Genomic DNA, 67378 nt, shown 5'->3' on the forward strand with positions numbered 1-67378 from the left:
ACAATAATAATAATAAAATTAGAAATTAAAAAAACACAAACAAACAAAAAAAAACACAGAGCTCAGAACAAGTATCCTTTATTAATTAAGCTGGTCAGTAGTTGAAAGTGTTAATGAGCAAGGGTGTCATCATAAAGACTAAACTATACCTAATCTAAGTTACAATAATTTCAACTACCCCATAAAGACTAAATTGACAATAATGTCTCTAGTGACACGGCCTCTTCTAAATACGGTTTGTATTTCTGATAGTATTTCTTTTTCGGTGTACTATTCTTGTCATTTTGGGGTAATTTTCAGCAGGTTTTTGCTTGCATGTGATATCAGTGATGTGTTTCGATAATTTCCATACTCTGTTGGGTCATCATTTTTAGAATAGAAATAAATATGGATCTCTTCCAGTTAGTGGACCAGGTACCTGCCCTCCAGATTTCTTGACACAACCTGGTGAGCATGTCTAAATCAGTATCTGTTTGTTAAACATGTCAACTGATATGCCATTAATTCCTGGGGCTTTGATTTTTGCCAATTCCCTCAGAGCAGCTTGAACTTCTTCTTTCATTACTGTTGTTTCTTGATCATATGTTGTTCCATGAAATTCTTCTGTGTCAGCCTTTTTTTTTTAAAGTGACTTTATATACTCCTTACATCTTCTTTTAATGCTTCTTGGATCATTCAATATTCTGCCCACAAATCCGTAAGTATTGCAATTTGAGACTTGACTTTGTTCTTCAGTTCCTGCAGCTTAAAAGATGCCAAGTGAGCTTGGTTCTTATGATTTTCTGACTCCATCTCTTTGAACATTTCATTATATTATTTTGCTTTATCTTCTCAAGCTGCCCTTTGAAATCTTTTGTTCGGCTCCTGCTTTCTTCCCTTAGCTTTGGCTTCTCAGCATTTCAGTACAATATTCAAAGTCTCTTCTGGCATTTATCTTTTTTTTCTTCCTCCTCTGTCTTTATAATGGCCTTTTGCATTCTCCATAATGATATTTGTTATATCCTCCAACAGCTCATCTGATCTTCGTTTATTCGTTTTCAAGGCCCATTTCTTAGATGGTTTTTAAATTCGGGCAGGATAGACTCAAGCTCAAATTTTTATTTCTGTGGATTGGATTTAACTTTCATTAGCTTTAGTTTGAACTTTCATAAAAGTAGTTGATGGTAGGGAGTTGTGGTGGCCTAGTGCCAAGAAGCTGTACTGCAATCCCAGAGGTATGTGGTTCTAATCTACCAGATGCTTTGCTGGAGAAGGAGGGGCAATCTCCTCCTGTACCCGAATTGATTTGATGGTACACACATAAAAATAATAAATTTTTAAAAAACTAGTTGATGTTCTGTTTCCCAATCAGTACCTGGTCTAGTTTTCACAGCTGAAATAAAAAAGTACCAGAGGAATATCTATCTGTGTTTCATTGACTATTCAAAGGTATTTTATTGTATGAATCACAACAAATCGTGGCCAACATTGAGAGGAATGGATACCCCAGAACACTTGATTGTGCTCATGTGAAACCTATACTTAGACAAGGAAACAGTCCTCAGAACAGAGCAAAGAAATACTGCATGGTTCAAAATCCATAAAAGAGTACATCAGGGGTGCATCCTATCTCCATACCTTTTCAATCTGTATGCAGAACAGAGGTTCTTATGAAGAGGGTCTGGCATCAGGATTAGAGGAAGACTCATCAACAACTCATATAATGCAGATGACACCACCTTGCTTGCCAAAACTGAGGAAGACCTGAAGTATTAACTGCAGAGGATCAAGAACTGTAGTCTTCAATATGGATTGAAGCTCAACATCAATAAGACAAAGTGACTTACAGTTAGGCCAACTGGCAGCACCATGATAGGATGGAGAAAAGATTGAGGTTGGTAGCAATTTTACCTTGCTCAGCTCCACAATCAACACTCTTGGCACAAACAGGCAGGAAATAAAAATATTAATTGCATTGGGGAAGTTTGCTGTAAGAGATATCTCCAAAGTGCTAAAGAGTAATGATGCCAGTCTAAGGACTAAAGTGCACCTTGACCCAGGACACAGTCTTCACAATTACTTGTTATCAGAGAGCTGGACAATGAGTAAGGATGACAGAAGAACTGATGCCTTTGAATTGTGGTGCTGGAGAAGAGTATTGAACATACCATGGATTGCCATGAGAAGAAACAAGTCTGTATTGGAGAGGGTGAATCCAGATTTCTCCTTGGAGGGAAGTATTCTGAAGCTCATACACTTGAGGCCAAAAAGGACTAGTCTTTGGTGAAGGACATCATACTTGAAAAGGTGGAGGGACAGTGCCATACTTGGAAAGGTAGAGGGACAGTGCAGGAGAAGATCCTGGATGACATGGATTTACACAGTAACAGGGCTAAATGGGGTAGTTGTGTTGGAATCCGTGAGACTGGCTCAGGATAGGAAAGGGTTAATATCTTTGTACCTAACATCATTATGAATTGCAGGTGACTCAATGGCACATAACAACAACAAGTAAAACTCATCAACAAACTGCATTATGCAAATGACACAACCCCCCCATCTATCATGATATTTCCTATAAAAAAAACCCAAAAATCCTCACAATTAGACTAACAGGAAATATCATGATAGATGGGGGGGGGGGTGCAGGTGGGAAGGAACTTTTCAACCATTTTACTTGGATTCACAGTCAACACCCATGGTAACAGCTGTCAAGAAATAAAAGATGTGTTGCATTAGGCAAAATTGCTGTCTCAAGGATCTCTTGAAAGTGTTCAAGACAAGGATATAAGTTTAAAGATTAAGATGTGCCCCTCCTAAGCCATGGTATTTGCGATTGTTTTATATGCATGTGAAAACTGGGCAATGAATTAGGAAGACGGAAGAACTAATGCACTTGAATTGTAGTGTGGTCAAAAATTATTTAATATACATAGTACTGAAGAGCAATGGTGTCTCTCTGGAGACTAAGGTGCATCTGATACAGGCCATGGTCTTCGCAATCACTTGTTATGCATCAGAGAGTTGGACAATGACCAAGGAGGATAGAAGGAGAATTGATGCCTTTGAGCTGTGGTGCTGGAGAAGAGTATTGAGAATACCATGGACTGCTAGGAAAACAAACAGATTTATCCCGAAAAGGGTTAAACTGGGTGGCTCCTTGGAGGCAAGGATTCTGAGGCTCCATCTAACATACTTTGGACATGTTGTGAGGAGAGACCGGTCCTTAGAGAGGGACATCATGCTTGGGAGGGTGGAGGGACAGTGCAGGAGAGGAAGGCCCTTTATGAGGTGGATTGATTCAGTGACTGGGATAATTGGGATGGGAGTGTCAGAGACAGTGCGATTGGCACAGGACAGAGTGGAGTTTAGGCTTGTCGTACATAGGGTCGCTATGAATCACAAGCGACTCTACGGCACGTAACAACAACAACAACATGCTATTGATTATGAAAAGAATGAACAAATCTGTCTTGGAGAAAGTACGTCAGTGTGCTCCTTAGAAAGAATGTGACATTTCATCTCACATATTTTGGGCGTATTGTCAGGTGGTGTTAATCCGTGGAAAAAGATATCATGCTTGAAGAAGTAATGGGTCCATGAAAGTGACCAAGACCATTTGACAAGATGAGTTGACAACAGGACTTGCAATGATAGTTTGTCCATGGTAGAGGTCATGAACATGGCACAGTCTGGTTCTGTTGTTTACAGGGTTGCTATGAGCAGTAGTCAACTAGATGGCACCTGATAACGATATCATATATACATAAAACCTAGCCAATGAATAAGGAAGATCAAAGGAGAATTGATGTCTTTGAATTGTGCTGTTAACAAAGAAATTTTAATATGGCAAAAAAACAAATCTACCTTGGATAAAGGTGCAGCCAGAATGCTCCTTATGAGTAATGATAGTGAAATTTTCTCTCACATTCTTTGATCATGTCATCTTGTAAAATTGAGAGTCAGAAAAGAAGAGGAAGAATCTAACAAGATGGGTTGACATAGTGGCTGCACAGAAGAGTGTGAAGATGATGTGGGGTCTGGCCAGGTTTGCTCTCCAAAATAAAAATGTTGTTATCAGTCGGAGCTGACTAGCTAACAACAGCAGTGTGGTTGAAGAAATCTTGGGGAACTATGGTGTTCTTTTTTTTTTTTTTTTACTATAGTTGTCTTAATGTATAGAAAGTTGCCCTGTCAGTTCAAATGCAGGTAATTCAAATTGCCATCTATTCCAAGAGAGAAAGATGGACAATCTCCTTCAATGCAATTCATAATGCTTGATAACCTGCTCAAGGGTCAGCTACAAATTGGTTCCAATTTTATGGTAACAAGTAAGCCTTTGATGATACATTGTTTAAAACACACAATTACTAACCATTAGGTCAGAGGTTGTATCCCACCAGCCTCTTTGCAGAGAAAAATGTGGCAGTCAGCTTCCATAAAGATTTCTATCCTTAGGCATTATACATAAGACAATGGTCTAGAGTAAGATGTATATTGCAAAGAGGACTAACTAGGGCAGGAGATGGGATGAAGGGAGGAAAATGTGCAAAACTGAATGAATATTCTAAAAAAAAGAAAGTGAACTGGGGAGGGGGAAGAGTGGGAGAGGGAGGAAAATGTGCAACAATGAATGAAAATACAACTTTTCTGTAAAATTTTGTTAAAATCACAATTAAAATTAAAATGAATTTTAAACATTTACATTCTTGATTTTCCCAACTCTCTGCTGAATGGACAGACAAAAGAATAACTTGAGTGCCCATCAACAAACACATGAATAGAGAAGCTGTGGTATATTCACACAATGGAATATTATGCAGCATTGAAAAACAAGGAACTCATAAAATATTATGCAAAATGGATGACCCTGGAGGACATTATGCTGAGTGAAATATCTCAGACACAAAAGGACAAATACTGCATAGTGCCACCGTTGTAAAACGAGACTGACATTGGGGTTAGGGTGAGACTGAGAAAAATGGGATAAATTATGTATATTACATTGAAACAAATGAGAGCGAGAACTGTTTAAAAGGGATTTATGATTAGGTATTATTGTCATGACAGGAGTCCAGAACGAAGGCTGCATAGTGGAATGGACTTAGGGGGTGGGATTGTATAACAAGGAAAGAATTTTTCTTTTACTTTTCAAAGAGCGAACTTGGGGGAAGAGGTGGGCAGGGAGAAAAGTGCAACAATGAAAGAATGGAGATTTAAAAAAAAAAAAAGGTTTTGAAAAGAGTGCGGCCAGAGTGCTCCTTGGAAGCAAGGATGACAAAGCTTCCTCTTTCGTACTTTGGACATCTAGCTTAGATGTTCCTTGGAAAAGAACATTATTCTTGGAATGATGGAGGGTCAGCGAAGGAAAGGAAAACCCCCAGTGAGATGTGTTAACACTGTGACGTCAGCAATGGTCTCTAGTGTCTCAGAGACGGGGAGGGTGAGGATGGCACAGGAGGGGTAAGTTTCAGGCTGGTTGTTGACAGGGTCGCTATGAATTGTCCTCAGCTCAACGTCACCGTCACCTAACAATAAATCCTATGGCGCTATTCTACTCTGTCCTATCATTCAGAATCGTCTTGATGACAGTGAGGTTTTCAGTTTTATAGTCTAGTAAAAAGGAGGTCGTAGGAAATATTTTGAAGGTTTAAAGATTATCTCCGCAATACTTTTGGGACAAAGTAGGGCATCTACTTTCCATGAGAATCTGAAATTCTCACAGGCTATTTTTAACATCTTCTCATTGATTATGTTTTTTTTCCAATTTTGTATACTGAAACTTTGTTTCTTTTGCGAACAGACAGGGAAGCCAAACCAGATACTACAATAATTTTTTTAAATATTCCCAGCACTAGAAAAGAGGAAGTGGCGTGAGCACATAATGACTCCACTGGAGCTGGAACTGGGAGGGGTGGGGCTGGGATGGGGCGGGGCTGGGCATGGGAGGTAGGTGGGCTGCATCGATCTCCTGGAAGGGGCAGCCTGCAGGAAAGGGGGCTCTCAGCACTCTTCCACTCCTGTCTGCTGAGACCATGAAACTTCCCCTGCTCTGTGTGCTGGTAATGGTGGCTGGTAAGTGGGGTATCAGGATCCATGGCTGGGAAAGGTAGGAGAAATGCCAGTAGACCCTACACACTGCCCTCCCCTCTTTCTAGACTGAGCAACTGCTGCTCTGATGGCCTAGGGCTGGACCGCCCGCCGAGTCCTCCAAACTTTCCACACCCTGCAAGGAGCCAAGGGTGCCTGTCTGTTCCTTAGAACGGTGCCTTGGGCCAAAGAAGTCTGGGCTACAAAGCTGCGCTGGCATGGCCCAAGACTGATGGTGCCAACAGGTGGGAAGTTCACAGTCTAGGAGCCTGCTAGTAGACACTCGTAAACACTGGAGCAGAGTCTTCTTTGAAGCTATGGAGACGGCTCTCCTGAGTACTGGTGGGGGTGAGGTGTTTTAATCCTCTCTTTAGCAGATTAAATGTAAAAATGTGGTTGCTAGCAAATTGACATTTTAGTTTCTTAATCCATCTCGAAAAGTTATTTTTAAAAGGATTTAGCATTTTTAATGATGGTTTTCTGGTATCTTAAGACTCCTAAATTTTTGAAAGGAGCACTTCTCCAGGGTTATAATGAAAGCATTTGGGAAATTTTTATCAGACGTCCAGAGGAGTGTAATGTAGAGATAAAATTCACAGAAGAATTTGGATTCTGACAACACTGGGCTCAACATCTCCTCTGGAAGTGTGACATTGGGTAAATCACCCAACTTCTCTACAGTCTCATCTGTAAAGTGGATATTATGACAGAATACACACTGAAGTGTTTAATAGTATGAAGTAATAGTAAGCAATAGGCTAATACATGGTTCGTGTTCAAAAGATGTTAGTAGGGCTGCCTCCTGCCCACCATGTCTTGAGGACTGGTGCTCACTCCCCTTAGAGGAAGCAAAGGCAAGCTGCTGCAGCCACGGATTGAGCTGTCTCACTTTGCTAAGCCTGTATTGTCTAACTGTTAAATACGAGAAATAAGAGCACTCAAAAGCATTCTATGAGCTGAGTTTATTACTTACCTGGCAAGAGAGTTTTATCATTCAGGTATGTTCTTGAGCCAAAATTGAAAGAGCCGGATATAGTGTCAAAAAGTAGGTGGATATACCAAGAAAGGCAAGATTCTAAATTAGGTCTCTGTTTGGCTTTGTAAATTGTTTGTATTGGGTTGCTTTTGAGTTTCACATCACTAAATCCAGCATGGGTTGTCAGCATGGCCCAAGATGTCTCATTAATAATCCCATACAGTAGGAATCACAATGTCAAACAGGAGTGGCAAAGGGGTCCCCAGGCACTTGGGCCAACAGTCTGAGATACAAGGTGGAAAGCACCAGCTGCCACCCAGTCACTTGTAACCCAAGGCTGCAAGGTGATTGTTCCCTTTGTCCTATGCATGGATCCTTCCCGATGCTCCTCATCTGGACCTCCCTCAGCATGAGATTATCAGAGTTGATATGGCTCAATGTGAGGACCTTTTCATCATACTATCCTTTATCTGAGTGCTAGGGAGGGTTCTACAATTACAGTCACTCGAAGTGGGGACACAGCACTCAGTAGCTATGGTTACTTTTTTTTTTTTTAATAGTAATGCCAGCCCAGTCTTCCTTACACCTGGCTCCATCTCAATGAACAGTCACTGTATGCTTGAATTATCTCTTGCAATGACGCAAATGCACATTTAAGTCTCCGTCTTGTCTGTTCCTTCCAACATTGCTCTTGAATTCATTGACTGAAAAGATATTTCTTCCAATGATACATAATACTACTCTCTCTTCCAGTTAAATAAACTCCTCTTATGATCAGTTTTAACTGGAGCCATTCCTAAATGGTGTATGCAGGAAATTTATAGATTATGTATCATGCTGCTTCCAAAGAGGCATACTTTTTAATATGTAGGTTTCTTTAGAGAGTAGGTTAGAATGAGGGGTGAGCAGAAATTCTTAATAATATTCAGAAAGGAAAGTCATTACCCAGAAACAGTGAATGAAATTGAAGTATCGGGTTTCAATCATGGTTCCTCCAATTATGAGGCACTTTGACCTTGAACTGGAGACTGTGTGGTTCAGTGCTGAAATGCTCGCCTTCCATGTAGGATACGCAAAGTCAGGATGTGCAGAACGGACCTCGTGCACAGCTACTAATTATCTGTCAGTGGATGCTTGTATTATAATCACTTCACACTAAAAGAGACTAGGGGAAAAGGCATGGAGAACTACTACCAAAAAACAGCTAGTGGAGCAATAAGAGAGTTGCAAATCAAAACTACAATGAGATACCATCTCACCCCAGTAGCAGTGGCAAAGTTTAACAAGACAACAAGCAATAAATGTTGGAGAGGATTTTGGAGAGGCTGGAACTCTCATACATTGTTGATAGGATTGTAAAATGGTGCAACAATTTCTGGAAGAAAAGTTAATGTTTCCTTGAAAAGCTGAACATAGAAACTCTGTCTGACCCAGCTATTCCACTACTAGAAATATACCCCAAGGAAATTAGAACTAACACACAAACAGAGATCTGTGTACCAATGTTCATTGCAATGTTATTTGCCATCTCAAGAACATGGAAAGAGCCCAGATGTCCAACCACAACTGAATGGATTGAGAAATTGTGGTATAGTCACACAGTGGAATACTATGCAGCATGTAGGAACAATGATTTTCTAAATCACTTCCTAACTTGGGAGGGACTGGAGAGTATTATGCTAGGTGAACTAACTCAGTCCCAAAGTGACATATACTGCATAAGACCATTAGTGTAGAATCAGATAACTAATAAAATGTGTATAAGGACCCGAGGAGGGATGGAAGCAGAGGGGAAGGGATCATGAGGTCATAGGTTTTGATGGATGGAGTGGGTGTGGGTTGGGGAGATGGGAGGGATGTCTATGAACTTTGTAGGTAAACCAATGTAAATTTTTTTTAAAAAAAGAAAATTAATTTTAAGAGGAGGAATAAAGAAGAAAGTGAATGGGAAGGGGCAAGGAAGGAGGAGAGAGGAAAATGTGCCATAGTGAATGAACGAAAATCAAGCTTTCCTGTAAACTTCCATTAAAATCACAATTAAAATTTAAAAAATTTAGAAAACATAAAAACAGCCAGTGGAAAGCATTTAGATGACAGGACCCAGTGTGCACCCAATTATGGAGATGGCACAGGATGCAGCAGTGTTTTGTTCTGTTGCATGTGGGGTTACCATAAGTCTGTGGCCAAGTCAACAGTGAGAAACAGCCACCTGCCCTTTGGCACATCATGGAGCCTCAGTTTGCTTATCTGTAAAATTACTCAAAAGCAGTATTACTTGCACCAATATTGACTTCTCAGTTTTGACCAATGAGGTGCAGACAACTCAATGCCACACAACAACAGCATCACAAATACATCAGATGATAGCACCAGAGGAAACGGCTGAGGGATATATGGGAACATTTTGTCCTATCCTGACAACATTTTCAAAATCTAGAGTTATTCCAAAGTAGAAAAACTTATGCTTTTTAATAATTTAGGGCGGTAAAGTCAATATCCAATAAGAGAGTGACTAGCTTAATATCATTAAAGAGAAAGAAAATGCAGAGAGATAGAGAAGGATTAATGGAACTCAGAATTGCAGGGAGAAAGTGCAAGTAATGTTGTAGATATTACAATTAATATCATTGAGCAAAATGTGTATGAAAATGCATAGAATGAAAAAACTGCTTAGTAAACTTTGATTCAGATCATCACAACAAATAAATTTATATTAATAAATTAATTTCTTTAATTAAAAATAATTTTTCTCTTCAAGAAATAGCATTTATTGATAGATACAATAAATTCATACATGAGAAACTAACATTTGCCTGGGACAGAGTTCAGACTCAGTGAATATTATCATCTTTTTAATAGCGATGCCAGTCCTGCCACCCACCTGAGATTTCATCTTTCCTCCTTGTTGCTGTGCTGTTTTGACAGGTGTGATTCCAACCCAGAGCGGAATTCTTAACCTGAACAAAATGATTCAACAAATGACCGGGAAGACACCTTTATTCTCCTATTGGTTCTATGGCTGTCACTGTGGACCCAAAGGCAGAGGCCAACCCAAAGATGCCACAGACTGGTAACCCTACCCAGGCTCAGCCTTTGGGCACCATTTCTATGCTGCCTTCCACCCTGGGGTCCTCTCCTTTCCATCCGTTTTTTAGTGAATATTTATTGACTCCCTACCGTATACTAGGATATTAGCAGACACCCAATTAGAGAGTCCCCAAGAGACCCAAAGGCTACTTTCAGCCTCTAATGTAATCATAATACAGTACCTGCCTTTGTCATTGTGTATTGTTATGGTCTGTCTGCTGTTGAATTGGAAGTAACTTATAACTGATCCTCCAGCTGGTTTTCAGTCACATAGAAGGAAGTTGACCATCTTTCTGTCGTGGAGCAGATGGTGGATTTGATCCATGTATCTTTTTTTAAAAAAATTTATTTTATTTCATTATTTTTTGTATGTACCGTCAAATCAGATCTGACCGGTACAGAAGGAGATTGTTCCTCCTTCTCCAGCAGAGCATCTGGTGGATTCAAACCGTACATCTCTGAGATTGCAGTTGCAGCTTCTTGCCACTAGGCCACCAGAGCTCGCCACTTGAACCATGTACCTTTGAGTTCACAGTATAACTCCCTACCCAGAGAAGCAGGCCAGCTGAGCTTCCATTGCAGAATAAGTTTTCTAAAAGCATACCTCTTTTGGCTATACAGTTTTTCACTATCTGAAAGAAGAGCATTTCTATGAGGCCTTTTATGAGCCAAAATGACCTAAAATAAAGAAACAATTACCATTAATTTATATAGGGAATATTTGTTTAAGTGTTTCCAGATCCCCAAAATAGCCTGCCAAATCATATCCAATAAAGCTTAAAACCCAGAGTAACACTGATGGAGAGTGTTCACAGAGAGTTCAAAGCTGTGGGCTTGATGCTGAAAGGCTGAGTGTCATTCAGGTCAAGTCCTCAGTGATGACTCCAGGGCTCAGGGAGCTCACTGCCTCTTAATGCCTCAGTGCAAAACAAACACTGAATACTTGTTTTGCTGTTCAGACCTTTCTGTCAAATAAAATTTTAAAAATCCTCTTCAGATTTTTTTGGTTACTGAAAACAGGTACTAATGGTGGTCTTTGGTTAAAGCAAAATGACATACAGCTAAAGTGAATTTGCAAAAACCAAGGGAGACCTGTATGCCATTGGCTGTTGGGAAGGGCAAGCCAGAGGAGGGCTGAGAGCCAGTTTAACCTTTCTAAGTCTCTGCCCATCTGTGAAAGAAGGATAATGATAGAACTGCTCACACAGAGAGATCATGAAGATAAAAAAAAATATGTATCTAAAGCACACAGGATTGATGGTTCAATGATAGAATTCTCCTCTTTCATGCAGGAGACCTGGGTTTGATTCCTGGCCTGTGTGACTCATGTGCAACCACCACCTATCTGTCTATGGAGGGTTAGGGGCTTTCCCAGAGCACCAAGACTAATGCAAATTAGGAAGATAGGAAGAAAGATCTGGTGATTCACTTGCACAAATCAGCCAATAAAAACTCTTCGGTTCCCGTGACCAATTCAAGACCAATCACAGGGCAGACATGATACAGGGCAGGAAAGTGGTTCATTCCACTGGGCACAAAGTTGCCATTAGTCAAAGGTCGACTTAATGACAGCTAAAAACAGAAGCTTGTTTTGCCCTAATTGCTCAGGAGCTGCTCTGCTAAGCCAAAGGTAGGTGGTTTGATTCCACCAGCTGCTCTAAGCAAGAAAGAGGGACAATCTCCTCTGTGCGATTTATAGCCTCTGAAAACCCACTAAAGAGGGTCAGCTATGCATTCTGACTTGTTGGGCGTGAGTTGAGTGAGTTAATAACATCTTAATGTAGGAAGCTAGTTTCATTCTTAAATACTTAGTTGTGGTTGTTGTCGTTGTGTGCCATTGAGTCAGAACAGACACATAGCTGACCCTCCTGTGGGATTCCAGAGGCAGTTACAGGAAGAGATAGCTTCTCTTTCTCCCATGGAGGAACTGGTGGATTCTAACCATGTGCCTTTGGGATTGCAGAGCAGTTTCTTACCACTAGACCACAAGAGCTCCTTAAAAACCTTGTAGTAGTTTGAAATTAACACCTTGTACTACCCATGCAAGAAGAACAGTTTAAAGTACATCGCAACTCTCTATAAACATTAGCTGTCATGATCATAAAAGAGATTAGAACCCTGAGGGCCTTGCCTTTCCCAAGGTGGAGACTAGGTTTTTCCGCTGGTTTAGAGGGCAGTCAGAGAACCAAGTTGGCCAACGACTGCACAAAAGTGCTCCCTACCTCCTTCTCCCTCTTATTGTTTCCTGCCAGGTGCTGTAAGACACATGACTGCTGTTACATGGCATTGAAGAGTAAAAACTGCCGTTACACTACAGACCACTACAAATACAACATGACCCACGATGATATCCACTGCTGTGAGTTTCGGGTAATTAGGTTGGATCTGGTGGCTGAGAAAGGGAATGCTTCCACATATGATGCCCCGACATGCTCATCTTTCTCATGTACCCAGTGGCAGCCACTGGGCTACAGGTGGGGAGGGCTATATGAAGATATCCCCCGGGGGCTTTCATGTCCATGAAACCCTGCCAATATCATCAGAGGCAATGTAGGTGTGAAACGGACCAAACTGGGTCCCAGTTCTGACACTGATTGGTTCTGTGACCTGAAGCATGTTGCTTGGCCTCTATGAACCTTGGCTTTCTCATATGTAAATGCAGGATAGTTAACATAATCTAGCAGCTTAATGGGTAAGGAGCTGTGCTGCTAACCTAAAGGCATGCAGTTCGAATCCATTAGCTAGCTGCTCCATGGGAGAAAAAGGAGCAGTCTCCATCTGTGTGACTTACAGCCTCGGAAAACCTGAAGTGTCAGCTATGAGTTGAAGGCACATAACATAAACAATACCTCCCCTTAAAGCTATTGCAGAACTAAAACAAGAACAGACAGAATGAACCACATAGGATGCTGCCATCTGAGTCTTGTTCAGTAGATTACCCTGGCTACCAGTATTCCTGTTTTCACTGCTGCCACTATTGATTCTCATAACAACGCAGTGAGGAGGCAAAATGAGAGTGGACAACTGCTTGATGCACATGACTCAGCTGGGGTGCAACCCAGATCCTTTGTTTCCCAAATCCCTGACAGTGTTCTTCATATGGGGAAAGATAATAGGAGCCAAACCGAGAAACGAAAAGCTCCTCCTAGAGTCACTGTTGATGCAGGGCTTTCATAATAATTGTCCCTGAGAGGTGCACATAGTTAATGTGCTAACTAAAAGCTCAGAAGTTTATGTCAACCAGAGGTGCCTCTGAGGAAAGTCCTAGTGTTGCATTTCTGAAAAATCAGCCATCAGACCCCCTATGAAGCACAAGTCTGTTAGGACATATATGGATTGTCATGAATTGGGATCAGTTCACTGGCAGTAGGTACTGCTAATTATAATAGTCCACTCAAACTCAACTCATTGCCACCAAGTCACAATCAACTCACAGCTGACCGGCCAGAGGGTTTTCGAGAGTTTATAAATCACATGGGAGGAGATTGCCCATCTTTCTCTCTAGGATCTGCTGGTGGATTCTAGCCAGACAAGCCCCATCTTTGATGTAACTGTGCAGCTCCTTACAGACTAGGCTCCATCATCATCATCATCATCATGATAATAATAGTCAGTGTTTACTTAATATTTTCTATATACCAGAGAGGATGTTATACATATTGTCTTATTAACCAAAAATCCACCCCAAACTCTATTGCCTTTGTGTTGATTTAAATTCAAAGCAACCCTATATGTCAGAGTAGCTCTGTCCCAACCTGGTTTCCAAGGCTTCCCTCTTTATGGAATCAGATTGTCGTGTCTTTCTGCAGAGGAACAACAAGGCTATCAATTAGCTGCCAAGTACTTAACTGCTGCAGCACCAGGGCTGCATTTTTTGCTTATTTTTATTTCATTCTCACCAAAGTCACCACCAAGGCTAATTTTATCATTATTGCCACTTTATAGATAGAGAAACCAATGAATAACATCATTACTTCCTTCTCTGAGTCTTTGCAAAACTGTTCCATCTTCTGGGAACACTCTTTTTCCTCCACCCAGAGCTTCCCTGGGGAAGCTGACCCCTCAGGCCTCATTGAAATGACTCGTGGGCACTGAGTCAATTCCTACTGGGTTACATATGGGAGCCCTGCATAGTATCTTCCTGCCATTTGGTGCACTTTGGGATACTCCTTTCTGTGGTCCTCTTAGAACCTCACTAGAGCAGGAGTCCACCCTTCTCCCTCTAGAGTCTACCACACAGCAGATGTTCAATAATTGCTTATGGGATGGGTAGAACAGTAAGTGAGGAAGCAGTGGCATGCAGGGAGGTCCTGGCTCATGTCCAAGGTCACAGAAGTAGGGTTAAGAAAGCAGGGACGGATGCCCACGCCCAAGGCTGCTGTATCCAGGGAAGGCTGCACTGCCTTCAGAAGTCCCTATATCTAGGAAGGGTCATGCTCTGAGCTTCCTCTCATCTTCCTTCCCACAGCACTCGATGGGACTTGGTGTGAGCGGCATTTGTGTGACTGTGACAAGAAGCTGGCTATGTGCCTGAAGCACAACTTGGACACCTACAATAAATACCTCCGTTTCTACTGGCGGCCCCGCTGCCAGGGCCCGACCTCAAAATGTTAGGAGAAGCGTCCCCTGTACTGCCCCATCTGCCTCCACCCCATTCCTCTACTATCTTGTAATCTAGAAACTTCACCGGCTCACTGGCACTCCCATTCAGGCCTGAACCCCCATGAACCAGCGAGGCTTCTTGATTAACCATAATTAACATGCTCCCGGGTTAATCACAATCAACATGCTCCCTGGTTAATCATCATTAATGCCGCTGAACTGCACATGGGAAGAATGCTGAAATGGCAAAGGCTTTGTCACCTGCAAACTTAGCACAAACACAGATATATCAGTCAGTCACACAATGTAAACCGTATTTGAAACTCAATTTGAACAAATTATAGATAAAATAAAAATATTTTTATGTTTGGCAAGGTGAAATGTGAACACTGATTAGACATATAAGAATATTAAAGAATAATTAACTTAGAAAATGTTCCCTAAGGGCATCCCAGGCTCCTACACCCACCGTGCCTCTTTGACCTTCTGAATGCTCCCAGTTATGTCAACAGCTGGCTCCCCAGGGGCTGGGCCAGGAGCTTAGAAAGGCAGGGGTTCAGGAGGAGGTCCCCGGGATAGAATGTGGAGCCTAGGGGTGCCAGGTTCTCTACAGCAGTGTAGTCCTGCTTCCTGCCACCCTCTGGCCCCAGGCCCGAGTCTCACCCCCTCAGTACCCTCACAGGCTGCGCTCTGGGTGCAGTCCTGAGAAGGCAATTTTGACCTTCTGTCTTTGTTACTTTTCCTCTCTAAAACTCCCTCTGTACCCAGGGGTGGGCTTCTCACAGGCTTTGAAATACTACTTGCTGGATCCGGATCCTATTGGCTTGGGGAGCCTCATGTTTGGTCCATGACTGCCCTGCATGCGTCTCATCCCTGGCACTCAGAGAGGGGCCCAGCACAGAGAGGATTCCATATATAGTACTCAGTGAAGACCTACCTGGCCATGTGGTCTGTTCTGCTGCTGGCATCCAGGTCATGCATGGCCTTGAGCTCTTTGTAAGTATTTGTTCATGTTGGGCCTCCTAGGAGGAGAGCTTACTCCAGCTGCTGACTGTCTCCACAAAGGCAAACCTCCCTTTCAATCCCCTTACCCGACCCCAGGTTATCAGGATCCAAAAGCAAAGTCTTCTCCAGCGGCTTCCTGGTCACATGGTCTCTTCCTCCTCTGAGCTCTCATAGCAACTCATTGAGCCTTTCCGACAATGGCCCAAGGTTCTCTCATCTCCCCTATTAGGCTAGGTCCTCCTTTCATCTTTCTCCTCTTCGTCTCTTCCTCCCTTCCCTACATAATAAGTACTGGTATTTAGGATGTTGGAAATCAACTCGGAACAAGAACCCATAGAACAAGTGTTTCACCATGTCTTGGGAACCTGTAAAGCAGTGGATAGGAAAAGGTCATAACGTGTATTACTGGAGTCCATCCAGTTCCCCTGCTGGGCCTATGTCTCACCCCCAACTAAGTGTGTACTGGAGTTTAGTGCTAATACCTGCCTTTGTTTCCTAAGGCTTGTCTTTGCCAGCTAGAGCTACCTTGCCTGACCCTTTACTACCAGAGGTTATTGGTAACCAATGATTGATTGACAAGGGTTTCTCTACCCCTGTGCATGCTGCTTAATGACATGTCGCATGTCCTTACAGTCCCTGTGGGGTTAGGTGGAGACTAGACTTTTCTTGGAACCAACTTGTTGATTAGCTTCATTCCCTCTCCTAGCTTCTCTTCCTCAGCCCTTGAAGGTTCCTCTCGAGAGCAATCCCTCAGCAAATCAGTTATACAGGAATCCTTATCCCATATTCCCTTCTAAGGGAAAAAACCAAGACAGAAAATGGATCTTTACCATATAATGGTGAAGAAACTGTCATATGTATTTACCTATATTTCCATCAATGGGATTAGGGTCCATGGAGCAATCTACACTCCAGTCTGTAACAGCTGTCAACTAGACAGCTGATCAGCTCCATTCTGTGTTAAACTCAGTGATTCATATGCAGCAACATAATAGTAATTAGGAATGAGGGGGCTCTGGGTTTAAATTCAAGTACTGTTGTTGTTGTTATGTGCCGTTGAGTGCGTGTGACTCATAGAGATCCTGTACAAGAGCCCTAAACGCTGTTCTATCCTCTGCCAACCTTGCCGTCTCAAACGCACTCATTCCCACCACTCCACTCACAGAATTGATCCATCGCATCGAAGGTCTTCCTCTCCTGCACCGTCCCTCTACTCTCCCAAACATGATGTCCCTCTCTAAGGACCAGTCCCTCCTTGCAACATGCCCAAAGTATGTCAGACGAAGCTTCAAAATCCTTGACTCCGAGGAGCATTCCGGCTTCACCTTCTGCAGGACAAATCTATTTCATCTCCTAGCAGTCCATGATATAGTCAACACTCTTCTCCAGCACCACAGCTCAAAGGCATCAATTCTCTTTCTATCATTCATATAAATCACATCACTCAATAAGAAAAATACCAGTTTCCTCTTATGCAAAGTTTTTGGGAATGTAAGGAATCAGTGTGTGAGATAAGATCCCTAGATGGCAAAAATAGTTTGGCAAAATGAGTGGCTCAAACCCACTCAAGATTGCTGTGGAAGAAAGCTCTAGTGATCTATTTCCGTTAAGATTATAGTCCAGGAAACTTGGCAGTGCATTTCTACTCTGCAAAATAACATTTCATGAGTTGGAATTGACCTTACAGTAATGAGTTTGGATTTTGTTTTGGAGTAGATTAAATAAAATCAATGTGTGTTAAACTTCTCATATCATGCCAATCATGGAGTCGGGGGGAGGAGAAAGAGAGAAAGAGAAAAACACTCAAAGAGTAAACTCTGATTCATAGTGGCCATTTGTTCAACAGAAAGAAATATTATGTGACCCACATTGCCCACACAATCATCAGCATGTTTAAGTTCACGGTGTAACTATTATACCAGTCCATCTTCCAATAGTCTCCCTTTCCCTCACTGACCCTCTGCTTTGCTAAACAAGATGTTGTCCTCTATCATGTCTTGATGACATGTCCAAAGGGAAGCAAATTGGACAATGTTCTGTTGAGATCTGTATAGTTTTCACAAATTTAGAAAGTAGATTGTTACTCTTTTTCCCTCATTCTCTTATTGTATTGTTTATTGTTAGGTGTCATTGAGTTGAGTATGACTCATAGGGACCCTATGAACAACAGATTTAAATCCTGTCCTATCATGTGCCAACCTCACTATCTCTGACACATTCGAGCCCATTGCTGCAATTACTGTGTCAATCCACCTGGTTGAGGATCTTCTCCTTCACCACCCCTTCACCTTTTCGTGCATAATCTCCTTCTCCGAGAAATAGCGTCTCCTAGCAACATGCCCAAAGTATGAGAGATGAAGCTTTGTCATTCTTGCCTCCAAGGAAATCTCTGACTGCACCTTCTCCAAGACATGTCTGTCTGTTCTTTTGGCAGTCCATGGGGTTTTCATTACTCTTCTCCAACACAATAGTTATTTGTCTTCTACCATCCTTATTCACTCTCTAGAACTCAGCAGTATGCAGTATAGCAAGTGATTAAAAAGACCATGATCTGAATCAGGCATACTATACTCCTCAAGCTAACATTGTTGCTCTTCAATAATGTAGAAAGGTCTCTGACTGCAGACTTTGCTAGTATGATACATCTCCTAATCTCCAGACTGCTGGTATAAAGTGTATTGATTGTGGATCCAAGTAAGATGAAGTAGTTGACAGTTTCAGTCTTTTCTCCATCTATCATGATGTAACCTGCACTTACAGGTGATGGTGGTTGTTGATTTCCTTCGAGTCGTTCATGACCCAAAGTGACCCTGTGAACAAAATTCCTGAAGCCCCTCTACAACTATTAATCAAAATTTATCAAAGTTCATGGAGTTTCCAGAAGCATGTGGTTTAGGAAGTGGGTATACTTATATCTCATGTGAAACATAGATCAAAAAGCTGTTGTGAGAACAGAGCAAAGGAGCATTAAAATTAAGAAAAATGTGCATCAGCGTTGTATCATTTTTCAATACCTGCTCAATCTGTATGCTAAGCAAATTATTATGTGAGAAGCTGGATTCTAGGAAGAAGAATGTGGCATCCGGACTAGAGAAAGACTCATCAATAACCTTCAGTATGCAGATTACATAACCTTGCTTGCTGAAAATGAGGAGAATTTAATACACTTGCTGTAGATTAAACACTGCAGCTTTCAATATGGATTGCATCTCAATGTCAAAACAAAAATTCTCACCACTGGACCAATAGGTGATATCATGATAGATGGAAAAAAGTTTGAAACTGTCAACAGTCTCTTATAGACTTGAAGGCATAACAAAACATTTCCACCTTCGTGACTTGCTGGCATTTGAAATGGCATTGGCCTATCTTCTAGAATCAAAGCAACACGCAACACGCATGACCAACTGAGAGAGAGTGGCACATAGTGAACCCTCTTTAAATGCTAACTCTGTTATTACTTTGTTGTTATGTCCTGACCAAATAGGAAGTCAACCCCAAGCATAATTGGAAGGAGGACATAGTTCATCCACGTTTCCTTCTCTCTCCCAGCTGTGCCAACTGTGTAGCTGTTAGGACCTGATAACCAAGGCCCATTTACTCAAGATCTGTCTTTGGCAACGATAGCTCCTACTTATCCATCAGGGTTACCATGTGCCAGGCACAATGACCTTGTGATAGTCTCTTTCCTAATACACTGTTGTGAAGTTGGTATGATTGTTCCCATTTAGTAATTGAGGAAACAGAGGCTCAGAGTGGGGAGAAGAACAGCCTGAGGCCCCATAACCAGGAAGACAAAAAGCTGTGATTCTGCCATCTATTCTTCTCACCCCCTCTCTGGTACACGTCCTGTTGGTATACGTCAGGAAGCCTCCAGCTGAAAACTGTGACTCAGTCCGCAGTGCTGGCATTTATGATCTCAGCTGATGAGACCAGAGGCTCTAAGTCTGGCTGTCTGTCAACTTGATGATGTTATCAGGGACTAGTTTCTTTCCTGCTTTCAACTCTGCCTCCATTAGGGTGTTGTCCTCTCCTCCAGATCTGGTTCTCTTCCAAGATGGCAGCCATGATTCCAGACCTCAATCAACACGTGGTAGCTTCCAGTGATGCTCTCTCTTACCCATTATTTCCTCAACTACTCAATCAACTTTACCCTTTGGACTGACTTAAATGATCATCATGATTGCTTTGTGTGGTTTAGACTCATTAGATTGACTCCTGAGAAAGGCTAGAAAGTCCTTAGATGAAGCAACAATTTGTGCTTTCCTAGACAAATTGTATTGGGAAAATCTACTGTCAGGGACCTCTCCAGAGTACTGAAGATAAACATTGTCAGTCTAGAGACTTAAGTGTGCTTGATCCAGGCCATGGTATCTGCAATCACTTGCTGTGCATCAGAAAGCTGAACAATGACTAGGGATGACAGGAGGAGAATAGATGTCTGTGAGTTGTGGTGCTGGAGAAGAGTATTGAATATAATATACCATAGACTGCTAGAAGAAGAAATAGGTTCGTACTGGAAAGGGTGAAACCAGGCTTCTCCTTGGAGGCAAGGATTCTGAAGCTTTGTCTGACGTACTTTGGGCATGTTGTAAGGAATGCCCAGTCCTTGGAGAGGGACGTCATGTTTGGGAGGGTGGAAGGACAGCACAAGAGAGGAAAACCCTGGATGAGATGGATTGACTCAGTGCCTGGAGTAATGGGGGTGAGTGATTCGGAGAAGATGAGATTGGCACAGGATAGAACAGGATTCAGAGCTGTTGTACATAGGGTCACTATGAGTCACAAGTGACTTTACAGCTCTTAAACAGCAGCAATAACTAATCTAATATGGAGCTCTGGTGGCATAGTGGTATGAAGCTATTCTACAATCCCAAAGGCGTATGGTTCAAATACACCAGCTGGCTGTATGGGAGAAGGATGGGTAGTCTCTCATGTAGTTTACTGTTTCTGAAAACTCACTGGAGATTAAGCTATGAGTCATTTCCAACTCAACACACACAATAACAATGACAAATCTAATGGTTGGATGCTTGAATCTACCCAGCAGCACAGCAGAAGAAAGGCTTGGCAATTTACTTCCATAAAATTACAGCCAAGAGAGAAGCCAAAATGGAATCCCTGGGGATGCACTCCAGCTCATATCTTTTCAACAGAGATCAGGCAAACCAAATGAAATGCCTACAGATTATAATCCTTGAGCTCTGAGCCCCAAAGAAGGAGTGACAGACTTGGAGCAAGCAGCACGTAGCAAGGGAGGTAGAACAAACACAGTGGCTGCGGAGAGAGATGGAGACCCATCCGATGCCTCACCATCCTGTGCAAGGAAGAAGGAACACAGGCAAGAAGACAGTCCCACAGAATCCCGAGACACAGACACAGTGAGGGTAGTTATCGAGGGAAATAAGACTAGCTAAATATAAGCAAAGTAGGCAAGAAGACTGGGAAGGTTGAGAGATTGTAGAAGAAGAAAGGCTAATGAGAAGGTCTAGTAGAATACGCTCACCATTAAGGCTGAAAGACCACACAGAGAAGACCTGTAGAATGGTGGGTGAATGTCCCCCCCACCCCACCCCCTTGGTTAAGTTTGAGCAAAAACTGGGAAATTGGTTGCATTAATGCACACTGGACCCAGAGTCATGATTTGTGAACTGAGGACTTTTTTAATTTTCCTACTGAACCCCTGCACATTCTGGGTCACCAGGGGTGAGCCCCGTTCCTACAGTCCCCATCAGCATAACAGTTAGGGGGTGACTGCTTTATCAACCAATCCACCCAGTTTTTTGGTTCTCCAAGCACCACCAATGTAACAAGTCCCTGCTCTGAGCTACAAGATGAAGAGGTGTAAAGCTGTGGTGTCCGTGTAATTGGCAGGAGGTTATCTAACAGACCTCAGATAGCGGCTTCTGCTGCCAGAGGAGCGTGTGCTCAGAGCTCACGCACACCAGGATCCTGTTCCATCTGTGCAGACTCACTCGTGGATTATGTAAAAGCCATAGAAGACACCGGGCCATGCTTGCTGCTCTGCTTCTGCTTATTTGTTTTTATTTCTGCTTTCTTCTTTGTTTTCTCTCTCTCTCTCTCATTTCTTTTTCTACTTTGTTTCTCTTTTAGATTTATTCCACTTCTCCTTCCTCTTCTTCATTGTTACTCATTTTGTTTCCAGCCTCCTTTCCCCTTCCTTTTCCTTCTTCTGTACTCTCCAACTGGAGGTGGTCAGGGTTCTTCCAACACCTGCCACCTACCACTCCACCCAACAGGTGGATCAATGACAGACCGTAGTTGGCACCTGCTCAGCCTGCCTACAGTCACTTTTCTCAATTAGGTAGAAAATTGTTTCCACACTCCCACCATTTGTTCTACCTACCTGGCGACAGGGAGTGTTCCAGTGCTACCCAATTAGCAACCCAAGAAGTGCATCCACCCTGTCTGCTCAGATATAACAAAACAAAGCAAAACTAAAAATTAAGGCAAAATAAACCAACACATGGTATTGTTGTAGGTGCTGTCAAGCCAACAATGACTCGTAGCCACCCCATACACGACAGAGTGAGGCTTCACCCTCTCTTGTGCCCTCTCCACGTTCTCTGCCATAGTCAAGGCCATCGTTGTAATCCGTTCTGGTGAGGGTCTTCCTCTTCGTCAATTGAAAGCAAATCTCAAAAATGCCCAAGACATAACAGAGAATTCAAACCAATAAACAGTAGAGAATAACCAACCTATAACCTAAATAAAGAGCCAGGAAATCTCCTCAAGGAAGAACCAGTAATATCACTACCTGATAAGGAGTCCAAAAGATATATACCAGACCTTCCAAAAGTTCAAGGAAGCCAAAAAATAAAGCCAAAGAAAAAGAAAATATACAATACCCTAGAAAAACTCAGAAAACCAGTACAAGAAAAGAAATGACCAAGTAAATAGGCAATTATATCAGAGCAGAAATTAGAAATTTAGAAGGTTAACACAAAAATGTCATAGATAGATAATACATTGGAAGGATAAAGGAGTTGTTGTGTATCATTGCATCAGAACCAACCCATAGCTGGCCCTCTGGTGGGTTTTTGTTAATCGCTTGAGATGAGATTGCCTATTCTCCTACAGAGCAGCTAGTGGGATTTGAACCACATGTCTTTAGGACTGCAGCACAGTTTCTTGCCTCTAGGTTGCCAGGACATTGGAGACATCACTGACAGCAGATTTTTTCCAATGAAATATGTCTTCTGATTTTTCTGACTGCCACCTGTGGAGGTGTTAATTTTGGATTCAGGTAAAATTAAATAATTGACAATTTCAATCTTTTCTCCATCTATCATGATGTTGCATCTTGATACTGTGAGGTTTATCCCATAGAAGGGAACATGGAAAAAGGATTCCTGTGCAAATGATTTGCTAAGGGATTGCTCTTGAGAGAAACCTTCAAGGGCTGAGGAAGAGAAGCTAGGAGAGTGGTGAAAGCTAATAAAAAAGTTGGTTCCAAGAAAAATCTAGTCTCCACCTAACACCAAAGGGACTGTAGGGATATGCAATATGTAATTTGGCAGCATGCACAGAGGTAGGGACACCCTCCTCAATCAGCCATTGGTTACAAATAACCTCTAGTAGGGAAGGGGCAGGCAAGGTAGCTCTAGGAGGCAAGGGCAAGCCTTAATCTCCAGGATGCACTTAGTTGAGGTTGGGGAATAGGCCCAGCCAGGGATCTAGATGGACCCCAGCACTACCTGATACAACCTTCTCCCATCCATTGTTTCAGAGGTTCCCAAGGCAAGGTGAAATCTGTGTTTTACTGACTATGCAAAAACATTGACTATGTGGATCGTAACAACATATAGCTAATATTGAGAAGAATGGGAATCCCAGAACGCTTAATTATGCTTCTATAAAAATGATACCTAGACAAAAAAACTGTTGTCTCAACAGGGCAAGGGAACACTGCATGGTTTAAAATCAGCAAAGGAGTGTATCTGGGTTTTATCCTTTCTCCACACCTATTCAATCCATATGCTGAGCAAATCATTCAAGAACTTGGATTCCATGAAAAAAATTGTGGCATCATGATTGGAAAAAGATTAATTAACAACTTGTCTTATGCAGATGGCACACCCTTGCTTGCTGAAAATGAGGAGGACTTGAAGTGGTTGCTGCAGAAGATCAAAGAATATAGCCTTCTATGCAGACTGCATCTCAAAATAAAAAAAAAAAACCACAAAAATTCTTATCACTGGACCCCCAACAACATCATGATAGGTGGAGAGAAGATTAAAGTTGTATGCCCAATACAATATGTCCTTGGATCTCCTGACAGCTGGTACCAAGGGTGTTGATTGTAGATCCAAGTAACAATAGCCTAAGGACAACAAAAAAAAGTCCAGCAGCTATTTCTTGGGAAAAGAGTAACCAGAGTGCACCTCGGAGGCAAAGCTGTCAAAGCTTTTTTTTGTTTGTTTTTTTTTAATTATTTTATATTAGTTTGTTTACAAAGTTCATTTACATTGTGTTTCACACTATTCTTCACTCACATTACATTTCATACAACCATTAATATTCATTATGTTTTATAAAATTAGTCACCAGTGGATGACGTTTTGTCTCACATCCTTTGGGCATGTTGCTATGAGAGGTTATTCCTTGGAATGAGTCACTGTGCTTAGAAAGGTGGAGGATTACTGAAAGAGAGGAAAAACCTGTCAACAAGATGGATTGACATAGTGACTGCAGCAATGAGCTCAACTGTGTCAGAGATGATGAGGCTGGCTCGACAGGACAAGGTGCAGGTCTCTTGCTCATAAGATCATTATGAGTTGTACTTGACAGCAACTAACAATAAAACCTTCCTCAATCCTACTTCTTAGCTTGTGTTAATCTGGAAGCTGTGCTGAAGCCTCTCCACCATGGATTACCCTGCTGGTATTTGAAATATCAGTGACACAGTTTTCAGCATCACAGAAACACACAAAGCACCCCAGCAAACTGACAGACAAGTGCTGTTCTCATAAGAGCAAACTGTAAAAAAGTAAGCATATAATACACAAACTATAAACTAAGCAACAACACACAAGTTGGTCCCTGTGTTATTTTGGGAAAATATTCTGTCAAGGGTTTCTCCAAAGTGCTAAAAAGCAACAATATAGGTTTAAAGACTAAGGTGCATCTTATCTAAGGCATGGTCATTTCAATTACTTCTTATGCATCTTAGACATTGACTAGAGAGGACAGAGAATTGTTGTCTTTGAATTGTGATATTGAAGAAAAGTACTAAATATTCCACGGACTGCCACAAGAACAAATATGATTTTTGAGAGTGTGCCCCCAGAGTACACCTTAAAAGGCAAGAATGGTGAGAGGTTGTCTCACATGCTTTGGACAAGTTAAGAGGAGGGACCAGTCCTTGGAAAAAGACATCATTCTGAGAAAAGTAGAGAGAAAGAGAGGAATAAACCCCAATAAGTTGGATTGATAAATTAACACTCAGCATATCAGAAATTATTAGGATTGTACAAGAGAGGACAAAGTTCAGATCTGTGGCTCCTAGGGTTGCTATGAGTCATTGTCAACTCAATGGCAACTAAACACCACCTCTAATAAGTCCAGTAAGTGTGAGTATTGTCTGTGAGTTCTCTGTGGCCAACAAATTATTGACTTCAGTAGAAAAATAGTGTCATGGGATGGATAAGTGGTGTTAGAATTGTTGGAAGGAACTCTGGAATATGAGTGGGGTTGTGTCTGACATCTTAAGAATCAGCTTTGTACTGACATCCAAGCAGATATATGTGCACCCATGTTTATTGTGGCTTTGTTCACAATAGCAAGGAGCTGGAAACAACCCAAGTGCCCATGAACAAACTAATGGATAGAGAAGCTGTAGTATATTCACACAATGGAATACTATGCTGCATTGAAAAACAAGGAACTCATGCAATATTATTCAAAATGGGTGACTTTGGAGGACATTATGCTGAGTGAAGTATCTCAGTCACAAAAGGACAAATACTGCATGGTGCCACTATTGTAAAACAGGACTGGTCTTGGGGTTGGGGAGAGACTGAGTAAGATGGGTTCAATAATGTATACTGCATTGAAACAGATGAGGGAGAAAACTGTTTAAAAGGGATATGTGATTAGGTATTTTTGTCATGACAGGTGTCTAGAGCGAAGGCTACATGGTGGAGTGGACCTGGGGGAAGGTTTGTAAAACAATGAAAGAATATTTCTTTTACTTTTCCAAGAAGGTAGTGTACTAGGGAGGACAGTTGGGAAGGGAGAAAAGTGCAACAATGAATGAATGGAAATCCAAAGTCTCTGTAAATTTTTACTGAAATTAATAATACATTTAAATAAAGGAAAAAAATCATCTTTGTGCCGTTGATACTCTTGATGAATATTCTTCCCCCTTGTGAAGTTAGGGAGACCACAAGATGCCTCATCTATACCTGTCAGATAGTTTTTATAAAAATAAAAAAAAATGCCCAAATCTCTAGGACACAGCAAAAGCAGTATTTCTTTTTATTATTATTTTATATTTTTATTCATTCATTGTTTCATTTCCCTCCCTTCCTCCCTCTTTCCCTTCCCCAGTCCACTTTGCAATGCACCTCTTGTTCCAGATTTTTGCCATACATATAATGTCCAATCTTATTTCTTTCAGTATTTAGAGATGAATGTATACCAATATATGTAATATCAAAAGAGAAGAAAACAAAAATCAATATTAACCCAACAATTCCTACAATTAGAAAAATGACACCAAAAAAATCTTACAATTTCCAGAAGGAAGGCATCAGTAAAGATCAGAAACTTATTCAACTGCTGTTAAGTCAATTCCTAATTACAGTAATACTCTATCAGGTTTCCAATGCTATAAATATTGACAGGATAAAATTGTCCACCTTTCTCCCATAGAGTGATTAATAAATTTGAACTACCAATCTTCTTTTCAGTTCAACATGTAACCCACTATAACATTAATGCTCTTTAGTAAAGATTATAAAGAACAGAAAAATAATAGAAAGAATAAATAAGATTATAAATTGATTCTTCAATATGATTAGCAAAGTTGACAAACCACGGGCAAACTTAAGAAAGGAAAAAGGAAGAGAAGGAAGTAACAGAATTATTAAATTAAATAGGCAAATCACAACAGAACCATAGCCACATCAGTCCCTGCAGCAAAGGCGTTTGGTAAAATCTAATGTCTATTAAACTCTTAGCAAGTTAGGAATAAAAGGGAAATTCCTCAATATAATTAGAGACATCCTTGGATAGGGAGTTTTAGTGGCATAGTCCACAGGAAATGGCACTTTTAACCCCAAGGTTGTGTTAAGGCAGGTTGAACCCACCAGCAGCTTCTTTGGAAAGAAATGAGCAATGTACCCCTGTGCAATTTGCAACCTCAGAAACCCAGTAGAGGTTTCTCAGCCTCAGAGATGAGACGGTTCTGACTCAATAAAATGAGCGAGTGAGAGAATCATAAAAGGACATCAGACTTGGAAATATATAGGACTGGTAAAAAAGAGGATGGTACCCAACTCGATGGAATGGTGAAGTGACTGCAGCAAGGGGTTTAAGAATAGCAAAGATTGTGAGACTGAGTTTCATTCCATTTGTGTATAAGGTTCACTACAGGTTAGAGTCAACTCAGACACCTAAACCAACCGCCACACAACATAAAATCAACAACAGACATTATTCTTAATGGGGGGGATACTCAAAGTGTTCCCTTTTCAAATAGAAACCAGAGACAAATGTTCTCTAACACAACCCTTTTCAACAATTGTATCTTAGTCAGGGCAATAACACAAGAAAATGAAATTAAAGGTATTCATATTGGCATTCGTAGTGCCCCTATGAGTCGGCTGTACTCAACTCGATGGCATTTAACAACAATAACAACAACAATAACAAAAATCCAACAAATTGGTAAAGTCACAGTCTTGGACCTGTGTTGTGCAGATGGCACACTTGGCTTGTTGAAAGTAAAGAGTTCTTCAACCCTTACTGCAGAAGTTCAAAGACGACCATCTTCAACATGAATTACATCTCCAAACAAGTCTGTCTTAGAGGAAGTACAACCAGGATGCTCTTGAGAGGTAAAGATACTGAAACTTCATCTCACATACTTTGGATATGAAGAAAGGATATGCCAGTCTTTGGAAAAAGACATCCTGCTGGGAAAGGTAGAGAGTCAGAGAAAAAAAGAGGAAGACCCTCAACAAGAGGAGTTGATACAGTGGTTGAAATGAACTCAAGCATGTAAAAGATTGAGGATGGTACAGTATAGGGCAAACGTTCAGATCAGATCTGTTGTTCATTGGGTTGTGATGAGTTGTAGTTGATTTGATGGCACCAAATGGCAATTTAAGGCCAGCGAGCTCTGGTGGTCTTTTCCATGCTGCCAACCCAAAGGCAGCACTTCTCTGGTGGTTCAAATCCACCAGCTGCTCCTTGGAAAAAAGATGGGCATTCTCCTCCCATGCAATTTAAAGCTTCTGAAAACTCATAGAAGGTCTGTTAGTTAGTTCAGTCTCTAGAGCAGTGATTTTGAAATTTTATTTGGTTTGATTTTATGGCATAAATGGAATTTTTAACCATAATTTAATATGTACAAATGGCAGAATGTGAAGATCTTATAAAAAAGCAAATTCTTAAGTACCAAAAAAAAGAAAACCTTCTCTAAAAGAGAAAAAGGAGAACTAACAACATACCTCGTGAGGAATTAATTTTAAAAATCTATGTTGTTGTTGTTGTTGTTTTGATGTGCTGTCGAGTCGCTTGCGGCTCATAGCGACCCTGTGTACAACAGCCCTAACCTCTGCTCTGTCCTGTGCCAATCGCACTGTCTCTGACACTCCCATCCCTATTATCCCAGTCACTGAATCAATCCACCTCCTAGAGGGCCTTCCCCTCCTGCACTGTCCCTCCACCCTCCCAAGCATCATGTCCTTCTCCAAGGACTGGTCTCTCCTTACACGTGTCCAAAGTATGTTAAACGGAGCCTCAGAATCCTTGCCTCCAAAGAGCCACCCAGTTTAACCCTTTCCAGGATGAATCTGTTTGTTTTCCTAGCAGTCCACGGTACTCTCAAAACTCTTCTCCAGCACCACAGCTCAAAGGCATCAATTCTCCTTCTATCCTCCTTGGTCATTGTCCAACTCTCTGATGCATAACAAGTGATTGTGAAGACCATGGCCTGTATCAGATGCACCTTAGTCTCAAGAGAGACATGATTGCTTCTCAGTACTTTGGAGAGGTCCCTAACAGCAGACTTTCCCATGGCAATGCGCCTTTTAATTTCCTGGCTACTGGTGCCAAGAATGTTGACTGTGGAGCCAAGCAAACTAAAGCTGTGAATAATCTCAATCTCTTCACCATCCATCCTGATGCTGCCAATTTACCCAGTGGTGAGAATCTTTGTCTTCTTGACATTGAGCCTCAATCCATATTGGAGGCTGCAGTCCTTGACCCTCTACAGCAGGTGTTTCAGGTCCTCCTCAGTTTCAGCAAGCAGGGTTGTGTCATCTGCCTAACGCAGATTGTTGATAAATTGTCCACCAATCTTGACCCCACATTTCTCCCCATAGAGCCCAGCCTCCCGGATAATCTGTTCTGCAGACAGGTTGAAGAGGTATGGAGATAGGATGCATCCATGGCGTACGCCCTTCCCAATTTTGAATCTATAGAAAGCCCTAAAACCTCAACAAGAAAAAGACAAGCAATCCAATTTAAAAACAGACTGAGATCACGAAAAGACATTTCATCAAAGAAGACAGGAAATGCTCACATCATTAGCTATTGTTTTTGTTCATTGCAGTAGAGTTGGAACCACCTAATAGGTGGCCCTGTAGTAGATTCAGAGACTATAAATCACACGGGCAGAGATTGCCTGTCTTTCTCCTTCAGAGCAGCAAGTGGATTCCAACTGCTTGCTGTTGGGTTTCCAGCACAACCACTAGGTTGTATCCACCAGGCCACCATTAAAATCTCTATGCAGCACAGTTCTACTCTGACACACAGGAGTTGGGAGTGAGTGAGAGCAACAACTTTTGGTTTGCTTGAGAAGGTCTAGACAAAATTATTGGTGTTAGCAATAAATATGGGATGCTGGAGGAGAGAGCTCAGGGCTAAGGACTGAAACACTCTCAGAAGTAAGGCTAGGTTGGGTTGGAGGCCTAGGCTGTGCCTACTGTACTCTCCCTGTGGGAGCAGTTAACTCCCTAGAAAAAAGTCAGCCACACAGGAAGTGATCACTTGATATTTGTTGGATAAATGAATTCAGCCAACATTCATATCAGTTTATTAAAGTTGTGAGACTTTGGACCACGAAGTGGACTGGGCAGTTGGGTCCAAGGAAAAGGCAGATTCATCCATCCTCTGACAATTTGCAACCCAGAGGGTTCATTTGATGTGATAAGAAGCAAAGGAAGGAGATACCTATAAAGGATCTTATACTCTAGCCACCCATAGCCCCTGATCAGGGATGGAAATAGAAATTAGGATGCAGGCACTGGCCTGCTTGTTCCTTCTGAGTTATCAGGTTATGTAAAGATACACCCAGTGGAGGAGGGTGGAGGGGACACAGATTTGATCTGTCAGAGGTAGAAATGGAAAATCTCAGCAGAAGGTCAAACTAGAATGAACTAGTTCGAAGCCTTGGCAGAAAACTGAAACTAGGAGATGAGTCACTAGCTGATAAGTACCAGGGCTGAGATTTGAACTTAGTCTCTCTGGCTTCAGGGTCACGTCCCACACTGCCTCCCACACTCTTTATTGGAATTAGTCTTTAACTCAACCATGGGTGCCCCTTGGGGTAGGGATTGGTTAACCACACCAAGGCACACAGAAAAGCAGGCAGGTCTCATAATGACAAACAGCTCTTGAATTTTGGAACACTATAACCCACACAGGGCCCCAGTCCATCCATTAATCAACACCCTCCTCCCAGCCCCTGGATCCAGGTCCAATATACCCAGCCCAGGCACAGAGTTGATGGGCTGCTGCCTTCCCCAGTTCCTGTCTACTTTTCCAGCTGGATTTTCTCCCCCAAATATCCACTCTCATTACACAGACTCCCCATTTCAGTGATGAGCAAGGAGGGCTGGAACTCCTGCCTTCTTCCACTCTCTTCCATTGTCCCAGTGCCCCTAGGGAGGAATAGGAACATTTGCATTAGGGTACCTAACATGTTAGCTCAGTATCCAGGCCAGCACTAAAACTGACCCTCTCCCAGGGAAGCCTGGTCGACCACAAGTCAGAATCCAATCCTCAGACTCACCCAGGTTAGTGGGGCTTGCTCTCCAGAGCTTTTTGCTTACTGTTAGCTGCTGTCCAGTTGGCCCCCGATGCTGCCCACTCCTGTGCCTTCTCTGTGATCATTTGCACATCAGACTACCATAATCCACAGGGTTTTCATTGTCTGGTTTTCGGAAGCAGGTTGCCAGGTTGTTGTTTCTCCTTTGTCTTAGTCTGGAAGCTCTGCCGAAACCAGCTAGCATCCAGTTACACACTTGAACCATTTCCAACTCATGGAAATCCTGACAGAGAAGACTTGACCCTTAGGGGGGGAGTTGTGTTCGTTTGTTGTTCTGTGGTTTGCATGTTGCTGTGTTGGTATAAGTTTTATCACTAGTTTATCAAATACCAAATAGTTTGCCTGTGGAAACTCTATGAACTTGGAGAAACGATGAAAGTTATACAAGTGTTCACAGGTCTTTCGTTCATAGGGTCACTATGAGTCATCTATGACTCAACGGCACTTAACAAGAACAACAGCAGCAGCAAGTCAAATACCAGCATCATCGTCCATGGTGGGCAGATTTCAGTAGAGCACCCAATTTTAGATAGATTAGGAAAGAAGAGTCTACTTCTAAGAAAAACAAAATCACTAATGGAAACTTTATAGGTAACAGGAGTGCATTATCTGACATAGGGCCAGAGGATGAGCACCTTAGGTTTGAAGGCACTCAAAATAAGACTGGAGAAAACCTACTATTTCAAAGTTCTGTTGACCATGATGGTATATATGAGTGGAGTAAGGGTTTCAAGAACTTCACTTACTGATGTGACATAACTCAAAATGAGAAGAAATGGCTGCCAGCATTTATTAGTGATTGAATATGCAATGTAGCAAGTATGAATCCAGGAAAATTTGAAATTGTCAATAACTAAATGGATCATGACTAAGAATTAGTGAGCTGAAATGGACCGGTATAGACACCTTTAAATTGGATTATCATATGGTCTGCTATGCTAGAAATGACAAATTGAAAAGGAATGGCATCCCATTCATTCTCAAAAAGAACATTACAAGATCTATGGCTGAAGCAAAATGCCATCAGTGATAGGATAATAACCATATCTGTATGAGGAAGACAAAGTCATCTATTATTCAAATGTGTACACCAACAATTAATACCATAGGTGAACAGATTAAAATTTTTTATCAACATCTGCAGTTTAAAATTGATCAAACATGACAATCAAAATGCATGAATGCATAGTGGCAGGAATGTGAAAGTTGGAAACAAAGGAAAAGAATCCCTGCTTGGAAACTATGGCCTTGGTAATGGAAACAATGCCAGAGATACCATTATACTATTTGAAAATACATCCTTCTTTTTTTAAATAGTTTTATTTTAATTGGGATTTTAATAAAAGTTTACAGAAAAAGTTGAATTTTCATTCATTCATTGTTGCACATATCCCCACTCCCTTCCTCCCCCGACCCCAGTATACGTTAAAAAAAAAATCAATTATTGTTGCACAATTTCCTCCCTCCACACCCACAACGCAGTCCTCTTTGCAATGTACCTCTTATTCTGGGCTGTTGTCATGTGTGTAATACCTAATCATACATAACAACAACAACAACATATTCCTTTTAAAAAGTTATTTCCTTCATCCGTTCCAATGCAGTGTTCTTTATCTATCCACTCTTATACTATTTTCCCAGTCTCACATCATAGCCCTGCTTAATACAGTGGAATTATGCAATATGAAGTATTTGTCCTCTTATAACTGAGATATTTCACTCAGTAAGATAGATGTCCACTGGGGTCACCCAGGTTGTGTGATGTTTTATGAGTTCATTGGTTGGTTTTGTTGGGTTTTTTGTTTTTGTTTTTGGGGTTTTTTTTTTTGTTGGTTTGTTTTTTGTTGTTGTTTTTTTTTAATATTCCATTGTATGATTATATACCATAGTTTTTCTATCCATTAGTTTGTTGATGGGCACTTCAGTTGCTCCCATATTTTTGCTATTGTAAATAACACAGCAATAAACATGGATGTGCAAACATCTGCTTGGATGGTGGTTCTGGTTTCTTTAGGGTTTATTCCCAGTAGTGTCCTTGATGGGTCACATGATATTTCTATTTCCAGGTTTTTTAGAAAGCGTCAAGCCACCTTCCATAGTGGTTGCATCATTTTACACTCCCACCAGAAGCTAATAAGTGTTCCAATCTTTCCACAACCTAATCAGCATTTATTGTTTGCTGTTCCGTTGAACTTGGCTATTGTTGCTTGGGTAAGATGATATCTCATATTTGCTTTTATTTGCATCTCTCTGATAGCTAGGTATTCCGAGCATTTCTTCACGTGTTTGTTTGAAATCTGAATGTCTTCTTTTGAAGTGTCTATTCATATCCTGTGCCCATTTTACAATTGGGTTGTTTACCTTTTTCTTGTTGAGGTGTTAGAGTATGCTATAAATTTTAGATATAAGTCCCTTATCAGATACATCATTACCAAATATTTTTCCAAATCTCCGGCTTTCCTTTTTATGCTGTGGGAGAAGCTTTTTGATGTGCATGGGATTTAATTCTTAGAAGGTCCCATTCATGTATTTTGTTCTCTTCTGGTTGTAGGTTTTTCATTATGCTTGGAAGATTGTTCATGCTGTGGATTAGGGCTTCTAGAGTTCTTCTAAGCTTTTCTCTGATGAAGTTTATAATTTTCTGTTTTACTTCAACGTCCTTGATCCACCTTGGTTTTTATGTTTGGTGTGTGATGTGGGTCTTACTTGAGTTTTCTACAGATGGTTTTCCAATTTTGACAACACCATTTGTTTAAAATACTGTCATTTTCCCACTTAAATGATTTCATCTCCTTGTCAAAAATCAATTGAGCGTAGGTAAATGAGCTGATTTCTGGGTTCTCATTTCTGTTCCACTGATCTGTGTGTACCAGTGCCATGTTGTCTTGGCCACCACAGATGTGAAGTAGGATTTGAGATACCTCCTACCTTGTTTCTCTTTTTCAGGAGTGCTTAATTATTCAAGGTTTTGTGGGGTTTTGTTTTTTTCCCCCCATTTTAAATAAAATTGTAAATTGTCTTTTCCATTTTGTTGAAGAACAGAGTTGTTATCTGTTTTGGAATTGTCTTGAACTTGTAGATTGCCTTTGGTAGAACTGTTATTTTCATGATATTGAGTCTTTCCATCCATGAGCATGGAATATGCTTCCATTTCTATAGGTCTTATTTCTTGTAATTTTCTTTGGATAGGTCTTTTGTGTCTCTAGTTAGAGTTGCTCCCAAGTACTTAATCTTGTGATTAGCTATTGTGATAGGGTATTGTTTTTCTTAGCTCCTTTTCGGCATTCTCTTTGTAACAGTAAAGAAATGAAACAGATTTTTTATGTTGATCTTGTATCCCACTACTTTGCTAAATTGGCTGACTATGTACAGTACTTTCCTCATTGAATCTTTAAGGGTATTGGAATTAGTGAGATTGGCTCAGACATGGCAGGGTTCAAAACTTAATTTTCAAAAAAATTAAGGGTCACTATGAGTCATAGGCAACTCTATGGCACATAACAACAACAAGAAGTATATACTATCACACCATCTGCTTATAGAGCTTGTTTTACCTTCTGTTTGCCAATTTGAATACTTCTTATTTCCATCTCTTATCTTATTGCTCTCGATAAGACTTCCAGTGCAATATCGAATAGGAAAGGTGATAATTGGCATCCTTGTCTAGTTTCTGTTCTCAAAGAGAATGCCTTTAGTATCTTTCCATTGAAAATTATGTTGGCTCTTGGTTTTGCATATATACTTTTCATTATATTCAGGAATTTTCCCTCTATTCCTACTTTTCTGAGTGTTTTAACCAGGAAAATGTGTTGAATCTTGTCAAAGGTCTTTTCTGCATCAATTTATAGGATCATGTGGTTCTTGATCTTTGCTTTGTTAATGTGAGGAATTATATAGATTGTTTTTCTTATATCGAGCCATCCTTGCATGCTTGTTATGAATCCCACTCGGTCATAGTGATTTTTTCCCCCCCTAATGTACTTTGGATTCTATTGGCCAGGAGAAAATATTTCCTTTCAACAACATAAATAGTGACTATACATGTATCTAAGGAAAGTGGAACACAAGGAATTAGATAAAATTAGTTCATGGAGATGCCCAGCACCACCAGTCAGAACTAAGTCAAGGCCACTTGAGGAACAGATACATCAATTACTCATATACCAGTAAAAACTGAAGCTGAAAAACTTTACAACAAGCTCACAAAGTGCAGACTAGATTATATCACACCTGAGTTTGAATGCCATCTCAAAAATAGATTTGACACACAAAACACTAATGACCAAAGATCTTACAAGTTGTGGGATAGTATCGAGGACATGATATTGGAAGAAAACAAAATGTCGTTATAATGAGAGAAAGAAAGAACAGACCAGCATGGATGTCACAAGAAATCCTGAAACTTGGTCTTGAACATAGGACAGCTAAAGTGAATGGAAGAAATAAAGAAGTTATTTCAGAATATTTTAAAGGATAAACCAGAGAAAATAAAGTACTTAATGAAACAGTGAAGACTTAGTGTTAAAAAACCAAAAATGGAAGAACTCAGCATTTCCTAAGATGAAGGAACTGAAGAAAAAAAATAAATAAAGCTTCAAATTGCAATAAGAAAGGAGTCTATATTTAATTCAACAAGAAACAAAAGGAAATAAAAGGAATATACAATGTACTAAAATGACATAGACATCCAACCATTTCAGATGGTTGCATATGGTCAATAAACAATTGTATGGAAGGAAGAAGTCCAAGTTGCCCTGAAGACATTAATGAAAAACAAGGTTCTATGAATAAATGAATACCAGTTGAGATGTATACAAATAGATGTATTACTGGAAATGTTACTTTGTTTATACTAAGAAATTGAGATGACAGCTTATTGGAAGCTAACTGTTCAACTGATTGGAAAAGATCCATCCACATTTATGTCCATTCCAAAGAAGGTGATGCAACTGAGTGGAGAAATCATCTTTTAATACTATCATTGTCATGTGCAAGAAAAAATTTGATGAAGATAATTCAAATGAAATTGCAGCAACCCATGGACAGAAACTGCCAGAAATTCAAGTTGGATTCAGAAGAGGACATAGAAGGAGAGATTATCGTTTCTGATATCACATGAATTTTGGCTAATAGGAGAGAATGCCAATAAGACATTTGCTTAAGTTTTGTTGACTATGCAAATGCATAATATTTGACTGTATTTAACTGTAAAGATCGTGACAAATGATAGATACCATAGCAAAAAACGGGAATTCCTTAACAGTTAATTGTGCTTGTGCAGAACTTGTACATCAACCAAGAAGACTGCCACTTGAACAAAATAAGGGGATATTACATGATTTAAAATCAGGAAATGTATATGTAAATGTTGTCTTAAATCTGTTCGATAAGCAAATAAACCAAGAAACCAGACAATAGGAAGATGACCTCAGCACCTTGTACTGGAGGAAGAGTCATTAACAACCTGTGATATGCAGAGGACACAACCTCCTTTGCAGAAAACAGAGAAGATTTGAAGCATTTACTGGTAAAATCTAAAGGCTACAGCCTTCAGTCACACTTTATGGACCATGTGAAGGTGTTTGACTGTGTGTATCATAACAAGATAAGGCTTACTTTGAGAAGATAGGAATTCCAGAATACTTATTTGTGCTCATATGAAACCTAGACCTAGGCCAAGAGACTATTGTGAGGACAGAGCAAGGGAACACTTGTTGTTGTTGTCATCGTTATGTGCGAACGAGTCGCCCTAAACCCTGCACTAACCTGTGCCAATCTCACTGTCTCTGACACACCTACCCCCATTACCTCAGTCATTGAATCAATCCATCTCATCGAGGGTCTCCCTCTCCTGTGCTGTCCCTCATGGTTTAAAATTAAGAAAGGAATATTTCAGAGTCATATTCTCTCTTCCTATGTATTCAATATATATGCTGATCAAATTATTCAAGAAGCTGGACTCTATGAAGAAGAATGTGGCATCAGGATCAGAGAAAGGTTCACCATTAACTGTGTTACACAGATGACAAAACCTTGCTCACTGAAAGTGAGAAGGACTAAATGCACTTGCTGCAGAAGATCAAAGGATACAACTTTCAATATGGATTGCATCTCAATATCAAGAAAACAAAAAATTCTTACCACTGGACCAATAGGCAACATCATGATAGATGGAGAAAAGTTTGAAACTGTCAATAACTTCATCTCACTTGGAACCATAATCAATACCTTTAGTACCAACAGTTGGTGGTCTAGTGGTAAGAATCTACTCAGCAATCCTGAAGGCTCGCAGTTCGAATCCACTAGTTAGTCCATAGCAATAGATGGGCACTCTCCTCCTGCGTGATCTACTGCCCCTGGAGGATCAGCTATGAGTTGGTTCTGACTTGACAGCAAACAACAACATTGCACTGGGAAAGTTTGCAGTCAGGAACCTCTCCAAATTAGTGAGGAGCAATGATGTCAGTTTGAGAACTAAAATGCATCTGATTTAGTCCATGGTCTTTCTGGTCAGTTGCTATGCATCGGAGAGCTGAACAATGAAGAAGAATCTAAGAGGAATAATCGCTGCCTTTGAGCTGTAGTGTTGGAAAAGAGTACTGAATATCCCATGGGCATTCAGACAGCCAAACAAATAAACAACTATTGGCATGGAGAAAGTGCTGCTAGAGTGCTCCTTGGAGGCAAAGACAATAAAGCTTCATTTCATTTCTGACATGTTGCTAGGAGAGGCTATTCCTTGGAGAAGGACATCATTCTTGGAAAGGTGGAGGTTTGGTGACAGAGAAGACCTTCAACCAGGTGGATTGACACAGTGACTGCAGCAATAAGCTTCAGTGTGTCAGGAAGTGCGAGACTGGAAAAAGATAAGGCAGGCTTCAGATCTGTTGTTCATATGGTCTCTATTGATTGTACTTGATAGCACCTAACAACAACAACATAAACTTTGGTATGAATTATATATCGACATAAAGAAAACAACAATCCTCACAACTGGACCAATAAACAATATAATGTTGGGAAGATTGAAGTCATCAAAGATTTAATTTTACTTAAACCCACAGTCAATGTCCGTGGAAGCAGCAGTAGAAAGCAGAGAGTACCAGAAGAATGTCTATCTATTTTTTATTGACTATGCAGAGGCATTTGACTGTGTGGATCATGACAAATTGTGGCTAATACTGAGAAGATTGGTAATCCCGGAATACTTGATTGTATTCTTGTGAAAACTATATTTAGACAAGGAAGTAGTCATTAGAACAGGACAAGAAAATACCGCATGGTTCAAAATCAAGAAAGGCGTATGTCAGAAATGTCTCCTTTCTCTGTAACTTTTTAATTTCTATGTGGAACGTATCATTCAGGAGGTTAGACTTTATGAAAAAGTCCACAGTTAGAAAGATGGAGGGTCAGCACAGAGAGGAAGACCCTGGATGAAATGGATTGACACAGTAACTGTGACAGTGGGGTCAGACAATATGATTGTCTCAAGATAGGTCAGGATTCAGTGCTATTTTTCATAAGGTTGCTATGAGTCATAGTTGACTTGATGGCACATAACAACTACATTGTATTTGACCAAGCTTCTGCAAACTACCTCTACCCCTACATTACTATCTATATTCTTTGTTTAGTGTTCATTGAGTTTTCAAAGATCTGTTATTTAGGAGGTAGATGGCCTATCCTGCTTCCTAGTCTGCCTTAATCAGGGAGCTCCACCAAAACCTGTCCACAATAGAAAACCCTTATGGTATTTGACATACCAGTGACATAGATTTCAAGTTATCTCAGTATAACAAACTGACAGACAAGCTGCACCACTTAGAACAAGCTGCTGGAAAAAAACCTTTAATGTAAAAATGCAAAGATATTAATTTTAGGACTAAGGTGCTCCTGACCATACTCATGGTATTTTCAATCGCATTATATGACTGTAAAATGTGGACAATAAATAATGAAACCTGAAGAAGTGTTGATATCTTTCTATTATCATATTAGTAAGGAATATTAAATATACCAGAAATATATTCCAGAATAAAAATAGATCTTGGAAGTATAACCAGAATACTCCTTAGAAAAAAAGATGAGACACCTTTATCTTTCATGCTTGGGACATGTTAACAGGAGGACCACTGCCTGGAAAGGTCATATGCTTAACAAAGGAAAGGGTTAGTACAAAAGTGGAAGATCCGTGACAAATTGGATTGAAACAATGGCTATAATGATGGGCTCAAACATATTAGCAATTGTGAATATGATGCAGGACTAGCCAGTGTTTCGTGCTTTTTTTTTTTGTGTGTGTGTGTTTCGTGCTTTTGTGTGTAGAATTGATGAGTTAGAAATAACTCAGACAGGTGACAAGAGCACAATTTTCTGAGAACAGATCTCCAGGGTGGTGGTGGTGGTTGTTTTTTGCCTCCTATAGAGTGGCTCATGGATTTGAACTGCCAATCTTTTGGCTAGTAACCAAGCACATACCAAGTGCACCACCAGTTCAGTATCTCTGCAACACGCAAACCTCCACTGACAGAAGAATGGTGGGTGTATATGAGAAGCATTGGCCGGTAATGGTGCCCAGTACTCCACACACAAGGCAAGAATTCTGTCACTGAACCACAAATGCCTTTCTCTCTCTAGCATAAGGCTTTATATTTATTTTCTTTGATTTTAAATAAAGTACAGATTTTTGAACTGTGAAAGCTGAATGTAGGTCAGAGGAGGAAGGCCAAGAAATTCCTTCTAGCTCTCTTTCTGCTTTGTGTCACTGGTCAAGCTTTTCCCATTTCAGGGCCTCTCTGTGCAAGCCTGGCTGACATCTAACTCCTTGAGAGACCATGGCCCTTAACCTCCAACCAGAAACAGTCACCTCCCACTCTTAGTGCTGTCTCCTTGCTTAATTTCCATTCTCTTCATTTGCCTTTCTGATGTTTATCACTGACTCATGCAGTCATTTGTTTTCACACCCAGATACTCAGCCACAGTACAGACTCTGAAGACAAAGAGACCAGAATACCGCCTGGTTAGCAAGAACTGCTGGTTTGAATGTATAAAGATAAATTGTAAAGTGTATCCCATTTATCCCAACTGGGCTGCTATTCCCCAGGCTGTGTGAACTTCGGTTGAATGTTGTGCTTCTCTGATCTTGAATTTGTAATCTGTAAAATATGGATAATAACATCTATCTCTTGGAGCTGTTTACCAAACTCTTAGCTCTTTTCTGATGAGCAACTCCTGTTGGTAGAAGGGTAGGCGGGATGACTGGAAAGGGGATGTATTTTATCAAATTGTTTAGGACTGTGAGAGATTAGCGCTCCACTTCTGCCTTCAGCACTCCCTCAGCTCTGAGGAGGCCATGACAGTGGGTTCAAATTTCATTCTCTAAATAGGTCTTCACAATTACTTGTTATGCATCAGAGAGTTGGACAATGACCAAGGAGGATAGAAGGAGAATTGATGCCTTTGAGCTGTGGTGCTGGAGAAGAGTATTGAGAATACCATGGACTGCTAGGAAAACAAACAGATTTATCCTCGAAAGGGTTAAACCGGGTGGCTCCTTGGAGGCAAGGATTCTGAGGCTCCGTCTAACATACTTTGGACACGTTGTAAGGAGAGACCGGTCCTTGGAGAGGGACATCATGCTTGGGAGGGTGGAGGGACAGCGCAGGAGAGGAAGGCCCTCTATGAGGTGGATTGATTCAGTGACTGGGATAATTGGGATGGGAGTGTCAGAGACAGTGCGATTGGCACAGGACAGAGCGGAGTTTAGGGCTGTTGTACATAGGGTCGCTATGAGTCGCAGGCGACTCGACGGCACATAACAACAAAATAGGCCCCATTCTGGAACCTAACCATAGTTGACCCTCCAATGGGGTTTCAGAGGCAGTAAATCACACAGAAGGAGACTGCCCATTTTTCTCCCATGAAGCAGCTGGTGGATTCGAACCATATGCCTTTGGGCTGACAGTGTAACTCCTTTCCACTATGCCACCAGGGCTTCCTAATCTCCACAGAAATCCAACCTTGAAATGAAACTGAAGCTGGACAGTACCACGTTATGACTTGTGATAAGTACTCCTCCCTTCCTCTCATACACCCCAGGTCTGAGAATATGAAAATTTAACCTCTCACTACTTGAGAGGGATGAAAGAACTTGCACTTCACCAGCCTCCCTGTACTGTGCTAGAACTTTGCATTTACTTATACCTCATCATGAAGGCTCAGAAAGGTGGACATTATTGGTGCATTTTGTAAGTGGGAAAACAAATTCTGATATGTTAGATGCATAGCCCAAGGTAATTTAGTTAGTGCAAAGTGCCAGCAACCTGGCAAGAGTAAGTCAAGCCATGTTAAACCACAGATCCTGATGCCACCTGCACCACCCCTAGTGACACACTCCCCGAGTCAGGGATTCTTCAGTTTTGCCATAAACATGAACCACCTGGGGGAACTTGTTTCAAATGTAGTTTCTTGGGCTCCACACCTGGGGCATCTTAATTCTTCAGGTCTGGGCTCAGACCCAGACACCTGCATTTTTAGTAAGTTCTGACAGTTTCTGATGCACTTGGCCAAGGTTGCCAGAGAAGTTAGCCTCACCCAGCAGCGGAGTGCTTGGACTCCCGGGTCCCCAGGCCTGGAGTCTCCTAACTCCTAGCTCTGGGACCCTAGGCATAAGCCCTTGAATGTATCTGAGCCTCAGTTTCTTAAGTTACAAAACAGGTATTACAACACTGCCTTCACAGGGTGGTGGGTGGGACTAATGACATTCATCTGGAAGGCACATTCCCTGGCATGTGGATACTGACCTGAAATGTGGTGGTTGTGTTTGCGAATATTGTCAACATCACCAGCATCATTTTATTGATGTTTACTTCCTCTCTGGCAGGCCTCATCCTCACCAGGGCAACTTTTGGGAGCCAGCAAGTCACAGGGAAATTGTTTCCAGTCAGCTTCCTTACCTGTGGCCGTTACTATGGCTTGGGAGCCCAGGGACGTTCTGTGGAGGCCACCACTCTCTTCTCCCAGGGCAGCAGCAGATTGGCTGAAGTCCAGCCTGAGCTCTTGTCTGAATTCCTTCTGCTCTAGGAACCTACTTGAGGGAGAAGTTGCCCCATAAAGGAACCCCACCTTGTCTCTGTGAAGAAGGTGGGCTCTGTGGCTCTGTAAGGATTCCCAGTGTCTGAGCGAGTTGTGTGTTGAGCTGCTAACTGAAAGGTGGGCAGTTGGGATCCAGTAGGCGGTCTGAGGTGGGAGAGATGGGCAATCTCCTCCTTTAAAAGTCTGTAGCCTCAGAAACCCACTGAAGGCCTGCTGGAAATCAGAATCGATTCAGCACAAGTGGATTTAGTTTGGGGGTTGACACTTGACTGTGGAGTGAGCTCCTAAGCCTTCTGTGCCTCCATTTCTTCAAACAAACAGAAGAGGATGTTTCTCATTAACCTCAGAGAATTGCTGTGTGGATTCAGTGGCACAATGTGAATCACACTTAGGACTGTATCTGACATTTCTGAGGCACATAAAGGCCAGTCCTTCCCTGCAGGACCTCGCAGGCCAAGAGGAGCTCTGTAAATCTGCTCAAGGTTCCTTCTCGGGCAAGCAGCATTGCCTCAGCATTAGAGTCTGAGACCCTGGTTCACATCCTGGCTCCACTACTAACTCAAGTTTGAGCATAACCAAGACATATCTCTCTGTTTCTCATCCAGTTAAATGGAGCACTACGAGACTTGAATTCTATTCCAGATTTAAAAATACTTTGGTAGGTATGAAATGTGATGCCCTTGTTGTTCTACAAAAAAGGGGAAGTCTGCACAAACCAAAACTCACCAGAACGTGGATCAAATGCTCACTGTGATAGCACAGTTGTCTCTGGGTCAAGAGATACTCGGGGGAGATAATAGCAGGTTGCCAGTTTACAACCTGAGTAATCCTGGCGTCTGTAGCAGGCTCCTTGTGTTTATAGGAAACCAATTATGCAACATACCCGATTGACTAAGTCAGCACTTTTAAAATTGATGACTCAAAGACTTCCAGATCTGACAGCCAAGCAATTTTCAGTCTCCAAGTTAAGGATTCTCAGATTTGACAAATGAGTTGTTTTCCAATGCTCAGACACAACTGTTGGGGACTGATGAAGAGCTGACTTTCAGATGTGACTTTTCTTTGTATGAGATGCATTGTATGTACCTTCTCCCCAGTGCCTTGCCAGGCCAGGAAATGTTCCCCTGATCATTTCAGAGGAACAATCAGTATAAGGATAAAGAGGCTGTATATACTTTGGAGTGTCTATGGTCACCTTAAAGGGTGAGCCTGAGTCATCTAGAACCCCTTCTGCTCCTATGTGGTCATGGCACTGGATGAGAGTCCTAAATTCCCCCTATGCTGGGGTATGGTACCCAGAGTGTGTGCAGCCACCCCACATGTCTAGGTAGTGCTTGCTTTGTTTGGCTTGGTGGAGATGGTATAGAGTGGTCTGTAACAGACCCTAATAGGGCCCAAGAGGAGGGGATTGGCTGAGAAAGCTGCCCACAATGCTAGTCACCACCTTTCCACTCAGACTTGGGCTGTCCCATCTGATACATGGTCGAGTTTTTGTCTATCACTAGTCTGTCTCCTTTACCAGACTGAATTCTTGCGGAAAGACCCATATGGGCTGATTAGTGTCTGTGTCCCCAGTGACTAGCTCGGGTCTGACATGAGTAGGTGGCCAGTGGATGTTCTGATGGAATAAATAAGCAGTGAGTCCCAGAGTGAACTCACAGTGACATCATGTGTTACAGAATGGAACTGCTTCGTAGAATTGTCTGACTGCAAAAATAGAAGGATAACTAGTAAAATATGTGTGGGAACCCAAGGATGGGAGGGGTAGGAGTGGACGGGTGAGGATGGGTAAGGGTGAAACCACAGGGTTGCACAGCTGGTGGGTGGAGGCGGGGGGAAGGATTTGGGAAGGATGTGAGTGAAGAGACAAGGTAGTGATGGACAAGGGCCAGTGGTGATTAAGTTTATATAGTACAATGCATGAGAATTGTTGAATGAAACACAATGTGAATGAAGAATAGTGTGAAACACAATGTATACAAACTTTGTAAGCAAACCAATTAAAAAAAAGACTATACAAAGCAGAACATCCACGAATTTAACAATTTTTGTAAGTACAATTCAGTGACATTGATTACGTGTTTCCAGTTGTACAACTGTCCTCACTCACATTTTCATAGTAGTTCCTCCTTATTAACATAGATTCCCTGACCCCTGTCTTTCTTATTTTGCTTATGTTACAAGGCTTGGATTTACAGACTAGTCCATGAATGTGTAGCATAGTTCCTATTAAGGAATATCTGTACACTTATGTTTACCTGTTAGGATTGTTGCAGGAGTGGTATCCACTTCCAAAATAGCTTGCCTCCAGAAATTCTATGAACTTAGAGAAAAGTTAGAAGATTTTCGTGTTCAAGACTTTCGTTCAGAGAGTCACTATGAGTCATCTATGACTCGACGGCACTTAACAACAACAACACAATTCAGAATGATCATATGAAAAACAGATCTGAACCTTTCCTTAGCCTGTACTACCTTCACCACCTCTGGCAGGCTGTAGCCCAGCGGTACAGTCAGTGTGTCAGTTCATCTTGTTGGGGTCTTGCTCTCTTTCTTTGACCCTCCACCTTTCCCAGAATGATGTCTTTTTCCAATGACTAGTCTTCCTAACAACATGCCCAAGGTTTGTGAGATGAAGTTTTGCCATTCTTGAATCTAAGGCCACTCTGGTTGCCCTTCCTCCAAAACAGACATGTTCTTTTGGCAGTCCCTGGGGTATTCAGAACTCTTCTCTAACTCTACAACTCTAAGGCACCGATTCATTTTCTGTCATCCTTGTTCATTCTCCAGCATTCAGATGCATAAGAATATGAAAAAAGCATGACTTAGATCAGGTGCACCTTTGTCTTTAAATCAGTTATTATTGTTAGTTGTTGTTGTGTGCTGTCAAGTCAGAACCAACCATTAGCTGACTTGCTGGTGGGTTTTCAGAGGCAGTTAATTGCACGGGAGGAGATTGCCCATCCTTCTCCCACAGAGCATCTGGTGGATTTGAACCAGATACCTTCATGATAGCAATACATCTTCTTGCCACTAGGCCACCAGTGCTTTTCCCACCATTGCTGTTGTTGCTAAAACAAAACAAAAAGCCAAGGCCACAGCTCCCAAGTCGATTCTGACTTACGGTGACCCTCCATTTGATTTCTGAGCTGTCCATCTTTATGGAACGAGAATGCCAGTCTTTCGCCCACGGAACCACCCTTAGATTTAAACCACTGGCCGCTGCTTAGCAATCCAAAATGTAACGGTCACCAGGGCCTTGGAGACACCATTAACAGAAACAAATTGCTAGGCCTGTTTTCTGTGAAGAATGCTCTGGTAGCCTGTTGGTAAGAAGCTGCACTGCAATACGGAAGGCACGTGGTTCAAATACTCCAGCTGCTCTACTGGAGAAGGACAGGCAGTTTCCTTCCCTGCTATTAACTGCCTCTGAAAACCCGCTGGAGGGTCCACTATGAATAGGTTCTAAATGAAGGAAGGACACACAACAACATTTTCTGTGACTCCACTGGTAGGTTTGAACCAACAATCTCTAGGTCAGCAGTTGAGTGTCAAGTATTTGTTCCACACTGAGTTAGTTACACAGAGAATGGACTCTACTCTGCTAACAACAGTCAGCCAGAGTGGACGCAAGATCAGGGTTATGTGGGAGCCCAGGAGAGGGAATGGGGCCCTCTGCTGGGGACACTTGGAAAGACATCATAATGGAGTAACTGGGCTGGGCCTGGGTGGATGGAGTCTGGGACTCCTGCAGTATGGGGACAAGGACAGAGAATAGCACAGACCGAGGCTGGAGGTTTGAGAATGCATCGCCTTTGGGACCTGTCACACGGTCTTTTTGCCCTGGGCCCAGTTTGGGTCTCCTCACAGGTGCTGCTTCACCCATGACAGCTGCTATCCCCTCATGTGGGCTCCCTCCAGGGCTCCCCAAAAGGAACCACTACAACTACAGGATCACACCAGCGCATCCACTGTGGTAAGTGCTTCAGAGGGAAACTTGGGAAGACAAGAGGAGCCGCAATTGTCCCTGAGGCCTGCCTTGTCCACTAGGGTTTGTGTATGGCTTTACTCTTGGGTCTGGGTTTGGTTCTTATCTCCCATGAAATTCATTTATTGAGTGCCTGCTGTGTGTGGTACACAACAACAACAACAATCAACACTATGATGGTCATTACATAGTCAGTCAGTGCTTGGTATGCATAAGCCCACCAACAAGGTTCAAATTTCAGTAACTGCATCCTAAGTCAATTCTGTCATAAGTCAAATACTTCTTTTTCTTTCCCCTTTTTAAAAAGTCTTCATTGTTATTATCTTATTATCACCATCTTTAGAAACTCAATCTTTGTCTTAGATGGTTAGTAAGACAGTATATAAACATCTGTGAGTGAACATCTGAGGACAACATCACTCACTATATTACATGCTTTCATGTTGTTGTTGTTGTTGTTATGAAATGCCGTTGAGACGAGTACGAGCCATAGCGACACTATAAAAAGTAAATCTGAACCACGTGCTATCCTGTGTCATCCTCACAATCTCTGACACACTCAAGTCCATTGCTGCAGTCACTGTGTCAGTCCACCTGGTTGAGGGTCTTTCTCTCTTCTGCCGACTTTCTATCCTTCCAAGCATGATGTCCTTCCTCCAAGGAATAGCGTCTCCTCGCAACATGCTTGAAGTATGTGAATCAAAGCTTCATCATCTTTGCCTCCAAGGAGCACTCTGGCAGCACTTTCTCCAAGACATATTTGTTCTTTTGGCCATCTAAATTTCTATGGGATGTTCAGTGCCCTTCTCCAAGACCACAGCTCAAAGGCGCCAATTGTTCTTCTGTCATTCTTCTTCATCGTCCAGCTCTCAGATGTGTAGCAAGTGAACAGAAAGACCATGGCCTGAATCAGATGCACGTTAGTCCTCAAACTGACGTTGTTGCTCCTCAATAATTTGGAGAAGTCCCTAATTTCAAACTTTCCCAGAGCAGTATGTGTCCTATACATTCTATAGGTTGAGCAAATTATTTGAGAAGCTGGAATCTATAAAGAATAATGTGGCATCAAAATCAGAGGATGACTCAAATAACCTGCATTATGCAGATAATACAACATTGCTTGCTGAAAGTAAGGAAGACTTGAAGCAGTTGTTGAAGAACACCAAAGAATGCAGCCTTCAATACGCATTGCATTTCAATGTCAATGAAAACAAGAATTCCCACAGGAAACACCATGCTAGAGAAAAGATTAAAGTTGTCAATGAGTTCAACTTACTTGGATCCACACTACCATACTGTATGTCATATATATTACAAAAGACAGAAAGTATGGGTCACTTAACTCGAGCATGTCACAAGTCAGGACCACCTGTACACCTAACAACTCAACTGTTGTTAGCCCATTTTACAGTAGAGGAAATAGAGGCTTAGAAAGTTGGAATTATAAAGATAAGGTCATGTGGCAAGAGTTCTAGGGCACCAAGGTAGGAGTTCTGTTCTGATTCCAAAGCCCAGATAATGTTACTTCCCCATTCTTTAAACTTTGATCTCTGATTCCTAATAAGAGGTCAAAATACTTATGCTTCTACCCAGTTCCTGTGCTGGGCGTAGCTAGGGACCAAGGGCATCATAGGCCTGAAGGCTAGTTCTGATTTAACATGTCGGAGAAGGGAGTGAAGGGGCCACTCAGTCTACGGGGTAGGAAGCACTCAGATGCCTACAACTTCAGAGCTAGAAGGGCCCTGAGAAGTCATGAAAATGAAGCCACCACAAACCCTTTGGATGGCAACCCACAGAGTGTAATAAAATGTACATCTGAACACAGCCTGTGTGTACACAGTGAAAATGAAAATCAAATTTGCTGAAATAAAATTATTATTTCTCATGATACATTACACACACTGCATGCACGTGGATACCTGCACATGTACGAATGCACATGATGCAGACCTTTAAACTGATTTCATGACCCACCAGTGGACTGGGACTCACTTGTTTAAAATTCATACAAAGATGAAAAACACTGAGGTCCAGGAAGCTCACAACCATATATCTCATTTGCAAAGTCAGGATTGTTAGGTGCCCTGAGTCGACTATGACTCGTAGCGACCCTGTGAACAACAGATCTAAAACACACCCTCTCCTCCACCGTTCACATGATCTCTGTCGTGCTCAAGTCCATTGTGGGAGTCACTGTGCCAGTCATTTTTGTTGAGGGTCTTCCTCCCTTTCTCTGTCTTTTCCCAGCATGATATTTCTCTCCAAGGACAGGTCCCTTCTGATAACTTGTCGAAGGTAAAGTGAGAAGAAATGTCGCCATCCTTGCCTCTAAGGAGCACTCTGGTTACACTTCCAGAAGTTAGGACTAGGACCTGGGAATTTTGTTCTTGACGTTTCTGTTGTTGTTGTGTGCTATTGAATAGGATCTGACTTGCTAGTGGGTTTTTAAGAGACTGTAAACTGTATTGGAATGCAAATGCTCACCTTTCTCCTGAAGAGCAACTGGTGGGTCTGAACCACCTGCTTTTAAGTTGGCAACACAACTTCCTTATCATGTAGGCACCAGGACATGCTCCACAGCGGGACCTAATAGAATGCTCGTGTCTCCCTGCCCCACTTCAGGGCTCTCAGTCAACCACGCAGCACCTAGAAACCCAGCACAGCAGTCCACTGGTGCTCCATTAGCTCACATATGACAGTCAGACAAGGGGCAATCAGAGACTGAATGGCTAAGCAATGAACCCAGCATTGCCCACGCTGCCTCAGCAGCATTGCTGAAATCCCACAACAGCTACACTGTCCATCAAGCTCCTCAAGTCTCTCTGGTCCTCTATTGTTCCACGAGCTTCTTCCCCTTGAGGACTGTACCTCATTCATTCATTTGTTTCTTCCATCACTCAGTCATTCAACAAACATTACTTGAGCACCTGATATGTGCCAAACATGCCTGTTGTGCCCAGGTTTGACTTGAGAAGGATGTAGTATAGATGAGTGTCTATTTCTGTCTATAGGTGAAATAAGAGCTTTACTATAGGGATGCAGCTTTATGTCATTGTAGGAGTCAGTGCAGTTGTCCAGAGGGCAAGGCTATTTCTTCTTGTGCTGGTGTTGTAGCCTGAAGTCAGCAGGATGGACAGTCTGGAATGGGGAACAGGGAAAGAATAGGGGCCTGTGAAAATAGACTTCTTTTAGTTCTTCATAATCTTCAAGCCAAAGACATAACAGAACAAAACAATACATTGCCTGGTCCATCTCCATCTTCACAAAAAGTAACATAATCCAAAGCTTCTAACTTCAGTGATGGGGTGTCTTCCAGGAGAAGCTGGTGCCTTTCATCATAGAACTAAGCAGACACCTGGTCTGGAAAGAAAAGACGATGAAGGAGGTCCAGCCACTTCCCCACGCTGCCATGGTGAGCTAGCAGGTAAGGGACACATGCATTAGCTTCAACAGAGCCGCAAGCCCTGCTCCAAGTGTCTGATCATAAAAATAATGTGACTTCAGAGTCAAATCTGCTTCCAAATCACATGCAAAAGCTCTAAGACTCACACTGACTCTCAACTCTGCAGGGATGGGAATCTAAGAAGTGGCTTTTCAGGTGAGATTAACTTAATCAGCACAGTCCACCCTTTGTTGACTTGGCACCCATATGCAGCTCTTGTAATCACACATAACTAACAAAGACAATAATAACTTCTCCCCTGAGGAGATTACATGGCTGCTTTGTGTGTCTTTAGGTGAAATTTTTTTTTTCTTTCTCTCTAGCTGAGTCATATTCCCTTTTAGCGATTTACTTAAGTGCTGATGTGGAAGCTAATTACATTTGCACTTCTGATGTAATCCCTGGGAGTTTATGCTCTAAGGCAGGACTGTGGAGGGAAGTGGGGCAGAAATGCACACAAGAATGAACTCACTGGATATTTGCAGGGTGCTAACTCTGTGCCAAGGGAGCTCTGGTGGTCTAGTAGGTAGGGAGTCGTGCTGTCAGCCCAGAGGCAGGTGGTTCGAATCTACCAGCTGCTGCACAGAAGAAAGATGGACAATCTCCTCCTGTGCATTGTTGTTGTGTACCATCGAGTTAGAACCAATACATAGCTAACCATCTGGGTGGATTTTCAGAGGCAGGAGATTGCCCATCCTTCTCCTGCAGATCTGCTGGTGGACCAAACTGTGTGCCTTCAGGGTTGCAGCACAGTTTCTTACCACTAGGCCATCAGATCCCTCCTGTGTGACTTACAGCCTCTGAAAACCCAGTGGAAGGTCAGCTACGAGTCAGTTGTGACTCCATGGCACACACATCTTCTCTGTGTCAGGCCCTGAGAGAGAGCAGGGCTACCCCACGAGTTGCAATGTAGCAGATAAACATTTCAGGAAGTATCAGCATATTGTATCATGTAGAACTATTTCTACAACAGGCACAGATTTTTTTTTAATCAGCCAACTGGTTATAGAGAAATGCATTTTTAATTCATGTGAGATGCTGTTGAGTTGATTCTGACTCACAGGGACCCCATGTGTGTCAGAGGAGAAGTACGCCATGAGGTCTTCCAGTCTGTGACCACTTGGAGGAAGGTCAGGCTGAGAAGCAGAACTGCTTTCTATACAACATGCGCCACCGTCAAGTCAGTTCTGACCCCCTGAGGCCCTCTATCAGGTTTCCGAGGCTGCAAATCACAATGGAAGAAGACGAGTCAGCTTGTACAGGGCAGAGGTATTCGCGACTTCAAACCACTGGAGTTGAGTGTCTTTTTGGTTGACAGAGCAACCTACAACAACTCCAGTTATACACAACAGTTCATTCATAACAGAGACATGACTTTGTACAGGAGCTGCTTAACACTCTATGGGAGGCTATTTTGTTTGTTTGTTTGTTTGTTTGTTTTTCTGTGTCTTGTGCTACAATGTGAAGTTAGCAGGGCAGATTGTCTAAATGGGAAGAGGGTTAGGCAGGAGGAGATCAAGGGCAAATTGGAATCTTCAAGGATGGTCTAAAGCTCATACCAGTCTCACCACTTACAACCCCAAACTTCAACTGGAGGGTCTTGCAGGAAAAGAAGGCTCCTTTATCCACAGAGCTAAGCACCCAGCTGGCCCTGGTTCAGACCAGCACTAATGAGTCACCACCAGACCCCAGCTGATAGACCCGAGATGAAAAGTATCCTGCATTCTGTTCTGACCTTTCAAGGTAAAAAGAATATGGCTGCTTCCTCACTTCCACATCTAAAATTTCTCTTTTGACTAATCCAGAATTGGGCAGAGAAAGGGATTGTGGGTAATGCAATTCCAGCTTAGCTGCTATTGTTGTTAGGTGCTGTGGAGTCGGTTCCATCCCATAGCAACCCAATGCATAACAGAACAAATCTAAACATTGCCTGGTTGGTCCTTCTGCATCCTCACAAAGGGTAACATAATCCAAATCTACTGCATCTGTTAATGCTGTTATGTGGCGTCAAGTTGCCTGTGACCCTATGTACAGCAGCTCTAAACCCTGCCCTGTCCGGAGCCAGTCTCACTAATTCTGACATACCTACCCCCATTGCCCCAGTTACTGTATCAATCCATGTCACCCAGGGTCTTCCTCTCCTGTGCTGTCCCTCCACCCTTCTGAGCATGATGTCCTCCTTCAAGGACCTGTACCTTCTGGCCATGTGCTCAAAGTACGAGAGACAGAGCTTCAAAATCCTAGCCTCCAAGAAGAAACTCAGTTTCACCAAGATAGACTTATTTGTTTTCTTGGCAGTCCATGGTATATTCAAGACTTTTCCAGCACCTGGACAAAATAAAATGCATTTCTCCCCAGTGGCTAACACAAGGTCTGGCACAGGATCTAAGTTTGGGGTTTTTTTTTTTCATATAATTAATAATATCCTCTATTTTACAGTCTAAGAACATAGTTTTGAAATCAAGCTAGTTTGATTCCCCACCCCATCTTCCTTATTACCATGTGGCCTCAGGCTAAATACTTCATTATCCTGAGCTTCAGGTTCCACTCAAAGCAGAAGTTCATAATGTCTATAAAGATACTAGCAGAGGAGTGTTGCAGACCAGGGGCAAAGTATTTTTATAAGTATCAATAATGAGACAGAACACCAGGAATGTAGGAGATAAACAGAGGTAAAGCAGGAGGCAAACGGTTCTCGAACCACTGAAGAGAACTGCCTGCCGATTCCAGCTTTCCTGTCTTTTATTGAAAATTGCCAGGAAGTAAAACACAAAGAGAATCCAATACAGGTGAAGCAAAGCAATGCAAAAATCCTGTAAACACTTAAGGATTGCCTTAGTGCTTTAGGATTCATTCCAGCTGATATCAGCCTCCCTCAAATCTGAAGTAGTATCCTGTTTATTACAAATATTTAATGTAAAATTTGGCTTCCCATAGAGGAGGGACTTAACACACAACAGCTCTTGCCCCTCTCATTCTTATCTCAACTAGTGCTCTGTAACCTTGCCTTCTTTTCAGCCTTGGCAGAGAAACTAATACATTCAAATAGTGATGCTGGCAAAGACTATTTAACTTTGAGGAGAATAAACAAATCAGGCTTAGTAGAAGAAATGCAACCAGATCTCTCCACTCCCTAGAAACAAGGAGAGTAAGACTTCAGTTCTTTTATTTGGGGCACTTATCAGGGAAGGTCACTCAGTAGAAATGAACACCACACTTGGAAAAGTAGAGGGTTAGTGAAAATAAGGAACACCCTGGACCAAAGCATATCAATTATCATAAAGACAGTGCAGGACTGGGTAATCATTTGTTCTGAGAAATAAGTCTATGAGTTGGAGCCAACTCAAGGACAGCTAACAACTTTTTTGGTTGGGTATCAGTTTGCTTGGCTCCACGGTCAACACTCTTGGCACCAGCAGCCAGGAAATCAAAAATATATTGTGATGGGAAAATCTGCTGTTAGGGACCTCTCTAAAGTACTCAAGAGCAACGGTGTCTCTCTGGAGACTAAGGTGCGCCTGATACAGACCATGGTCTTTGCAATCACTTGCTATGCATCAGAGAGTTGGACAATGACTAGGGAGGACAGAAGGAGAATTGATGCCTTTGAGCTGTGGTGCTGGAGAAGAGTATTGAATGTACCATGGACTGCCAAGAAAACAAGCAGATTCATCCTGGAGAGGGTTAAACCAGGCTACTCCTTGGAGGCAAGGATTCTGGGGCTTCATCTGACATACTTTGGACATGTTGTAAGAAGGGGCAGGTCCTTGGAGAGGGACATCATGCTTGGGAGGGTGGAGGGACAGCACAGGAAGGGAAGACCCTCTATAAGGTGGATTGATTCAGTGACTGGGGTAATAGGGATGAGTGTGTCAGAGGCAATGCGATTGGCACAGGATAGATCAGGGTTTTAAGGCTGTTGTACATAGGGTCGCAAACGACTCAACGGCACATAACAACAACAACAACAACAACAACAACAATAGCTATGAGCTAATCCTTATACCCATATGCGCCTTGGCTGAGATTACATCACACATGTTGTTGTTGTTATGTGCCGTCAAGTAACTATGACTCAACTATGAACCTCTGAAGCCTGTCCTGTCCTGAGCTGATGTTACTGCTTCTGATACACCTGCCCTCATTACCACAGTCACTGGGTCAGTCCATCTTATCGAGGGTCTTCCTCTTCTGTGCTGACCCTCTGCTCTTCCAAGCATGATGTTCTTCTCCAAGGACTCGTCCCTCCTGGCAACATGTCCAAAGTATATGAAACAGAATTTAAAAATCCTTGCCTCCAAGGAGAAACCTGTTTTCAGTTTCTCCAGGACATACATGTTGAAGAGGATTTAATTTGTATCTGAATCCTAGCGCAGGCATCAGTAAATGATCTGTGTTTCTGAGACAATCTGTCTATTGAGTTTCAATGTATCTGATATGTTATCGGACTACTTCACATGAAAGTCTCATCTGCACACTTCAGTATTACTCTTTAAGGGGACAGCTGTCCCGTCCTTATGCCAGTCAAGTGATAGCTATGTAGAACAGTAGAGGAGAAACCTCTTGTCATAGTTTAGCACTTTTCATTTCCCCAGGAGCTCTGATGACTTAGTGGAAAAGTGTTGCACTGTCAACCCAAAGGAAGTTGGTTCGAACCCACCAGCTGCTCCACGGGAGAAATTTTCTCTTGTGCAATTTACAGCTTCTGAAACCCCATTGAAAGGTCAGCTATGCGTGCATTCCAATTCAACAGCACAAAACATCATTTTCTCTGTGTTCTTTATGTCACTGAGGACAGGTGCAGGCAGAAGCCTGGAGGATGGCATTGGGGTCCTCTCCACTGAGTACAGCGACCTGAATTTTGCCAGGCCTCTCATCCAGGAATGGCCTTCAGTATTTCAAGTAGCAATTAGAGCAGAGAGGAATTAGAGGACTCCAGGAAATCCTCCTAAAAACCATCAGTGCAGGTGACACCTCAGAGTTCCAAGTCTCCCTTTGTAGGCTGGTGCTAAAGATAGTGGGATAGTGGTAGGAGCCCAGGCTTTGAAGTCAGGGCCTGAGATCTAGTCCAACTTCTTCCTAGCATGCTCCGTGACTGTAAGAAAGTCTTCTAACGTCTCTGGGCCTCTTTTTCCTTGTAGCTACATGAAGGTTCCTTATGGTCCTTTCCAGAATTCAGGTGTCAGCTGTTTCCACACTCAAATTCGTGTCAATCTGTGTTGTTGCTTTATAATATCACAAAATCACGTACAAAAAAAAAAAAGTCTATCTGACTACTGAGGCTTGGATCTGAATTGTCTCATGAGAATTATCCCATGTCCCTACCAGCAAGGCATCACCCTGCCTGCCACCAGATACTAAAGATAAAAGAGGGCAAGACCTGGGGTGGGAAGTCCTTTTGGGACGATGCACAATATCACAAGTAAAAAGAAATAACATTAACAGGTCCCAAGTCCCAATATCTTTCCACATAATCATTTGTAATCAGAGTTGAGGATTGGTTTGATTGAAATAATTCTATGAACAAATTGGGCATTTGGGCCTCAGTCTGTGTTCTATTGCCAAATATAGACACGGAGCTAGTAGCAAACTTTTCTTTAAAAACTATTACATTCAGTGTAATTTAAAATGAAGCTTTATTTTGGAATTTCAACATTCAAGGTTTTTAAAAATAGATCCCATTTATCATGTGGTTATTGGTCAGGGGAGGGGGTGAGTCTCAGGCAGCCAGAGGTCCTTTCTTGGAAAGGGCTCTCCTTTGTGCTGAAACACATCCTTTCTTCCAGCATTCTTGGCTTTAGAATGCCCTTTCTTTTGTAAATTGATAGATGAGTTGGATTTTTAAAAATGTCCTTTCTTGGTCAAATAAATCCCATAGCTTGAATCCTAATTTTTTTAAAAAAACTGCTTTATGAAATTCTAAAATTTCAGTATCCCCTGTGTAGCTTATGTGTGGGATTTAAGATTAAAGCACACTTAGATACTTATTTATCTAAGATACTCAGCTTATGTTCAAAGAAATCAAAGCTCAGAGGGGTTTAGTAATATGACTAACATTACACAGCTGGAGAAAGCCAAAGCTGAGGTTTTCATATGGCCCTTCCAGCCTAGTCTACACTGCATAACTGCCAATCCCTATACCCCATTCTCATGAGGAAGACGGAGCCCCAGGCCCATCTTGAGAAGAACTCCCACCCTAAGGCTTAAGGAGATGAACCAAGAGAAGAAAAACCTTCTATTGATTAAACTACTCTTTCTCTCTCAGAGGGAACGCAGTTAACTTTCAATTTCATGCACTAATGGAGAAGAGGAGGCCCAGGCAGCCTCCCACAGCAGAGGAGAGTGACTGTGTGATTTTTATTAGGCTTGAGAATGGATTTTATTTAATATCTGCATGGCAGATTTAGGGAGTCAATTTTGCTTCTCCTTGAGTAAACATCCACTGGGATGGGGAGGAGATCATCCAGCTATAGAAACAGGGAAGCACATGCATCCCAAGGCAGTCGTTGTCCTGGACAAGATGCACTGCTATGCAGGGCGATGAGAGACACGCTGACCTGGAGTTCAGGGGAGCGTCCTTTACCCAAATGGGTCACGTGGAGATGTGGGCCCAGAGACCCTGACCTCACACAGGACTGACTTGAGTCCTATGACAGGAGTCTCTCTCATGTAATTCTCTGGAGAGTGAAGTGTAGCCCTGGGGCTCTTCCAAGCCGAGTGGATCATCCAGGAAGAATGAGACCTGAGACCTCAGAGGCTCACTGAGGAACAGCAGAGTTGGTGAGCTCTCTGTCATGGGAGAAGGACCAAAGGTGCCAGCCTAGGAGCAGCTCACTGAGGGTTTCTAGAAGCAGAAGACGTTGGGGAAGTATCGGTAGCTGGGGTTATAGCTCCATAGGTTTCTCCTCAGGCAGTAGACAAGCTTCCGGTCACAAGCACAGAGTTGCATCTGGCAGAAGGACCCATGTTCTGCAAATGAGACACAAAATACAGAATGAGGCAGGAAGAGAGAGAATCTACCGGTACTGACAACCAGGCTGGCTTTAGTGTGAGCACTGGCTTCTCATCAGTTAGGCTCCCTGATCTGCTTCTGCCTCCATCCAACAAAGCCCTCAGTCTGAGGAGGAAGATCTGGGGAACTGTGTAATCTGATGGAAGAGGCACAGCTGCTTTCATGTCTGATGGCGGACACACATGTCCTACCATTGAGGGCACTTTGCCTGATGGTGGAGACAGCCTCTTGACCTGGAGGAACTTCACGTCTCAGGGAGGAAGTAACATCCCCAGCCTCAGCTTTGAACTCAGATTAGAACGTGAGCCCAAGCTCTAGCTGCAGACACTGGCAAGTCTCTGAGCTTTCATTTTCACCAGCTGCTCTGCTGAATAAGGACAAGCAATCCTCCCGTGTTATTTACAGCCTCTGAAAACCCACTGGAGCTATAGGCCAGGTCCAACTCTAGGGCAAACAACAGCACAACAATAACTGTGGATTAGGAATGTTAAACCTCTCCTAGGGTGTTCAGGAAGAGTCAATCAAATGAAGGTGCTGCTAGTGAATGCTCAGAGTGAAATGACTCCTGAGCCCTGGCCTGGGAGGTCGTGTTCTGCTGTAGCAACCCTCCCTGCCCCTCGAACCTCAGCCCTGTCCACCACCTTGCCTCAGAATATAGGCTCCAGGGACAGTTGAACTCAAAGCCAGATGAGAGTAGACTCTTCCCAAGCACTGAATGGGAATCCCCATCTTACCACAGGCGACCATGCCTCGTGCAATTCTATACTGGTAAGACTGGGTCCTGATGTTGCAGCTTTTCTCCTCCAGCCGGCCATAGCAGTGGTCATGCACCCAACAACACCTGTTGATGCAAGAGGCTTAGTCCTGGATCATAGGGGCATCCTCTGGAATCCCTTTTCTGTAATGTTGTTGTTGTTGTTGTTATGTCGAGTGGCCTGCGACCCTATGTACAACAGCCCTAAACTCTGCTCTGTCCTGTGCCAATCGCACTGTCTCCGACACTTCCATCCCGATTATCCCAGTCACTGAATCAATCCATCTCATAGAGGGCCTTCCCCTCCTGCGCCGTCCCTCCACCCTCCCAAGCATGATGTCTCTCTCCAAGGACCTGTCTCTCCTCACAAATGTCCAAAGTATGTTAGACGGAGCTTCAGAATCCTTGCCTCAAGGAGCCACCCAGTTTAACCCTTTCGAGGACAAATCTGTTTGTTTTCCTAGCAGACCATGGTACTCTCAATTCTCTTCTCCAGCACCACAGCTCAAAGGCATCAATTCTCCTTCTATCCTCCTTGGTCATTGTCCAACTCTCTGATGCATAACAAGTGATTGTGAAGACCATGGCCTGTATCAGATGCACCTTAGTCTCCAGAGAGACACCATTGCTCTTCAGTACTTTTGAGAGGTCCCTAACAGCAGACTTTCCCATGGCAATGCACCTTATAATTTCCTGGCTACTGGTGCCAAGAGTGTTGACTGTTGAGCCAAGCAAACTAAAGCTGTGAACAATCTCAATCTCTTCACCATCCATCCTGATGCTGCCAATTGGTCCAGTGGTGAGAATCTTTGTCTTCTTGACATTGAGTCTCAATCCATATTGGAGGCTGCATTGACCCCACATTTCTCCTTATAGAGCCCAGCCTCCCGGATAATCTGTTCTGCATATCTCTAATAGGAGATGAAAATTCAACCAAGTCACTTCAACAGATGCCACCTCTGGCAGAGAAAGAATCTAACAGTCAAGCTGGATGCTTTCCTATTTTTTTACTATGGCTGTAGGATACTGATTCACCTTCTCCTTCTGGACTCACAGCTAGGCTACATTTCCCAACCTCTCCTGCAGGTCAGTGCTTGAAGTTCTCTTCGTTTTTTGTAAGCAAGGTTGTGCCATCTGCATAGCACAGGTTGATGATGAGTCTTCCTCTAAAATCTTGATGCCACATTTACCTGCTTGCTGAAACTGAGGAAGACCTGAGGCATTTGCTACAGAAGGTCAAGGATTATAGTCCTTAATACAGATTGAAACTCACCATCAGGAATATAAAGATTCTCACCACTGTACAATTGGCAGCATCGTGGTAGACAGAGAAGAGTTTGAGATTTTAACAATTTCAGCTTGCTCGGTTCCACAATCAACACTCATGACCAACAGTCAGGAAATCAAAAGATGAATTGCTTTGGGAAAATCTGCTGTCAGGGACCTCTCCAAAGTGCTAAAGGCCAATGACATTAGTCTAAAGATTAAGGTGCCCCTGATCCAAGCTGTGGTCTTTGTGATTCCTTACTATGCATCAGCTGGACAATGACAAAGGATGATAAGGAAGAATCGATGCCTTTGAGTTGTGGTGTCGAGAAGCGTCTTGAACATACCATGGACTGCCAAAAGAACAAACAGATCCATCTTAAAGAGGATGAAACCAAGCCATTCCTTGGAGGTAAGAATTTTGAAGCTCTGTCTCACATAATTTGTGCGCATGGCCAAGAAGAACCAGCCCTTGGAGAAGGACATCTTGCTTGGAAAGGTGGAGGGACAGCATAGGAGAGGAAGACCCCAGAGGAGATGAACTGACAAGGTAACTAGGGTAAGAGACAGTAAGTTTGGCTCAGGACAGGACAGAGTTATGTGTCACAAGTGACTTGATAGTACATAACAACAACAGTCCAGCCTCTGAAATACTTTGCTCAGCATACAGACTGAATGAATATGGAGAAAGGATAAAGCCCTGATGCACACTTTTCCTGATTTTAAACCATGCAGTGTTCCCATGTTCTATTCACACAATTGCTTCTTGATGCATGTATAGGTTTCATATGAGCACACTTAAGTGTGGAACTCCTATTCTCAGTGTTAGCCATAATTTGTTGTGACCCACACAGTCCCATGTCTTTGCACAGTGAATAAAACATAAGTAAACAGATTTCTGGTATTCTCTGCTTTCAGCCAAAATCCATCCAACATAAGCAACGATATCCTTCTTTCTATGACCTTTTCTGAATCCAGCTTGAATTCCCTGCTGATTTACTGCCCCTACCATTGTGTTATAATCTTCAGCAACATTTTACTTATATGCAACACTAAGGCTATTATTTGCTAATTTTAACATTCTGTTAAATTGCCTTTGTCTTGGAATGAAAACAACTAGAGATTTCTTCCAGTTGGTTGTTTGACTAGATAGCAGTCTTCCAAATTTCTTGACATAGGTTTGGGAGTACATTCAGGACAGCTTCAGCTTGTTATGTTTCAATTGGTGTTCCATCAGTGCCATGCAATCTTGCTTTCAACACAATCTTGCTTTCAAAAAGTGAAGAAGAATTGTAACTCTTTACTGAAGAGGGAAAAACGACAGTCTTCATTATGGACTACATCTCAGCCTCAAGAAAATAAAATCCTCAACACTAGACCAACAGGCAACATCATGATAGGTAAAGAAAAGATTGAAGTTGTCAACGACGTTTTTTGCTTTAATCCACAATTAACACCCACGGAAGTTGCAGTCAAGAAATCAAAAGATGTGTTGCATTGGGAAAATCTTCTACCAAGACCTCTCTACAAAGTGCTAAAGAGCAAGGTTGTTAGCAAACTTTTAAAAATAGTTTAAGTAGTTAAAACAATAGTTTAAAAATGGAGCCATGGTATTTTCAATTGCTTCTTATACATCTGAAAGTTAGACAATGAACAAAGAAGACCAAAGAAAAAGTGATGTCTTTGAAGTGTAGTATTGATGAAGAGTTTTGAATCTACCTTGGATGGGAAAAAAAGAAAACTGTCTTGGAAGAATTGCAACCAGGTTGCTTCTTATAGACAAGGATGGTGAAACTTTGTTTTATATACTTTGGGCATGTGGTCAGGTGGGACAGTTCTTAGAAACAGACACCATATTAGGAAAGGTAGAGTGTCAATTAAAGAGGGATGGACCCTCAACGAGATAGATCAACATGGGTAATTTATCAATGAGCTCAAGTATGGCAGAGGTCATGAGGATGACACAGGATAGGGTAAATTTCAGATCTATTATTCTTAGCATAGTAATGAGTCATAGTTGATGATACTTAGAAACAACAATTTGCTGGTGGGTATGGTTCTATGACTAGGTTCTGGCCATTGGAATATGGGAGGAAATGGTGGACACCATGGCCAGACTTGCCCATACATGTCTCCTACACTATCTACAGCTTTCTTGCTCCATCTTTTAGCTGGTTGGAAATGATCTAGCAGAGGACTCAGGCCATAAGGGGCAGTGGAACCACAAAGTAGAATGCGCCTGGGTCCCTGAATCATCACGTGAATCACATGTGAGCAAAAAAATAAGCATTATGTGAGGTGTGGCAAGTGGCTTTTTCTTCCCTTTTTGGTTATGGAAAACTTTAAATGATGGTATGGAGTACTCATATACTCCACACTCTGTTTCTCCAATGATTAGCCTCCTATGTCAATGTGATAAATAATATATTTACTACAATGAATGAATTAGTATTGATGCATTATGATGAACTGAAGCCCACATTTATTTATATTTCCTTGGCTTTTATCAAACATCTTTTCTCTGTTCCAGGGTGCCATTCAGGATACTGCGTTACATTCAGTTGTCGTGTTTCTTTAGACTCTTCTTGACGGCAGCAATTTCTTAGGCTTTCTTTGGTTTTAAGGGCCTTGACAGCTTTGAAGAATGTTGATCAGGTGTTTCTGTAGAATGACTTACCATTGTAAATTACCTGAGCTTTCCCTGATAACACAAGGGTTACATACAGGTTGTTGGAAGGAAGAACACAATGGTAGGTCCTATGTTCATCATAAAAAATGGCGCAAGGTATGAATATGATTTAGGACCATTGGTGGTGACTTGACCACCTGGCCAAGGAAGTATTTGTCCATTTTCTCCACTGCTCTTTTTTACTGACCCCATACTGTATACTTTACACTTTTGAAGGAAGTGTATACACAACCTACACTTAAACAATGGGGAGGGACACTCCATCTCCTTATAGAGAGATTATCTATATAACCTTTTGGAATTCTTCTACATGGAATACTACTGACCTACCCCTCCCTATTCATTAATTCTTCTCATAATTATTTGTATCAACAAGTCCTCAGCAATGGAAGCAGTTTCTGATCAGATACTGACATAAAGGTTTAAAGTTCTAACCCAATCCAGGAGCTCCCAATATAGGAAAGTCCTGGCAATTGCTTCCATAAAGATTAGGTGGAGGTGGCGGGGGGGGGGAGGCAACAAAACAAAAACAAAAAACCACGCAGAATCATCATGACTCAGAATCAATGTGTCAGAAAATGGTTTGGTTCCAGTTATTTATGTGAATGTGTATTCAGGAATTGTTCTTTGATATTTTGTATTCTACTGTAACAGTGCTTTCTTTTTCTGCTTAAACTGTTGCAGCTTTAGCCAGTTCGAGTTCTTTCTTTTGGCTCTTGTCTTTCTTCGACATACCCCGCCGGGTTTTTAGGGTTGTTTTTGTTTGGGTTTGGCATTTCCTTTTCTTTCTGGCATTTCAAGATCTTCCATGCTCACTTTGTAGCATTCCTAAATCTGGTCTTAACGTCAGCCATTTCTGTAACAGCCTTGTTTCTTGTTATTGGAGAGTAATATTAACTGGATCTAGGCACTAGGTTTGCTTGCTGATATTGGAGCATCATTTCTTTTAGGCCTTCTCACCTGATAGTATAGAAATATACATGTTTATATGACCTTGTATATATAAACAGATCTATAAATATTTCTATATGTAACCATCTGTATCTGCATTAAGTTAAACTTGAATTCGTGCTAATATCTCCATCTCTACTTCCCTCCTCTGCCTGATTCATATACTCCCACTCCAGAAATATGGCTCTTTCCATCTGCCATCTACTTAATTATAGATTTCCATCTAGTGAATTCTTTTATTTGATATGCAGAAAGAATTGCTAACTCAACTGCTTGTGTTTTCTAAGGAATAATATCTTCTATCTCATATTTCTTCTAGAACTCCCTCTTCAAGAGGTAGAAGCTATGTCCTAATGTCCTGTGTCTCTGTGCTAAGTCTCTGAGCCCATCTCGATCAGGAATACAACAGGTGTCAGGACACTGGACTTCTGAGAGTGTTGTTAGCTACCATCAAGTTGTCTCCCATGCACAGGGACCCTATGCACAAATGAACAAGACTTTGCTCCAGTTTGTGCCGTCCTCACAATCTCTGCTGTGCTCACTGTTGCAGACAATTTGTCAACCCATCTTGTTGAAGGTCTTCCTCATTTTCACTGACCTTCTATTTTCCTGAAAACTATATCCTTCTTCAAAGACTGGCCCCTCCTGGTAACTTGCCCAAACTATGTGAGACAAAATTTCCCCTCCTTGCTTCTAAGAAACACTCTGATTATACTGCCACGATGAGTCTCTTTTTTTCTTTGCCAGTGTATGGCATATTCAATATTTTTCACTAGCATCACAAATTAAAGTCACATTTTTCTTCGTGCTTCCTTGTTTATTGTCCAATTTTCACATGCACCTAAAGCAATTTTTTTAAAAAAAATATACAACTTGGGACATCTTAATCTTTAAGTAGCACCCTTGTTCTTAAATATTGTAAATGGGTTCTTGGCATCAGATATGTCCAGTGCAATATGTCATTTGATTTCTTGACTGCTGCTTCAGAAACTCATTATCAAGTGCTGTCAATTCGGAATTGACTCATGGCTGAACCTACAGAAGGTTTTCAGAGGCTATAAATCACACAGGAGACTATCTTTCCATTGGAACCATCTACTTTTGAGTTGGGAGCACGACTCTTACCTGTTGGCCACCAGGTCTCCTGTTTCAGATACTAGTTGTTGTTGTTGTTGTTGTTATGTGACGTCCATAAAAAAAAAAATCTTACTTTTTTTGTCTTATGGTCTTGGTAAACTCATGTTTGGAACCTCAAAACGCTGTGAGGAAATCCAAACAACTTTGGGGAGGTCTAAGTGAGAATAATTAAGTCCTTCAGCTCACAGGCTCTACTGAGCTTACCCACCATATGCAAAAGCTGTCTTGTGAGTAGATTGTCAGTCCTCAGCTGAGTTGCCCAGTGGAAGGCATGCAGAGCAGAGACAAACCACTCCACCAAATGCCATTTAGATGGAAGACTAAAAAATGATTCCTATGGTTTTACTACTGTGTTTGGGAGTATTTTGTTATGTGTCAATAGGTAACTGACACGCTTAGGACATTGAGAGTTAAGGATTATTTTGGGATTTACTTGATGTGTGTTCTGGAACAAGCCAGATAATGCCTCTGAGATTCCCCATTTTCTCACCTAGAAAATGGGCTTCCATATATCTTGCAGAATTTACATGAAATTAAACAAGAGAATGTAGGTACTAGAAACTGGAGCACATGGAATAATGATGACATCAACTCACCAGTCAGTGGCATCCTTGGGGGTCCCTCGGCCACCCCAGCCACAATAGCAGCCATAGAAGCCATAGTTCACCAAGGCATTCTTTCCAGTCACCTTCTCAATCATCGCCTTCAGATCTAACCAGCCTCCTGGCACAGTGTGCACACCTGAAAGATAGCCGTGTCCTCAGGTGAAGTGCAGACTCCTCTAGACATACTTTTTATTCTTTTTTTTAGACATCCTTTCCCAGCATGCTCCTGCCCTTTCTCCTGCTCTGAACCTTGGAGGTACCCAGATGAACGAGGTAGGAAGGGCAAAGGGTAGAAGTGCAGAGAAGTGGTTAAGGATTGAGACATGTAAAATGAACAGACTTGAGGTCAAATCCTAACTCTACTGATAATTCACTATATGATGTTAAATAAATTTCTTAATCTCTCAAAACCTCAGCTACTTCATCTGAAAAATGAGATCTAAAACTTTCTACCTCTTGGAGTTGTCATGAGGTTGCTACTCAAAAACAACACATGTAAATGTTATCACAGCACAAGCCGTACAGTCAATGGTCAGAAAATCTTAAATTTGTCAGCAGGCTGCCTGTAGGAAGCAGGAAGCCAGTGTTCTCCACTTTCTTTCTCTGCTGATGATACATCCCTCCCCTCCTTCCCCAAAATCCATAGTCATAGAAACTTAAGGCAGAAGGGAAAGATCACCACAACTTCTTCATTTTTTACATTGAGAAACTGAGGTTTGGCAAAGAAAGTTGCCTTGTCCAGGGTTTCACAGTGAGACTGTGGAAAATAAGCAATCTCAAGAAATCATGACTGCCTCTGAAGATCCTTGAGGGCAAACTCTTCTTCTCCCTCTACCTTCCCTCTCTACCCCCTCCTCCTCCTCCCTCCCTCCCCTCCTTCCTTCTCTCTCCCCTCTCCTTTCCTGTCCTCCCCCTCCCCTTCTCTCTTCTCTCCCCCTCCCCCTTTCCTTCCCTTCCTCCTCCCCTCCCCCCTCCTTCCCCCCCTTTCCCTATACTTCCTCTCCTCCTCCTCCTCTCCCTTCTCCTTCCTCTACTGTTTGTTATTTCATATCATCAAGTTGGAACTGACTCAAGCTGACCCTCCAGCAGATTTTCAGACAGAGTTAATCACACAGGAGGAGAGACTGCTCATTTTTTATCTGTGGAACAGTCAGAGGATTCAAACCATGTACCTTTGCACTGGCAGTGCAACTCCTTACCATTAAGCCACCAGAGTTCCCGCTACTAATATACCATCCCCATTTTACAAAGAGAAGCTGAGTCACTTGTTCAAGTTTACTTAAATAGGATGTGGTAGAGCTGGCATTCCCACCAGGCAGTCAGGTTACAGAGTCCACCACCCGATCTCTGCACTAGCCTCTAGGTGAGGTTGCTGTGTGTGGAGCATGGGGTGTGCCAGCCCCTTCTTTTATCCATGGTGGGGCGGGTATCTCCTGGTTCCTATCATTTCATGACCAGAGAGTCTCCAGGGACCTGGCAGCACAGCAGAGAGGACAGCCTGTCGAGGGGCTGTGCTCATGGACTGCAGGGATCTGCTCCCCAATGTTGTATAATTATTTCCCAGCTGGCATGTGGCAGCAGTAGGGTGTGTAGGAGGCCTAGACAAGCCTGAGCAGTGGATTTAGAAGTCTTGGTTCATTTGTTATTTTCTTAAATGGCATTTTATCCTACATCAAAGTAAAAATAAATAAATAAATAAATCTAGCTCCTACATGTTCAAACCACTTACCTTCCACGGACACAGCCGGAATACGCTGTCTCGTGAAATTCTGCCCCAATATCACCAATTCCATGTTATTTCCCCATATAACAGACCGAGATACTGAGGTTTAGAGAGGAGAAGGTTTTTGCTGACATCTATATAGTTAATAAGTAGAAGGAAGATTCAAACTCAAGTCTCTGCTACTTCAGAAATTGATCTCATTTCCATTACCTTGTTACCCGTGCTAGGTGGAAAGTCATAAATTTAGAGATCACAGGGCAGCACTTACAAGTCAGGAAACAAGCCAGCAGGAGAAGGGCCTTCATCTCTGGGGTCCTAGAAAAGAAAACACATCCCTGTTACTCTCCTCCTAGAACTCCTTTGTACTCCAGTCCTGACTTCCCACCGGAACCCAAGTCATTCTGCTGGACACCAATCCAGGTGCCAAAAGACCAGAACATTATCAAAGTGTCTGTGGGGATCTCCATCTTCAAAGGGGCAAGACAGAACTTTCCTATCAGCAGGGCATCTGACCTGCAAATGCTCAGAACTACTTGACTCTCAGAGAAAATGGCAAAACATAGCCAGGGGAATTAAGAAAACCCATCAAAGCAGATTTGGTCATCCAAGTGGAAGGACAGAAATGTGCATAAGCCAGATGGGCCTTTAGTAGAGGCAGGAACCCAGCAATGACAAAGAACCCAGGACTGACACACAGCGGGAGCAGAGGCGGGAGGGGAGAAGGAAAGGAGTGTCTGCATCTGTGGCTTCTGGCTGTCTAGCTGGCTCTGACTTAAGGTGACTTTATGTGTAACGTGGCCAGGCCCCAGTCCGTCCCCATGACCGCTGGTGTGGGTGAGTCCATTGTTGTGATGACTGGCTTAGTTCATTCCATAGAGGGTGCTATCGTGCTTGTTACTGCTCACTGAACCTTTCGCTTTGCCCCTCACTGTACCCTCACAACACCCCTCACCATGACCACACTCGCCTGCTCCTCTATGATCCCCGCCCCGTTCCTTCATTTCATTCTCATGCAGCCTTCACTACTCCTCTCACAGTACCCTTCTCCACACCCTTCACTGTGCCCATACTGTACCCCTCACTGTTCCTCTCACTTCATCCTTCACTGTACCCCCACTCTGCTCCTCACTGGACTCCACCTTTGGTCCCTCATTGCTACTCCTTTCTCTATACCCTCACAGCATCCATCATTGTACCGCTCACTCAGCCTCTCACTGTCCCCTCACAATGCCCTTCACTGTTCCACTCACCTTGACTCTCAATGCACCCTCACTGTACCCCTCACTCTGCCCTCACTGTACCCCTCACTCTGCCCTCACTGTACCCCTCAATGTGCCCTTACTGTGCCCCTCACTGTACCCCTCACTGTGCCCTCACTGTACCCCTCACTGTACCCCCTCACTGTGCCCTCACTGTACCTCCTCACTCTGTCCCTCACTGTGCCCTCACTGTACCCCCTCACTCTGTCCCTTACTGTGTTCTCATTGCACCCTCATTGCAGCCTCATTTCACCCTCATTGTATTCCTCACTGTGCCCCTCACTGCAGCCTCACTGTGCTCCTCACTGCACCTTCATTTCACCTTAACTGTACCCCTCACTGTGCCCTCACTGTACCCCTCACTGTGTCCCTCACTGTGTTTTTACTATACCCCTCACTGCACCCTCATTTCATGTTA

The 67378-nt window shown here is 42.3% G+C and overlaps 2 protein-coding genes across 2 annotated transcripts; one reads left to right on the top strand and one right to left on the bottom strand.

Annotated features, from left to right (window-relative positions):
• Positions 1-5999: 5999 nt before the first annotated feature.
• Positions 6000-14746, top strand: PLA2G2D (phospholipase A2, group IID). Its single transcript, XM_006883678.1, has 4 exons — positions 6000-6054; positions 9971-10115; positions 12385-12491; positions 14601-14746. Exons 1-4 carry the CDS (start codon positions 6015-6017, stop codon positions 14744-14746), a joined length of 438 nt encoding a protein of 145 aa, XP_006883740.1. The 5' UTR covers positions 6000-6014.
• A 41662-nt stretch (positions 14747-56408) lies between these two features.
• PLA2G5 (phospholipase A2, group V) lies at positions 56409-64097 on the bottom strand. The gene is made up of 3 exons (XM_006883679.1): positions 63970-64097; positions 57311-57417; positions 56409-56533 (listed from the first exon to the last, which is right to left on the bottom strand). The coding sequence occupies exons 1-3, from the start codon at positions 64071-64073 to the stop codon at positions 56409-56411; spliced, it is 336 nt and encodes a 111-aa protein (XP_006883741.1). The 5' UTR covers positions 64074-64097.
• Positions 64098-67378: the final 3281 nt, after the last annotated feature.

The sequence above is a fragment of the Elephantulus edwardii genome, unplaced genomic scaffold, assembly GCF_000299155.1.
Source record: "Elephantulus edwardii isolate Elephantulus edwardi_28Jun2011 unplaced genomic scaffold, EleEdw1.0 scaffold00028, whole genome shotgun sequence".
Lineage (NCBI taxonomy): Eukaryota > Metazoa > Chordata > Mammalia > Macroscelidea > Macroscelididae > Elephantulus > Elephantulus edwardii.

What these genes read in the sequence shown, in the direction of transcription:
- PLA2G5 (XM_006883679.1), bottom strand. Translation starts at nt 64,073, where the DNA reads ATGATTGAGAAGGTGACTGGAAAGAATGCCTTGGTGAACTATGGCTTC. An exon ending in CCCAAGGATGCCACTGACTG is followed by an intron (nt 57,418 to 63,969) that starts GTGAGTTGATGT and finishes TTGCATCAACAG; the next exon opens with GTGTTGTTGGGTGCATGACC. An exon ending in ACGAGGCATGGTCGCCTGTG is followed by an intron (nt 56,534 to 57,310) that starts GTAAGATGGGGA and finishes TCTCATTTGCAG; the next exon opens with AACATGGGTCCTTCTGCCAG.
- PLA2G2D (XM_006883678.1), top strand. Translation starts at nt 6,015, where the DNA reads ATGAAACTTCCCCTGCTCTGTGTGCTGGTAATGGTGGCTG. An exon ending in TGTGCTGGTAATGGTGGCTG is followed by an intron (nt 6,055 to 9,970) that starts GTAAGTGGGGTA and finishes CTGTTTTGACAG; the next exon opens with GTGTGATTCCAACCCAGAGC. An exon ending in CCACGATGATATCCACTGCT is followed by an intron (nt 12,492 to 14,600) that starts GTGAGTTTCGGG and finishes TCCTTCCCACAG; the next exon opens with CACTCGATGGGACTTGGTGT.